This window comes from Pararge aegeria, chromosome 23 (assembly GCF_905163445.1).
Source record: "Pararge aegeria chromosome 23, ilParAegt1.1, whole genome shotgun sequence".
NCBI classification, from domain to species: domain Eukaryota; kingdom Metazoa; phylum Arthropoda; class Insecta; order Lepidoptera; family Nymphalidae; genus Pararge; species Pararge aegeria.
The window spans coordinates 11,614,167-11,681,429 of record NC_053202.1 but is presented as its reverse complement, the minus strand read 5'-3'; the positions used below and the strand labels follow the sequence as shown (position 1 = coordinate 11,681,429).

The following is a 67,263-nucleotide window of genomic DNA, read 5'->3' as shown; positions in this document are numbered from 1 at the left end:
CCTGCTGTATGCATACCCTGGTAAGAAACCTAGTGCACGCCACTGCTTTCATGCCCTGCGAACTGTTGCTGTGTTAATAGGCGATAGTTTTTCCAATAGCTGGGCCACATACTCTTAAGCATGCAGGTTTCCTCACGATGCTTTCCTTCGCCGTTGACGCTTCGCATGTGATATTTTAATTGCTCGAAACGCACATTACTTAGAAAACTTACAGGTTGCTGGGATTCGAACTCGGCCTCCCGGAAGTGAAGTTGAAGTCGAACCCGCGGGGCTATCACCGCTTCCGTCAATTGCTATAAAAAAATGCTGGGAGAGTGGTATAAACTGTTAAAGACGATAAATTTTTGGTCCTTTCCTTGTGGAGAAAATGTCTAGTGTTACAGCAATTTTATAAAGTGGGTAAATAACCAAACTTTTGATAACTATAAATTCATATTTGGCAGATATTTTATTAAATTGACAAGGATTTTACAAATACCCTAATTATTATTAATTAGTTAATAGATAGTTTTCAAAAAACAATTAAAATTATATTTGATTAATAACCAATGTTCATGACATTGAGTTGGTGGGTATTTTGATATAAATACGACTGCATTATCGATGCACCTCATTATCAAAGACCTACTTTGAAAATGCAGTCCGACACCCCAAACCCCTAGTGGTCGAGGCGTCCACTTATAACCCCGTCCCCGACGTCGAGCCAAAGCGGCGACGTCCGAAGCATGTCCTTGACGACCCTGACGATAAAATAACTACCGACCACGTGTCCCAACAACACACACACACGCAACAAACACAGCGTCTTCGCCGGCGAAGACGAGGGCCCCGATTTCTGACGTCATTCGGACGTGGATCCTTACCACGGTCACGGGGGCGTTCGGACTAAACAATGATTAGTGCAAAAGACCACCAACAGTCAGATTAACGTCGAACCGAGCCGAGGTCCGAGTCCTCGCAGGAGGCACCCTCGGGTCGACGTCTCCCACTCTCCCCCCCCGATGTCGTCGAGCCCTGGGGCTCTTCTCATGGCGAGCTTTCGCGCTCGCCCCTCTCCCGGTGACGCCGTAGCAACCCCTCAGGTGGTTATCGGCAAGTGTCCTTCCGAAAAAGCAAAAAAGCAAAAAGATACGCTTCAGTCCTACATGGACTCGAACGATGCAAAGATACCTCCCGGTGTCTTAGTCGTTTATCAATCAGAAGTGGTACGATACAAAAGTCTAGCCCACGTGGTGAACTTGTTCGACTTGACTGTCAGCTGAAATGACGATTGTTCTTAGCGACTATTGTTTTTCAGACTGTGGCCATCTTTAACGATCGTTAGTCGTTTATCACTAGCCATGTATGCCGTCTAGCCGTGTTTTTAGTTCAATGATACATGTTGCTGCGGCCGAGTGTACCGAATATTACCAGCGGTGGTTTTCATTAGATCTGTGAGTGGCTTCAGTGTGAGAAAACTGTGGGTGGTATATTTGGAGCTTGGTCCCATGGCGCCGGTATATTCTGTACCTTACTTCTGCCGCTAAACAGCATTGTTGTAATACTGTGTTTGCTTTAGGTCTAAAGGGTGCGGTTACCGGTTTGACGGCCGACTGGCGCAGTGACCGGTGACCGGCAGAGTCCGGTTCGATTCCCACAACTGAAAAATGTTTGTGTGATGAACTTTAATGTTTTTCAATGTCTGGGTGTTTATCTGTATATTATAAGTATTTATGTGTATTATATTCATAGTTAATTCATCAGTTAACTTAGTACCCATAACACAAGCTACGCTTACTTTGGGGCTGAATGTCGTAGTATATAAAAATAAAAAAAATATAAGGCTAAAAACCTACGCCCCAAGTTGGCAATAAACACATCGCCATCTAGCCCCAAAGTAAGCGTAGCTTGTGTTATGGGTACTAAGATAACTGATGGATATTTTTATGAATAATATACATAAATACTTATAATATAGATACATATTACATATAAATACCTTTTCGAGTTTCCTAATTCTTAAAACCTGGGTATCTTTAAAAGAAGAGTGCGTAGGCATCTTCTAGGCAAGCGCATCCTGGCTTATGCCACATCTACACTTTTCATCAGGTGAGACTGTGGTCAAGTCTATTTAAAAAAAAAAAAACGAAACACTGAAAACATTCATGTTCAACACAAAAAACTTTTTCCAGTTGTGGGTATCGAACCCACAGCCTTGGACTTTGAAAGCAGGCTCACTGCCCACTGCGCCAATTAGCCTATGGACATTGGACACAGTGCGGCACGTTGCAGGACTTGTATCTCGTATGCCCTGCGAAGTGATTCGCTATTTATAGTCGATGGTTTCCAACTTACGATCACGTGGGCCATGGGCCTTATCAGTCAAAATAAAAAGTTTTTTTTTCTTTACAATTTCCTCGTACCCGAATCCTGTAGTGTTTGTACGGAAACCGCAGTAGTAGTACTAATTGCATGAACGGTGTTTATGGTCCGACCATCGGACCACACAAGCGCACGTCACCGCCCTATGATGGATGTTTTATTAACACCACCATAATCCACATACCGACGTACATACATACAAATAAACATACCTATAGTACATGTATACATATGCGCTTGCGCATAACAAAAAGATGTGAGTTGAATTGTTGAGCCAAGTTGGTGACTGGATGGGTGAAAAAAAATAGATAGAAAGAAACATTATCTTCATATATCTTTATTACACACTAGCGGACCCTCGCGACTTCGTCTGCGTATGAGTCGATCGAGAAGCTGGAATAGATGTGATGGTGACATCAAAATCATCGTGGCTAGCATGTACCTACTATTATTTTACGTGGTATACTGAGTTAGTGAGTTGTCATTATTTTAGTTTATACATACATACATCCATCCATACATCCATACTCACAAACTTTCGCATTTATAATATGAAGTGGCATGGTACGCATGCATTCGATCGTTGTCCCATATGCTTTGCTACTTGGTGTTATTTGTGAAGAGTTATGTCCAATATCTCCGACAACATATATCAGATTTTCATTAAAATTCGACACTACATGTTTGATAGTATTCGCTATTAAATTAAAAAAGAATTATTAAAATCGGTTCAAATTTAACGGAGCTATGAAGTAAAATTAATAAAAATTTTCATCCCGTTTCCCGGAGGAAACTTATTGTTTATCGGGATAAAAGGTATCCTATATGTTGACCCGGAATATCAGCTACCACTATACCAAATTTAATTTAAATCCGTTCAGTACTTTTCGCGTGATGCCCGAGTAGACAGACAGACAGACAGAAAAAAATGAAATAAAAATCTGTTTTGGAATCAGTATCGATTATATAGCATTCGGTCAAAATTTTAAAAATATATTAAATGTACAGAAATCTTCCAGTTACAGTTTTATTATAAGTAAGTATAGATACAAAAAAATCTTTTTTTTTGTATTTTATTACAATACCTACTAGTTAGCCCTTGATTGCAATCACAGCTTCATCAACTCTCAGAGCATTGGCGCACAAGTGGCAATCAATCATCAATCAATCAATCAAAAAACAAAAGTATCCTATACAAGGCAATTATATATACCTACCTATCGTGTTAGGTATGTATATATAATTGTAAATGACAATGTGATAACAAACAAAAACACCTGGCTAAGTTTGTTGTGGGCTTCTTCTCAGGCCAAGACGCGTTTGGAACCCTCGTAGCTTTAGTTTTAAGTTTAGGAATATGGTTATCGCCATCTGACTACCGTGTACACATTTCTCATGTAATGTACGCATCAAAAGTGCCATCTATGGGCCTACTTGAATGAAGATATTTTTGACTTAGACTTAGACTTTGACAATGAAAATGCCCGTACGCCTCTTTTCACACCCGCGGAATGTTGCCAGATCATTTAAAACTTTTTCCCATTTACCCCATTTGTGGTAAATATCCCATTTTTTTTTTTTTTTTTTTTTTTTTATATTTAGGTTACCTACTGTCAACTGCTAAATGGAATAAAGTGACCTGTTCGAGAAACACTACTAAAGTGGAGTGGTTTTTGATGCTTCAATATTGGTCGTGTACACGGTTTCTGTACGTTCTTATTCTTTGATTATTGGGTACGTATACGAATTTCCATTATGGATACAAATTACAAATTGATATTACAAAACGGTTAACAGATAACGTAATAGCTTATAGATAATGTATGGCGTAAAAACTTAATATTTCCCGCTATTCCAATATCTAGATAAGTACCTATTCCAATTTAAAACTCGTAGATATATAAAATAGGAATTTTGGTTGTAGGTTTGTCTATCAAAATGATTCTATCCTAACTTATGCGGTGATAGCCCAGTGGGTAGGACTTCGACTTCACTTTCGGGGGGCCGAGTTGGAATCCAAGCACGCACCGCTCACTTTTCTAAGTAATGTGCGTTTTAAACAATTTAAATATCTTGCTTCAAAAACCTGCATGCCTGAGAGTTCTCCATAATGTACCCAAAGGTGTGTGAAGTCCATCAATCCGCACTGGGCCAGCATGGTGGACTACGGCCTTAACCCCTTCTTTTGTGGGAGGAGACCCGTGTCCTGTACTGAGTAATGAGTTTATATGATGATGATGATGATGAATGCGAAAGACATCATCTTTGTTTGTCCTTCCTTCACACCCTGATTATCGCTGAGCTATGGATGTAACTCTAGTTCTCCTACGGATACTACTAGCTCTCTCGCCCGCTGAGTGACTCTGAGCCTTCATATGAGATCCCCGTTCCGAGTGTCCCCGCTTCGGTAGGCTCCGCCTGGACCATGAGTTCTTTTTCGGGCGTCTCGAGGCGTCCCCCTACGAGCCTAAGTCACAAATACGAAACAGTACCGCGTTGAAATCCCATATTGGTTAACTCCATCTATAACACAAGCTACGCTTACTTTGGGGCTAGATGGCGATGTGTGTATTGTCGTAGTATCCTAAGTGACCTCAAGCGGTTCAATAATACATAAGCGCTATAATAAGAGTACCAATATAAATCCCTTTTTTTTATTTGTCACATAGTTTTAGTTTACTAATGTTATAAGAAAGAACAGAGTTAACGTATCAAATCGCAGAAACAGGGATGTTCTTTCTCAAAAACTGTAACTGTTAATATATAAATATAAGCACCTATTATAAAGAAATTTGAAAAAAGAAAATTAAAAAAAAAAACTTGTCAAATTTATATCACCCTGTTGCGTCGGGGTTCAATGAACTTTACTCACGGTAGTTTAAATTCTAAAATTCTTTTTGAACAAATTAATGATAAATTTTTAAAAAGTTGTACTTAATTTATGAGCTATGAAGGCCCCGCTATTTTAACCATGTATGTTTAATCTGTGGAGTATTTAGCGCAAGTGCGCCGCGCAAACCGTATCCATCTGGCAGCAGGCGAAGCGTGGCGGGCTGATTTACGACTATCCGCCATTTAAACCACTTCGTCGCGTCTGACGGTATTCTGAGTAATTAATATGGACTATTAATATACATATCTACTTTGTATGTTGTAGAAGAAGAAAAAAAGTTTTTCTCAACAAATTGGATTGAACGACAGTATGGACGCTGCATTTACATTTTGTTACAGTAAATTTATAAAGTGGGTAAAATAATTAAACTTTTGATAACTATAAATTGCTATTTGCCGGATATCTTATTAAATTGATTAGGATATTCACAAATACGCTAATAATTATTAATAAGTGATTAACAACCAATGTTCATGACATTGAATTGACGGATATCTATCTTCTATATATTATATAAAAGAGAAATGGTGTGGGTATCTTCCGTATAGGCTCCGAAACGGCTGGACCGATTTAAATGAAACTTTCAGGGAATCTCCGGATTGACCTGGCGAGTAATCCTGTAAAGTTTGGTGACGATTTGAAGCACTCGTATTTTTGAACTGTCAAACTGTCGAATACAGCTTTTATTTACAATGATGATATTCTATTGTTGGATGTACATGGGTGTAGATAATGATCTTCACCCGCTCGAGAAGAGAATGAATACGGAGAGAAATAAATGATTTAATATATTATGAGACTTAAATTAAAAATTTAATGATGTAAGTTTGTTGTTTAAATAAAATAAAGAAAAATCTAGCCCGGCGAAGCGGACTGGGTACGCTAGTATTGATATAAATAAGACTGCATTATCGTCAAACTTCAGTCCTACATGGACTCGAACGATGCAAAGATACCTCCCGGTTAGTTGATTTCGATTTATATCCAGCAGTGGACGTCCACCTAATGGGGCATTCTCTTCATTATTCTTCATTATTTATGTATTTACCCCTTTTCCTTTAAATTAATTTTGTTTATGATGTTGCAAAGCGGTGGTTAGGACTACGGTTTCACTTTCCAGGGACCGAGGTCGAATCACAGCACGCAATTAAAATATCACTTGCTTCAACGGTTATAGAAAACATCGTGAGGTAACCTGCATGCCTGAGAGTTCTCCATAATGTTCTCGAAGGTGTGTAGAGTCCACCAATCTGCGATGGGCCAGCGTGGTGAGACGGCCTTAACCACTTCTCATTGTGGGAGGCGACCCGTGCCTTGTAGTGTGTTGGGCCGGTAACGTGTTAATACGATGATGATGACAATTCACAGACAGACATTCTATACGCCAAGTCTGCCTGTTTGTAGTGACTCTTCCACAGATTTAGATTTTACCTAGACAGATTGTTCTTGTTAAACATTTACAGAACGCTCATACAATAGGTCTCAAAAATTCTTCTTTCTTGTAGGCCTATAACAGGCATAGGCTTGTGAAGCGTAAAAAATACATACATATATATACATATATATATATATATATATATATATTTATATGTTTATATATGTATTTTTTGAGCAACACCTCGCAGTGCACGTAAAGAACACGTCCTGCAACGTGCCACCCTCTGCCCAACAATCTTAGGCGTAGGTGAGGCGGAAGAAACGAACGTAACTTAGAAAAGTTAGAGGTACTGAGATTCGAACTCTGCCCGAAAACCGGAGTTCTACCCACCGATTTTATTTATCTGCGAATGGTTAGCTTTAAAACCTCAATTAGTGCTTCAATAGTGTTGCAATAGGTACTTTCATAACAGAGTTGACATAAATAACAATTAATTCTCCATTACAAGCTTTTCAGCCTTTGATTACGCCCGCTCGTCCACTAGAGTATATCAGGGGACATTTATTTTAGTTCCACTAATTACTAATTAGTTGGTGGGAGCCAGTAGAGCGTGGCGACTGATGCGTATGTACAGCGCCTGATTTATACTCTGTTAGGAATTAACTAAGTGATGTTGATATTAAAAGAATTACGAGAATAATTAATGTTGAATGAAGGCATTAATTATGTCTTTTGAAAGTCGCTGTAGTAGGACATACGAAGTTTTTCTAGTAGTAGTGACTGTGCGCGCCTAATTTGAAAGGGGAGAGAGTTCCATAGTCGGACAGCTTCAACTGAAAAGGATTTAGAATAGAAAGAAGTACTATGGGAAGGAATTTTTAGGACAAGGTTATCTTCAGAACGGAGAGAGCGACAGTGATAATCACTCAGAAACTCAAACCCTTCTTTCAGATATGGAGGAATAGCTGGATTGAACAGAACACAGTATAAGAAAGACAGAATATGATGCTCCGGTGTCGGAGCGTAGCGTAGAGGGTACATTGCCGAAGATCTGTTCGGCGTGGAGTATAAGGATTGAAACAATTATAAATTACAACATACAGATTCTCCTGCTTTTCGTGGAGTAAGTAGGTACAGCAAATTGAGCTTAATTTTCGTAATATATCATTACACCGGCAACTTTTGGCACTTCGCTAGAAGGTGACTCGTAATCTGATAATTAGGTACCTCAACTTTGTATTCTAAGTTCCTAAAATATTAACATTGGTAATGTAAGTTTCTATTTCAAATTTAAATTCAAAATTTCTTTATTCGTGTAGGCCTATCACAGGCACTTATGAAGCTTTCTGTTTAAATTTTATTATTATAAATTTACATATCTTTTAATAATGCTTGCATAAAATTGAGTTATCGTACATACTAACCAGTGCATGCTGTGACTACCTATAAGTGAAATTATGTGTCATTTGTAACCTAAGGCTAGCTTTATTCATAACTATAATACATGTAATTTTGTTGGTAGTCCTAATAAAAATAAATAAATAAAATAAATAAACTACGTCCTTCAGACCAGAACGATTTCTTCCACCGAAATAAGCATGGTAGTAGGTACTTCCCCGGACGAGCTCTGTCACATAATGCTCTACCGATGCAAGTTATATTTTAATTGTTTAAATTAAACAAAGCACATAACTCTTTGACGGCTGACTGGCGCAGTGGGCAGCGACCCTGCTTTCTGTGTCCTAGGCCGTGGGTTCGATTCCCACAACTGGAAAATGTTTGTGTGATGAACATGATTGTTTTTCAGTGTCTGGGTGTTTATATTATAAGTATTTATGTGTATTATATGAATAAAAAAAAAAAATTTCAACAGCTATCTTAGTACCCATAACACAAGCTACGCTTACTTTGGGGCTAGATGGCGATGTGTGTATTGTCGTAGTATATATATTTATTATTATATTAATTATTATTACTAATTACAGTAGAATTACACCTAAATTGAGTGCCACATGCCATTCGAAAAACAAAAACAAACGCAGACGAAGTCGCGGGTGACGGCTAGTTATAAATATTTATTTAAGTACCTACTGAAATATTTATTTAATGGGTATATGTTATATGCACCACCTTATTAATTTATGTAGGTACCTTTTTGTTTTCTTCGCCATTTGTTGCCTGGGAGGAATCGGTATGCGGCCGCCAAATTGTATAAGTACGTTGTTTTGTTACACTTTTCTTTTTCATATAGTTTTTGTGGTGTGCAATAAAATATATTTATTCATTAATTCATTCATTCGTTCATTCATAACTCCGATAAGTTTGAGCTGTGTCCGGAAATCAAACTTGCTCCCCAAGCTGATGCCCTCGCCGCTCGTACAACGCTAAAATTAATTACTAATGGCTGTCAAGTTGTTGCTATAAAAAACTTCCTATGAAAAGAGCATTTTTCTAAGTTTCTTGCCGTCTTGGCAGAATGCCTTCTGGACCGGTGGTAGAGTCACTAAAAGCAGGCAATTTTTAGTTGAAGTTTGAACACGGCTTATAAAGTAGACTTACTGTGTATTGAGAGAGGCTTATAACACTAACCAAAGACCACACTCCATTACGAACGCCGTATTTTGGAATACTAATATTTATAAAAAGTATAGTGCTATTGTTATATAATGTTTACCTTTTGACAGTCACCTTTGTGGATCTTCCAAGTATACGTGACATTGGCGAAGTACAACGTGCCGATTTGGCACACCTAAAAGCCAAAAAAGGAAAAGAAGAAGAGAGAGGCTTAGAGATCTTAGTTAATAAATGAGTTTCTAGTGGTGAAACCAGTGTAGGTTTAAGAAAATTCGACTTCATCCTATTTAAAATTTTCACTTACCACCAAAAAAAATCCATGTTGTGTAAGTGTTATGACAATACATACCTATCTCTTATAGTACACTTATCCATAATAATTGTCATTATCACAGAATAAAAAGTATGAAATACTTAAAAAAAAAAAAATGTACATCTCTATTTTATAAAAGTCACATTAAAAATATAAAAGAATCGTGGAACATGCATGGGATATTTTTTTTTTTTTTTCATTTGAAGTCCCTTTATAGGATCACCATGTAGTATCCTTTAATTAAGTACTTTTCTTATCTTACTGCCCTCTTTTGATGAATAGTTGACTAGCATTGAAAAGTTTGCACGAGAATAAAATTGGATCAGTCTTAAAATAGCTTTTAACTGCGCCATCTAGCTTGCAATAGCATTATTACTACGCAAAACAAACGTCAAACAAAAAGAAACGTTAACACTACTCGACCAAATTCAGAGGTCAAGATATTCCAACTAAATTTACAAACTTTATACTACATTTAAAAACGGTTGGTTAGCTTTTTATCGACTGACATTTTGACATTTAACATTACAAAAATAGTCATAACTCGCCGCTGTCAAAGCGGGAATGTGGAAATCTGGTTTGTTGATTCCAAGTGATTGTATCTGAATTAGCGGCCTATAAAATAATTTCGCCAACCAGAATGCCGCCGAGTAGCCTTCGAGTCGTATACGCGTTCGCCAGAGAGATGCACCCAAAAACAACGGACGTATTCATTGAATACGGTACAGCCGGATTCCGAACTAAGTAAGTGCAGCGTTCTATACCCTTGCCTAATAGTCATTATAGGGTTTTCCCAATACCTTAAATAGCTATAAAAATTACGAAATTAGATAGTAACCTTTAATTCTTAAGTGTTCTTACGTGTCACCTAAGCGGTACTACCGACTGCGAAGGATACGTTTGCCTTTTTCGTTCAGCCAAATCGTGAGTCATTTACTAGTAAGTGTAGGACAATTTATAACGGGAAGTAGCCGAGATTATGGTCGATGACACCTTGTTAAATAACAAGTGATATACAATTCCATTCAAGCTTTTTCTCTACACGCAAAAAGAGTATCAACAATCGTTGTTATACGGCCGTAAAAAGACCTTGCTAAGCTTAATTGCGAATGCAACTCTGACATTGGAATTAATGAGGAATGTTGATATTAACCTGTACTTATTATTCGTATGAACTAGCATGCAATTCATAATTAGGTAATGTGTTTTGAAAGTGGTTAACTATGTTTTTATTGAACAAAGTATTTATGCAAGAATCTGCCTCTGTTAGTTCAATTAAATAAATATTTTTTGCTGGATATTCATTCACAGAAATAGTCAAAGTCAAAGTTTTCTTTATTCAAATAGGCACATAGATGGCACTTTTGATGCATTATTATATACAAAATGTGTACATAGCAGTGAGTAGTGATGGCGATAACTACAATCTTAAACTTAAAACTAAAGCTACGAGGGTTCCAATCGCGCCCTGGTCTAAGAAGAAGCCCACAACAAACTTAGCCGGGTGTTCTTTTTGTTATCACCATCTCACATTGTCATTAGAAAATATTTAAGAAGCAACCTGGTTAGAGCAATTGTTTACACCCAAGCTTTTTTTATCGTTTACGTAATCCTTTATACTATAATAGGACTTTTCTATAAGCTTTCGCTTAATACAAACTTTGAACTTCTTTAGTGACATCCCTAAGATATCAACCGGTAATTTATTGTAAAATTGTATACAATTTCCTTTAAATGAATTGCTTATTTTGTGTAGTCTAGTGTACTGCACTGCAAGTTTATTTTTGCTTCTAACGTTCAAATTATTGCAGTCACATTTTTAGACAAGTGGTTACTGTCAAACTTCTGATTATAAGCTCATGGGCTCAAATGCTGCATGTGGCCATAACTTTATAAGCGTTTTACTGTGAATGAATCCTCTAGTTCAGAGTTACAAAATTGGCAGTTCCTGTTGGTCCCTGTGGCATTGGAGCAGCATGGTGGTTATATGCTCTAAAGCCTTGCTCCTATGCAAGAGGATGCCTGTGTCCAGCAGTGGGACTTCAATGAGGGTGTTTTGGGTCATAATTAATAGTTGTAGTCACAACTGATATCTCTGCTAGAACTAGATTTCTTGTAACACTTTGCTCATTCTGCAATCCATATGAAATGTACATATTATATTTTCTTACTATAATTACACTGTATAATTAATAACATATAGGCAAGGAAAACTTAGCAGTTATTGCTTCAATTCACTTTACGGGAACAGAGTTTGAATCCCAGCATGCATCTAACTTTTCTAAGTTATGTGAGCTTTAAGCAATTAAAATATTATCATTAAAACCCTTGTCTATTAAAAGCAGTGATAGCAGAATCGCTAGGACTTCAGCCTTCATTTCAGTGTGATACAAATCAATTCACAGAACAAATATCACTTTGTTTAATGCCGAAGTAATCCGGAAACTAAGAGTTGTTCGTAATATTCAGCACTTGACCAGCATGGTGGACGGAAACATTCTTATTATGAAAGGGAGTCTCCCTTCAAAACGAGATAGGTTTGCTACCTTTTAGTAATTTCTGCAATAAATTTTGGTTTAAGTTTAGCATATAAATATAAGTATTTTAAACTTCTAAAATGCAAAAGCAAATTTCAATTAGATAAGCGTTTTTTTGTGCGATCAAAAAAACCAACAAAGAGACAAATGTAAAAACGAAATTGATTACAGATCAGAGACCCCTCAATAGATACAGTTTTTTGATATAACTTATAATGTACAGCTACGCAATGACCCCAATACTTTTAAATAATATTGTGGATAGATAGTGTTCAAAATCGAAAACAGTTTAACAATGGTTGCCATGCATACAAATTCAGTAACAGGCCAAAATACTTCCAAAATATATTGGCAAGCGTCCAAGCACTTAGCTTTTATAGATATTATATAGGCTCTTTATCAGAATACTTATTTATTGCTTGTTTCAAAGAGAGTTAGGTATATAAATAGCTTTGTTACGATTTTGTGTTGGTGATAAAAGCCACTTCTTGTCATTTTGCTATAACTGAGTGTCAGACTAATCCTGTATCCGCAAAAGACCTACCTACGTATTTTGCTAGTTTTTTTCGAAAATCGGAAATGGAAAGAGAAAAAAATTAGTTACATAAGTATGACAACGTGTAGGACTTCGAGATCACTTTCGGGTTGTCGAGTTCGAATCCCAGCACGCACCTCTTTTGAGTTAATTGCGTTTTAAACAATTATAATGTCACTTGCTTCAATGGTGAAGGAAAATATCATGAGGAAACCTGCTCGACTGAGAGTTCTCCATAATGTTCTCAGAGGCGTGTGGAGTCCACCAATTTGCGCTGGGCCAGCGTGGTGAACCTTAACCCCATTCTCATTGAGGGAGGAGTCTCATGCCCTGTGGAGGCCGGTAAAGGGTTCAATGTTGATATGACGATGATGATGATGTAGATTCTAAGTAGAACTGCTTTTTCAGATGCAGGACAAGACGTGAAACTCTGTTCTAGAAAAAATGTCATAGTCGCCTTTTTTATTATATATGTATGTAAGTCCCAATGTATATTGCCTCTTTGGGCGTGCAACAATTACAAAGTATTATATTTCACAGACTTAAGTTAATTATTCAAAACTAGTACATTCAATGTCATATTTAAACTAATTATACTAGCACTAAAATTACATCATTTCTTTTGTGACCGATCAAATCGCGCAATGTGCATTTCACAAACTATTTTCCCATACTTGGGTCAAAGGGATATGTGACGTCAATGAGTGGGTAGAAATTGCATCTGTGACGTTAAGTGGCCTTTTTACTGTCCACGCCTCGGAAACTGTTGATAAACGACCAAGACACCGGGAGGTATCTTTGCGTCGTTCGAGTCCGTGTGTAGTGTATCGATAATGCGTATTCATATTAAAATACCCACCAATTCAATGTCATGAACATTGTTTATTAAACAAATATAATTTCAATTGTTTCTTCAAAACTATCTATTAACTAATTTTAATTATTAGGGTATTTTTAAAATCCTAATCAATTTAATAAAATATCTGGCAAATATGAATTTATAGTTATCAAAATTTTGGTTATTTACCCACTTTATAACGAAGTTCCAGTGATTTAGCAGTCACGTTAATTTTACTCTGGTCAGGGGATATAATCGGGGGATATAATTTTTATCACCCGCCCGTGCTAGCCCTGCTGTGGGACATGAAATAGGAAAATGGCGAAAGGTAATGTGATAGGTTAACAAATTAGCAGCTTTAATGTAAGCGTACTAATGACTGGTTTAGTAATCACTTAATCCAATTGCTTTCACTATCTAAAGAGTGAATATACCTACCTATTGTATGGATTGTAGGTCGCCGTGATTATCAGTTAGATAACGAAAACTAATAATGAGTATATTCCGAGGATTGCGTGACACACATGCATAACTGGGTTATTGACGCAGTCTTTGAATGTCTGTCTGCAACTATGTTTTTATTTCTTTTATTTAACAGGTTAGCCCTTGACTGCAATCTCACCGTGTGAATCAATGATTGTAACGGGCTAACCTGTAAGGTAATTATATTAAACCCGTAGGTACAGTGCGATTCAAACGTAAATGCTTTGTAGTAACGTAGTTTGCGCACGACGTTGCGCACCACACACATTTTGGGTGTCCGTTGTAGCGGGGAGGGTAACAGCGCACGTCTGCTAACTTCACGCAGACGCATTTAAGTTAGAATTGTACTGTACCCCTAATCGGTTTCTTCGCGACAACGTACCGGAACGTTCAATCGTAATGCGGTACGTCTTTTTCAGTAGTGGTATCTAGCCATGGCTGAAGCGTCCACCAGAACAGACCAGATAAAAATTAGAAATTATGAAATCCAAATTGTCCCTTCCGGGGATTTAACTCTGTACCTCCCACATACAAGACAACTGCTCACTGCGCCATGCCAAAAGAATATTCAGGAATTAAGTTTCTGTCACGATTGACCGCCCCTAAAATTTGGCTGCCCCTAAAATCTGGCCGCCTTTCCAAAAATTCAACACTTATACACATACAAACAATTCCATCATATACCATTGTTCATTGATGACCCTCTGCTATTGGTTTTATCGGGATGTTATATGATGATAGATGCCTATAGCAGGGCTTCCAAACCTGGACGCTGCGGCGCCCTGGAGCGGTGTCACGGGCTTGACCCACCTTTAAAACTGTGTGGATATTCCATTGTTAGAGCAGTTTTATTTTTCTGAATTCTTTGTTAAATTAAAAAGGTTGGAAACCCCTGAACTATATATAGCCTTCCTGAGATTAGCGCGTTTAACCAAACAAACGAAATCTTTAGCTTTTTATTATTAGTACAGATAACGTTCGCATTTAGTTATACACTACACACATTACAACAACACAATAGGTTGTTGTAATTATCAGTTTGATAACTAAAATCAATCTGAAATCATATTTCTGAATAAACGATAAGTAGGTACAAGTGTTATAGTCAATTTCCTTTTTTTTTTTTGGTAATCTCTCTGGGTTGTGGCTTTACGAGGGTTCGATTTTTTTCTTTATTCCACTACAAGTCACTTAGCGTAATGTTATATTTAATAATTTTTTTCAGGGCCAGCTTGTTGGAACATGTCGTTTACCGGATGGGCCTCCTCGCGGTACTTCGATCCCGCTGCAAAAATGGTAAAGCTAAATATATAAAAAAAAAACTCTGAGATAGTATAGTATAATTTAGTACTAAACTTTCTAAGTTTTGTGCATTTTATGCAATGAAAATATCACTTGCTTTAACCGTGAAGGAAAACATCGTGCCTGAAATCCGCATGCCTGAGAGTTCTCTATAATGTTCTCATAGGCGTGTGGAGTCCACCAATCCGCATTGGGTCAGCGTGGTGGACAACGGTCTAAACCCTTCATGTGTGGGAGACCTGTGCCCTTCAGTGGACCGGTAATGGGTTGATTTGAATGAACGAATGAACGAATGAACGAATGAATGGTAATCTCACTGTTATAGAATTTAACGCATTGTTTAAACTTATGAAATTAAATGAATAAAATGAAATACACTTTATTGTACACCAAATAAAAAAATAAAAGCATTAGGAAAAAAAGTATAAAAGGTACAATAGGCGGCCTAATAAAAGCGATCTCTACCAGGCAACCTACGGAATCATGAGTACATGAATTATGCATTGGTAGTTCCAAAATTTAGGCTGCCTTTACATATAATTTGATCCTTATGTACATAACATTAAGGCATTCATTATGTTTGTCCGTATCCAGGCCGCACGATAGGCCTGATGATAACAGCCTCGCACAACCTGGAGCCCGACAACGGGGTCAAGCTCATCGACCCTGACGGCGAAATGCTGGAGCAGAGTTGGGAGGAGGTTGCGACCCGACTCGCCAATGTCAGGTACGAGATTGGTCTGCTATGTGGCGAATTTATTTTTTACTTGGTGTTGCCCGCGTTTATTACTTTTTTGACAAATCCTGTGGAAATCTTCTGGTTTCCTAGGATAAAAATTAGCCTTTGTTACTCTCCGCCTTTTCAACTGACTCTATACAAAAAATCAAGTTATTCAGTTGCTTACTTAAGGCGTGAAGGAAAGACAAACAAACAAACACTATATTAGTAGTATGATAGAATTTAGTTGGTTTTCCTGGTATAAAAAGTGGTTTAGGTCACATTCCGGCGTTTCAACTAACTCTATACCAAAAATCAAGTTAATCGGTTGCTTATTTAGGGCGTTAAGGAAGGACAAACAAACAAACACTGTATTAGTAAGGATTTACCTTGTTTCTTGTTGTAAAAGTGGTATATAACACTCCGTCGTTTCAATTAACTCTATACCAAAAATCAAGTTATTCAGTTGTATACTTAAGGCGTGAAGGAAAGACGAACAAACAAACACTATATTGGTAGTATGTAAGAATTTAGTTTGTTTCCTGGGGTAAAAAGTGGCCATATTACTCTCCGCCCTTTCAACTAACTGTATACCAAAAATCAAGTTAATCAGTTGCTTACTTAGGGCGTTAAGGAAGGACAAACAAACAAACACTATATTATAGTATGTTAGGATTTACTTTGTTTCCTGGGATAAAAAGTGGCTTAGGTCACTCTCCATTGTTTTAGCTAACTCTCTGCCAGAATTTAGTTTGTTTCCTGGGGTAAAAAGTGGCCATATATACTCTCCGCCCTTTCAACTAACTCTATACCAAAAATCAAGTTAATCGGTTGCTTATTTAGGGCGTTAAGGAAGGACAAACAAACAAACACTATATTAGTAGTAGGTAAGGATTTACCTCGTTTCTTGTTGTAAAAGTGGTATATAACACTCCGTCGTTTCAATTAATATTCAGTTGTATACTTAAGGCGTGAAGGAAAGACGAACAAACAAACACTATATTAGTAGTATGTAAGAATTTAGTTTGTTTCCTGGGGTAAAAAGTGGCCATATTACTCTCCGCCCTTTCAACTAACTCTATACCAAAAATCAAGTTAATCGGTTGCTTACTTAGGGCGTTAAGGAAGGACAAACAAACAAACGCTATATTATTACCATCTATGGATTTACTTTGTTTCCTGGGATAAAAAGTGGCTTAGGTCACTCTATCGTTTCAACTAACTCTATGCCAAATATCAAGTTAATCAGTTGTTTACTTAGGGCGTTAAGAAGGACAAACAAACAAACATTTAGCATTTATATTATTAAAAGGATTCCTCTTTTGTTCACAGCGACAATGACTTAGAATCAACGACTGGGGAGATCATAAAGGAAGTCAACGCAGACATGTCTCTGAAGGCCAGCGTCTTTATTGGAATGGACACGAGGTCTGTGAAACTATCTATATATACACAATATAGCATAACCAAACATGGTATTTCTTATTAATCCACGATATATGTGATAGTGTGATATTGGGTAAGGCCGCGGCTTTCCTTTCGCGGAGACAGAGTTCGGGCCCCGGCACGCACCACTTTCTTTTTCATTTCGGAGTTATGTGCGTTTTTTATTTAAGCTATTTAAATATCACTCGCTTCGACAGTGAAGGGAAACATTGTGAGGAACCTGCATGCCTCAGAGTTCGCCCTAACGATCTCTAAGGTGTGTGGAGACCACCGATCCGCACTGGGCCAGCGTGGTGGACTACGGCCTCAACCCCATTATAAAATGCCATAGGACATGCTGTGAAAATAACTAAAATACACAAGCCTAGCAGTTTCTATGTTTGTCATATGACGAATCTTTTTTACCGCGTATGCTGTAGAACTAAATCTGTTCGCTAAATTATTTATATGTGGGCCCCATTGAAGCTTAGCATCTAAAGTTATTTAACTTTTGATATATTATTTCATATTTGCCAGATATTTATGTTCATGACATTGAGTTTGTGAGTATTTTGATATTAATACGACTGCATTATCGATGCACCGCGGTCCTACATGGACTCGAACGATGCACTTTATACCTACCGGTTTCTTAGTCTTTTATCAAGCCGACGGCCGGTTGGCGCAGTTTGCAGCGACCCTGCTTTCTGAGTCCAAGGCCGTGGGTTCGATTCCCACGACTGGAAAATGTTTGTGTGATGAGCATTCATGTTTTTCAGTGTCTGGGTGTTTATATGTATATCTAAGTATTTATGTATATTATTCATAAAAATATTCATCAGTCATCTTAGTACCCATAACACAAGCTACGCTTACTTTGGGGCTAGGTGGCGATGTGTGTATTGTCGTAATATATATATATATATCATACAATACTGGGTCTCTGTCTCCCACCAGGTACACAAGTCCCCGTCTAGCCGCAGCGGCGGTGCACGGCGTTATAGCTCTGAAGGGTACTCCAAAAGAGTTCGGGATTGTGACGACACCGATACTACATTTCTGCGTTAAGTGTCGCAACGACAACACCTATGGGACGCCAACTGAGGAAGGTATTTTTTTTTTAATTCCACTGAAAGTTAGTCCTTGACCGCAAGCTCACCTGGTGGTAAGTGATGATGGAGTCGAAGATGGTAGCGGACTAATTTCTTAGGGTGTATGGTACTCATCATTCGTTCATTGGTATTCATAAAGAAGGATGATACCATAAAATTGAACAAACCTTCGCATTTATGAGTTATACAAAAATTTTAGGGTAGGCAGAGCTTTTGTGCGTGTATGAAGTGCACGCCACTTGTAGTCATATCCCTAATAAGTTTTTATGTTGAAAGGTTGGTAGCCACAGCCGAAGCCTCTCACCAGGCTAGAGCGCAGAAAATTCAGAAATTATATTCAGGACCTCCTGTTTAAATTCACAGCGCTCACAGTCATATCAAGTATTATTATTTTTTAAACGTCAAATATGTCGGTTTGTACTGACTCTACCGCCGGTTTTGATTGTAAACGTTGATGTTGGAAAAGAGCAACTGCTGAGTTTCTTGCCGGCTTCCTCTCGGTAGAATCTGCTTTCCGAACCGGTGGTAGAGTCGCTACAAACATACATACATGACGTTTCAAAAGTGCTTATAAAGGCCTACTTGAAATGAATGAATTTTAGATTTTTTTTTTTGAATTTTGAATTTTGGTTCGGATGTGGTTCGACGATATAAGAGAGTGTACCGGACATACCTATTCGGTATTGAATGATGATGTGGATGAAGGCAGATTCTACCGAGAAGAAGCCTAATTAAATTAAGTTTCATTTTCGTGATATACCGACTGACCCCCAATCAAAAATATTCTTTTCTTTTCAGGGTACTACGAAAAAATCGTAGGCGCGTTCAAAAACATACGTCAAAAGTTACCGGTGTACGGCGCGTACAACGCCACCCTGCACGTAGACGGAGCGAACGGCGTCGGCGGAAAGAAACTGAACATCATCAAAAAGAGCTTAGACGGAGAACTGGATCTGGTGCTTTCGAACCTGGGCGGTAATGGAGGGAAATTGAATTTGAATGTGAGTGACATTTCCTTTCTCCGTCAACTTGTTCGATCGCGTGAATTATGGAGGGTAGAGGTAAGGAGAGTCATCTTATATGGGAGAAAAGTTGAAAAAGTGTCCAGTTGTATGCGCTAAATAACAGTTCAAAAATCCTCCACAATGGCGCTGGTGGATGCACAGGGTATGGTATGAATGTAGCAATCGTAGATGAATTGAAGTATGCCGAGTTAAAAAATTTAATGTCATTATCGACTAAAGTAGTTAATTATTGAGAATTTCAACAACTTACGTTGTACAAAATATTGTGGTAAATATAACCTTACTTCCTTGTTTATTTTTCAAGCCTACTCTAACAATATTTATATTTGGCGCTTCTTTTAAGAGTTACCTTGATGCAAATGTGGCGCCATCCTAATTTAATACATTTTGACGACACTTTTTCATATACACAGATGATCCTCCTTACCTCTACCCTCCATAGCGTGAATGTTAACTACGACTTGTATGGAATAGAAGGTGCGCCATCTTGTTGCAAAATTGGGAAACATTAGGCTACCTTGTTGTGAACCGCAGACGCGAAGAAAACTGAGGCCATAGTGAGAAAGGGGGACATGGCAGGGGAGGGGACAGTGGCGTTTCAGTACGTAAATAATCTCAAGAGAGTCTTTAGTGATTTAAATTAATTTACTCGCAATATTAGTTATTTACCTGAAAATAACAGTGTAAAGAGCTTAAGTAAGCTAACTCAGTAATATAACCATTTAAATCATTATAAACATTAAATAATTTAGAGAAACAACGGATAAAATGGTTTGTTTTATGTACTTGTTGTTCAATCTGCAGACTAACTAACTATCTCATTAACTAACTTGATTACAATTAACTAATTCTAAAGTTAGTCAGTTAGTTCAAGGCAGTGGCGTGCATAGAGGGTATGCACAGGGTACGCAGATGATATGAAATGAAGAAAATCTTTAGTAAGAGCTATAAAAACTTAAGGGTAGACTCTTTCAATGCCTACCCTTAAGCTTTTTATAACTCGTACTGAAGATTTATTTCATTTTATATTATCTTCCTACTTAGATACCCTGCACGCACGCCACTGGTTCAAGGTTAGTAATATAACTTACTAACTAACTAAATAACTTACTTACTAACTAACTAACCTAATAACTTACTTACTAACTAACCTATTAACTTACTAACTAACTAACTTAGTAACTTACTCTAACTAACTAAATAAATTACTAACTGACAAACTTGCTTACTAACTAATTAAATTAAATAACTAACTGGTAAGAACTAAGAAAGTTAGTAAACTAAATAATTTACTTACTAACTAACTGACTGGCTAACTTACTTTGCTGTGTTTACATTTTTATTCCCAACGGACGCAAAGACGTTGCACGTATTTCGCACGTATGTATACATCGTTTTGTTAATTTCCGCACAGTGCGGCGCGGACTTCGTGAAAGTGTCACAGAAGCCCCCGGTGGGCATGGAACTGGTGCCGCTACAGCGGGTGGCTTCGGTCGATGGTGACGGAGACCGACTCGTGTACTTCTACATGAACGAGGCCTGGTAAATATGAATTTCAATATCTTTATTTACATAGTTGGTGGGTACAGTAATATAATAGTGCTGCGATCGCCATCGATTGGCATGCTAATTTGATTTCTTAAAAATGACAATATGTCAATAATTTTATTAATATGTTATTCATTTCATTAAAATGAATATAAATATATAAAAACAGTACACACATCGCCATCCAGCTCCAAAGTAAGCGTAGCTTGTGTTATAGGTACTAAGATAACTATAGATAGATGGATAATTTTATGAATAATATACATAAATACTTATAACATCTATACATATAAACACCCAGATACTGAAAAACATGTTAGTTTTTAGTTGGAATCGAACCCACAGCCTTGAACTCAGAAAGCAGGCTCGCTGCGCCAATCTGCCGTCTAAATAATACATAAATACTTACATAACTATACATAAATACTTATAATATACAGATAAACACCTAAATACTAAACTTTATTCATGTTCACTACACAAACATTTTACAGTTGTGGGAATGGAACCCACAGCCCTGGACCCAGAAAGCAGGGTCGCGCCACTGCACCATTCGGCCAATATATATTATCTATTTTCTGTATTTGTTAGCATTCGCCATTGGCTGCCTGCAAGAAATCGCTATGAAGCGATAAGGCCGCCAAATTATAAACGTTGTTTTAATACTTTTCTTTTTTTATGTACTATTTGTGCTGTGGAATATGTTATATTAAAAAAAAAACATACAAATCACGGTTTGTCACACGCCAACTCAGATTACGTAGCAATTGTAACCGTGCCGCCAATTGTACCCTACCAGTCTTCAACATTCTATTAATATAATTTTGACGGCCGATTGGCGCAGTGGGCAGTGACCCTACTTTGTGGGTCTAAGGCCGTGGGTTCGATTCCCACAACAGGAAATTGTTTGTGTGATGAGCACGAATGTTTTTCAGTGTCTGGGTGTTTTTATGCATATTATAAGTTTTTATGTATATTATTCATAAATCAGTTTTCTTAGTACCCATAAAACAAGCTACGCTTACTTTGGGGCTAGATGGCGATGTGTGTATTGTCTTAATAAATGTAAGATATTTATATATATAATAATGTTTATAATATTCCCTTCAATGGGTAGTTGAAATAAAGACGAAATTGCGTTTCTGTGAAAATACAAGAAACAACATTTAAACCCCTTACTTTCAGGTCTTTAAAATCAAATAATTTCTTTTTTAAATACTACAACAATACACTCATTGCCATTTAGCACCAAAGTAAGCGTAGCTTGTGTTATGGGTACTGACATAGCTGATGAATATTTTTTTATGAATATAATACACATAAATACTTATAATATACAGATAAACACCCAGACACTGAAAAACATTCATGTTCATCACACAACCATTTTCCAGCTGTGGGAATCGAACCCACGACCTTGGACTCAGAAAGCAGGGTCGCTGCCCACTGCGCCACTCGGCCGTCAACCGTCAAAATAAACTATTAAATATCTGTTTTAAATGTCACTCATCACTGTAAAAAACATTGGTGACTTTAAGAAAAGGTTCGATATATTAGTTATTAATGTCTTTTATAATGTTTAATGTCGTCTTTCATTTATTTGTCTTATAGTTATCCATAAATTATTTAGTTATATATAATAGTTAGTACATCTAGTTAGTAGTCTAACAAGATGTGAAATAAATAAATAAATAGTTTGTTATAGTTTATAGTTTTTTAAGGAATTTTGTGTATAGAATAAGGTTGTTTTTAGTTGTTAAGTACTAACATAGGTTGAACTACATTGTTTTACTAACACGATATGGACAAATGTCCGAAATAAAGATTATTATTTTTTTATATTAAATTTAAATCTCATTAAATTCAAATTCAAATTCATTTATTTCAAGTAGGCCTACTTTATAAGCACTTTGAAACGTCAAGTATGCATGTTTGTGTGACTCTACCACCGGTTCGGAAAGCAGATTCTACCGAGAAGAGCCGGCAAGAAACTCAGTAGTTGCTCTTTTCCAACATCAACATTTACAATCATTTTGCTATCTTGCGGGAGATGAGAGCGAGGCTGGCTGCTTCCATTCTACCTTGTCATTGAGGAATTCATCAAATGTATAGTAACCTCGCTGTACTAGATGCGTTTTTACACATTTTTTTTTTTTTTTTAATTATTATTATTTTATAATTATTATAATAATTATTATTATTATTATTATTTTGCTTTCCAGCGACACCATGCACCTACTCGACGGCGACCGTATAGCGACGCTTTTGGCCAGCTTCATAATGGATCAACTGAAAGCCTGTAACGCTAAAGGACTCCGGATAGGCCTCGTGCAGACCGCGTACGCTAACGGCGCGTCTACACGATACATTACAGACGAACTGGTGAGACACTCTTGTTATACTATTATCGCACCCAGCTTCGCCTCGTGTGAATCCTAACACTAACATCTTATTATACATTAGCTTCTGCCCGCGAATTCGTCTGCGTGGACTTCATAAATGGGTGTAAAGCTTCGCTCGTTAACAATTTTTAACTCTACCAAGGCAACTATTTGAGAGATTGGTTTAGAAAATACATGTCATTTTCCATAGCATAGGTGAAATGCTCATAAATAACTGAAATAGATTCAAGCACTAGTAACCAGTCTCATTGTCAGTGGCGTGCATTTCATACATGCACAAAAGCACTGCATACCCAAATTATTTTATATAGCTCGTATTGGAGGGGAATATTTCTATTTTATGCTATATATCTGCTTTATGCATACCCTGGCCGAAGACCCTGTGCACGCCACTGCTCATTGTTTACAGAAAATGCCAGTGACGTGCGTAAAGACGGGCGTCAAGCATCTGCACCACGCGGCGCTGTCGTACGACGTCGGGGTGTACTTCGAGGCGAACGGCCACGGTACCGTGGTGTACAGTAAGGAGGCCAAGAACGTCATCGCGAAAATCGCTGAAGATGGGTATGTCGCGAATATTTAAAGTGAAGATTAACCTAAATTAATTAAAAAAAACGTGTACCTTTGTAACGTAACGTGTGTCTTTACACAACGTGTAAATGAAAAGCGAAACAATAATTCACAGGATTTAGAAGTACATTAGGTACCGTCGCTGGGACTTATCTGTGAAACCGTAAACCTAATAGTTTTTGAGTAGACCACTGCCGTAGTTAAAACTGAAAGAAATCAGATACAGCCCTAACATCACATGCAAAATTAAAATAAAGTCACTTTATTAGATACTATAAGCGTGTCGGTCTTTTTTCTTCAATAGGGTGGTCAAAAATAACACTGAATGTTTTGAATTAGTTTGTATGGAAAAATAAGTATGCTTCTTTTAACTTAATATATTTACAGGATGGTTCCTTGTGAAATATACTTAAGCATCCTTTAATATTTTTTCGTAATTCTGTTACACGTTGTATATATATATATGTAAATAACTCTTTTCTCGAGTTCATATATCGAACCTTTTCTTAATGTCACCAATGTTTTTTACAGTGATAAGTGACATTTAAAAAGATATTTAAGAGTTTATTTGAAGAAGAAATTATTTGATTTTAAAGACCCGAAGTAACGGCTTTAAATGTTGTTTCTTGTATTTTCACAGAAACGCAATTTCGTCTTTATTACAACTGCAATAAACATTATTATATATATATATATATATATATATATATATATATATATATATATAGGCCATTTTGTGGCGGAATAAATATTTTTCCGATTGTTATCAAACATAGGTGAAAAATTCACCTTACAAACAAAAAAATAAATCAAAATCGGTTCATCCTTTCGAGAAATACGTCGCCTCAGAAAGACAGCACACACATACACGTGAAACGTATAACGACCCGCCGTTTTTGCGATTTTTCAAATTTTGTCTTGTTGCGCAATTTGGCAAATTAAGTTTAAATGTTCATCGATTTGTCATTTGATATTTAATCTTTTTTTTTCTAGCGACACAGAAGAACGCAAAGCCGCAGACCTGCTACTCAACTTTATAGATATGACCAACGAGACGGTTGGGGACGCGATATCAGACTTATTCCTTGTTGAGACCGTGCTATGTGCGCGAGGACATAACGCGCACCAATGGATGAGTGCGTACACAGACCTGCCTTGTCGACAGCTCAAGGTCACCGTAGAGGTGAGTTGTCAAAGTTCATCTAGTATAAAGATTGCACCTTCCTACTTAGCCTGCTTATAAAGCGGTGATAGCCCAGTGGGTAGGACTTCGACTTCACTTTCGGGGGAGCAGGTACGAATTTTTTCTAAGTTATGTGCTTTTTAAGCAATTAAAATTCATTCAAGACTTGCTTCAACGGTGAGGAAACCTGCATACCTGAGAGTTCTCCATAATGTTCACAAATGTGTATGGAGTTCACCAATCCGCACTGGGCTAGCGTGGTGGACTACGGCCTTATTTATTTATTTATGCATTTATGAATATCCTTAGTATACTTACAGCTATCCACATTATAAAAATATTAGTTCATTTGTCTGAATATAATTTAGGAACTTAGCTAAACTTATATTAAATATGTCAATTTGTTGGTGCTGAGCAATCATATTATTAAAAAAACGAGAGCGCGCGAAATGGTGGAGCATTGCGTACGTAACGAATCGAGTGAAAATAGTGGTAATCTTCTTCTGTATATATAAATTTATATCGGTATTTGTGTAGTTAATATGTAAATGTAGTATGTATGTTCATGTTAGTTTTTTTTTTTGTAACATACTTTATGCACCATCCACTTTCCACTTTTTTATCGGCTTCGTACGCTCAGGTTGCCTTTAAAAGATCACTTTTAGTGATAAGGCCGCCTTTGCACCCTAGCACTAAGTACTATTACTGTTTTCCTTGTATTTTTCCTATTGTGTTGTGTTGCAATAAAGTTTTTCTATTCTATTCTATTCTGCAAGTTCGTACCGTTTTACCAGGCACTCGCACAGCTAACGAGCATTTTCTAAGTGTATCTGGATTGTCAACCTTATTGTTACGGAGTAAGAAGTAGTGTAAGAGACAGGCCCTCCAACGCCTTTGTTCCAAAGTTTCCAAACCCACCATACCTGATACAAATAATGACGGGTATAGATAGAGATAGTGTCCATACATTTTTTTAAACAAAAACCCCTTCAAAAACCTTTAACCCCTTCTCATTGTGGGAGGTGAGCCGTGCTCTGTAGTGGGCCGGTAATGGGTTGGTATGATGATGAAGATGGAAGATGACTTAGTCTGCTTAGTTTAGTATAATGTCGCGCGTCAAGGTCACGCCTACTGTAACACTGTTATACACTGTCTATTGACCACTGTAACAGTTGAACAACTTAAACAGTGGTCATTTAACGTCTGTCTGCGGATCACAACACTTGTCATAATTTTTTTTTTTTTGTAAATATAAGTATTTATGTATATTATATTTAAAAAAAATATTCATCCTATCTTAGTACAGATAACACAAGTTACGCATATTTTGGAGCTAGGTGGCGCCGTGTTAATGTCGTAGTATATTTATATTTAGTTTAGTAGGTAAAGGACGAAAAGTGGGGGGCGGTCAACGTTTAGCTAAAAAAATAACTTGAAAAAAAATTAGGTTATGGTAAAAGGTAGTCACACTTATAGGAAGGTCACTTTAAATCTATAGTACCTTTCAGGATCGTAACGCAATATCGACAGCCGACGCAGAGCGTCAGTGCACGTCGCCAGAAGGGCTCCAGTGCAGGATAGATGAGCTGGTCTCCAAGTACACCAGCGGGAGATCGTTCGTCCGTCCGTCCGGTACCGAAGACGTTGTCAGAGTATACGCTGAAGCGGACACGCAAGAGGTAAGGCATCTTTTTATTTAACCTTGCCTTACCTCACTTACCATACCATATTATACCTTAACCTTATTTGCCTAACTTTATTTATTTTAATTTCATGTCATTTTATTTTATAAGTCTGGGAAATCATCTAGTTGATGATTATTATAAAATAGAAAAACTCAAGTTTAGTTGTCAAATACTGGTACCTTGAATAAATTCATTTTAGTAGTGGTACAGCTTTTCGTGACGGGGCTCGTCCTGGAAAGTAATAATAATAATAATAATAAAAATAAAAAATAATAAAATAAAAAAAATAAAAATAAAAAGCCTTTTAATTCTTGCTTACAATACTATGATTAATATTATGATTTTACCTGAGAACATTAAATACAAAGAAAATAAATAAAAAAAAAAACAGAAAAAGAAATAACAAGTGGTTCTAAATTTCGTTTAAGAGAATTAATAGTTATTATGTGGTGTTATATAATTTCTAGCAAGAACCCCTCTCATGCGAGGGTAAAGGCCTCCAGAGATGACAACCGGTCTCTATCCTTGGCTACTTGCATCCAGTTTATGCCGGCAACTTTAGCGATAACGTCGGACCATAATAATAATAAAATAAAAAAAAAAAAAGTATCTAAATACTTGGACCTTGCTCACGATATTACCGCCATGTGGAATGTTGAGTCGACCGTTGTTGTTCCGATAGTCGTTTCAGTCAATGGTCTTCTCGCGAAAAGCTTCGACCAACATCTCAAGAAGCTTTCGCTTGGTTGTTGGATCAAGGGTCGGATACAGAAGGCAGTCCTTGAGGTTCCTCACTCTGGAGCCCTGACCACCGGTTGCTTGGGTATTTAAAAGCCCCGCAAGCAGAGGATGGAAGATTTTTTTTATAAATTTTTAATAGTGTTTTTTAATTTATTTTTAAGCATTGTTAATAATTAAAAAAAAAAAAAGAAAAATAATAAATGATAGAATATATAATAATCTTTATTCAGCTTAAGCAAACCACACATAAGTAAACTAATGAAAACTAATTACATTATACACTATTACAAACTAAATGCCTTATCGAAAGGTGCTTCAGCACTAGTACTAGTACGTACTATCGCCATGCTTATTTCTGCTTTCTGGATGTTAAAATGTAAAATGTAAATTTTTAATGTTGGAAAAGAGCAACTGCTGAGTTTCTTGCCGGTTTATTCTCGGTACAATCTGCTGTCCGAACCGGTGGTAGAGTCACTACACACAGATAGACTTGACGTTTCAAAAGTGCTTATATTAGGCCTACTTGAAATAAATGATTTTTTTTTAATTTTATCACCTCTTCTAATATTTGTTTTTTATTATTATTGTGTTCCTTCCTTTTTTCATTCGACATTGCGAATCGAAGACTCTTCTGGGTCGGTTTTTTTTTTGTTTTGTTTTGTTTGCATCTTCTATATATATACAGAGTACAACAATATCTTAACTATTAAGACCTTAGATTAAAATTTTTATTTTACAACTACGTTAAGCTTTTTTTTTATTTATTTTTTCTATTACTATCTTTTTTCCCCTCGTCATTTTCTGTCTTTATATTAGCTTAAGATATACCATTCCAACAACTTTTTTTGTAAGTAATTCTACATGACTAATAATTATTTTACTTTCTTTTTTTTTTCCTTACCAACTATTTGCATTTACTTCTAGTTAAGATTAGCGGGTAATCATAATTATAATATTATGAGTACCTTCAATCCTCATCCATGGCAATATTTGTTTAATTAATTTAAAATATTTGTTTCAGTCTGCAGACAAATTGGCGGCCGAGGTGTCTCAAGCGGTCTACGATCTAGCGGGGGGTGTCGGCGAAAGACCGACGTTGCCCGAATAACAATGTACATATGAATTAACTAAGACGATTGCGTAGGAAGGCCATATTTGTAATATTTTTTATCTACGCTCATTCATATCTTGAAATCCTTATTCATCACAAGCATCGGCCTATTCCCACTGCTGGGCAACAGGCCCTTTCTCATACGAGAGTGGGATAAGTGCTGATTCCCTACTCGTATTTTTTTTTTCAAGAAAGTCTTAGTACCCTTTTTTATATTATTATTAAAATAACCTACATTCATAAAAATCGGGGACCAGTTTTGGGAGTTCATAATTTCTAAATTGGGAGCTTCATTTCAAAATTCATAATATAATCTAAACTGGAGAGCTATTTTAATAATTTTTAATTTCTAAATTGGGGCGTAATTCTAGATATTTATTATTACTTTGACAATTGATAATATCTGAATCGGGTAGGAGATTTGTGAATTTATAATTTCTTAATTAGAGACCATTTTGGGAAATTATAATTTCTAAATTTAGGACCGTTCTATAATTTATACTTTCTAAATTGGGGATTGTTTTGTATTTTAATATTGGGTAAAAAAAAGGGCTTTTGGGTAAATTTATACCTAATTTTTTAATTGGCTGAATTCTTAGACAGGGACTAGTTTTCACATTAACAAACAAACTGTACGGCCAAGTATTTATCGTTCCGGTATAGTGGGCACATAGAGACTTTAAAGTCGAACTAAGATTTCGAAATTAGTCGCATTAAATTAGTTTCGTGGCGACCGCCTGCCTGCATTGGCCCAGCGTGGTGGGTCTATGCTTAACCCTCAGAACATTAATAGGCAAATTAATTTAATCGACTATTTCACGTGTTAACCTCTAATATCATAATATAAGGGGTATTGTTATAATATAGACGTAAAATTCTAGATTAAATTAGTATTTTGAGACTATGTATATGCCACTAATTTCGTAATGGGATTTTAACATAAGATTTAACTACTTGCGTTCTTACAATCTTACACCGTCCACATGGAATCTATGGATCTTACACCAGAGTATTAAATGTGAGGTTTTCTACCTACGTTTACTAATTCGATCGCGTTTAAGTCAACTACGATTTATATGGTATCTGAAGAGCGCCATCTCGTTAAGATACTGAGATACTCTACTCGCTCGTCGCCGTCACTAGATGGCGCTTTTCCGTGCTCATAAATGAAAAAATTGAGTACTCTATTTTTTCTCACTTGTTTTATTATGTAAACAATTATTTCATTACTTTTCTGTGAATCATGATTTAAAAATACCAAATAAACATGTGCGATAAAATAAATAATAACAAACACATATGTAGGTGCGTTTTTATTATTTTCTTAACAATTTCAAAATAAACTTTACATAAAAAGTAACAAAAAGATTGCTTAGATTATAAGACAATTAAGAAAAAATAGACTGTACTACAAAATTGTTATCTAATGACGGGTTTATTGTAACTAATGGTTCACATAATTGGACAAGAAATAAAAAAAATTAACTAAAAAAAACGTAGAGAACACTAAATAGTAAATATAGAATACACACAATGTTATATAGAATGATAATAAAAAAGTGATTCACAAAATATAGTAGTTTTAAGAGATAGTTTCACCATTGTTATGGGCTTGCAATATTTTTTTTTCGTTCAAGTGATTTAAAAAAAGTTTTAATTCGGTTATTTATACCGCGGTTTCTAAATAAATCAATTTTTTTAGGGTTTAGGTATTGCACATATTAACGTTTTTTTTTTGTTTTTTTTCGAGAATATCTTTATCAGAGTCCACTGCTTAAGAGGTTTTTTCCAATCACCAAGCTGGGCCTACCACCTGGGCCACCTAGATAACTAGAGTAACACACGTTGAGCCCCCCCCCCCCCAAACATATTATCGACGGCCGACTGGCGCAGTCGGCAGCGACCCTGATTTCTGAGTCCAAGGCCGTGGGTTCGATTCCCTCAACTGGAAGATGTTTGTGTGATGAACATAAATGTTTTTCAGTGTCTGGGTGTTTATCTGTATATTATAAGTATTTGTGTATATTATTCATAAAATATTCAACAGTCATCTTAGTACCCATAACACAAGCCACGTTTACTTTGGGGCTAGATGGCGATGTGTGTATTGACGTAGTATATTTATTAATTTATTTACTAGCGGACCCGCGCGATTTCGTCCGCGAATGAGCCGACTTAAAAAAATATTCTTATGTTGTCGCGGACTGTTTTATAGAACTTTAAAGAAACAACAATTCCGACAATTCCGATATACTTACTACATACTTCCGTCGTTTGGTGTAACTACCGTTCACGCATCGCACGCATCAGAATCTCTCAAAAAGGATATTTTTTGCAGGTTTTGCCTGATTGATCGATTTATCGCCCCCGAAACTCCCTGTATACAAAATTTCACGAAAATCGTTGGAGCCGATTCAGAGTTTCCAATTATATATATATATATATTATAAGAATTGCTCGTTTAAAGATATAAGATTTAAAATTCAAAGTTGACAAATGTAACTGTAAAGTTTCTTAGCCTGTCAAAAAATATAACTTAAATCTTACGCAAAGGGTGTTTTGTCGTAATTGAAATAACGTTTACTTTAATGTGAAAGCGGTATAGTAAACATTAAGTTATTATCTAGTCCAAATGAGATTAGAATTAAGTTATAAAGTTACAACGTTTCACTAGTCCATCTAAACTTATCTCACTTTTTTTTTTTTGTCAAGTCACAATAACGTATTTTATATTGAAAATAATTTAAATACTAACGGGTCATTTTCAATCTTCATTATTAGGTATAGAAAATTAATTCTTACAAAGAAAGTCATATTATTATCAAGACAATCTCTGGCCGTAGCTAGTTACCCCTACAGACAAAGACGTGCCGCTAAGCGATTCAGCGTACCGGTACGTGTCGTCGGTTAGCGGTATGGGTATATTATAATAATATAATCTATATAAAATAAAACATCAATAATATAAACAACAAGAAATTGACATTAATTAGTGATATTTGCATACAAATTACTGAACTCCTTAGTGGGGATGGGTATATGCTTTTATAACATGATACTGGAGGTAATATTAGTTTTATCTTTACGTAAGTTTAAACAATATATTTATAAATATTATTCAATCGTGGTTACTACACGATTGCTGAGTTTCTTAACGACAAGGCGGTTTTGAAGAGGCTCCGCTCCCATCTCTCAAAAGATTTTAAAATTCTAAAGATTGTTTAACTAGAATCTGCCTTCCGAACCGGTGGTAGAGTCACTACAAACATACATACTTGACGTTTTAAAAGTTCTTGTATTAGGCCTACTTGAAATAAATGAATTTGGAATTATGACTGCCATTCCCCTCACAGGTTAGCCCATTCCCATCTTAGACTGCATCATCACTTCCCAGCAGGTGAAATTGCAGTCTACGACTAACCCGGGCGAAACCAGGGGGAACAGCTAGTAAATGTAAATTTAGTGGCATCGTTTGTTGGCCGTCAGACTTTATCGATTTAAATATTTGTCACATCGTCCTAAAGGTATATATATATATATATATATATATATATATATATTTATATGTATATCATATATGATTTTACCTTTAAGCTCAACTTTAAAAAGATCAAAACGTCCTTTATATAAAATTATAAATTAAATATCTCTCGTGTTTAATATAGCTCTCTATGAAACAAAGAAATAAATAATAGACATATTTTATCTATAATACGTAAAATTTTAATTTTTTTTTTATTTATACTTATGAAAATTTATTGGTGTGTTAAAACATGTATGTAATTTTCTTTGTAATAGCTTTCAATCAAATTAAAAAAGTAAATAAATATTTAGATGTTCTATCAAAAACTAATCTTCTGATTTCGACCTAGCATTAAAACCTGAACGAATTTTGATATATTATTTTAATGATTCAAGTCATATCATATGATTTGATTATTCTTAAGCTTTTGTGATTAAATAATTCAATTAAAAAAAATAATAACTAAGTTAACAAAATTAAAATATTATATGTAGCTCAACCATATTAATATAATTTTTTTTTTTTTTTTTTTTTTTACTGACTTGTAAAATCGTTTATTCTTTAAAATTTAGGGCAAACGCAGTGTTTTCAATATCTGCAGCAAAACAGGTGAAGATACCAAACCTATTAAAAAATACATAACTATAACCTAAAATAAACTATTTAAAAACTAAATAAAATCTAAAACGTCCTCGAAACCACCGCAATATAATTTAAATTAATAATTTAAATTAATTTAATTTAAATTTTTTAATTAATATAATTTGTAAATATTTTATTAAATTTATTTTAACTATCGCATGTTTAATTTTTGGTATTCATACTTTATAGAAATTGAATTAATCAGTATAATATCAGCACTGCCTTATATTATTTTATAAACAAAATTTTAATGTATGGACCAATTAAAAAATTAAAAGGGTTGTTTTTAGTCATTTATAAATTTTAGTTTAGTTTAAATTTCTTTATATTTTTGTACACAAAAAGAGAATAAAATAATTGTAAAATTATCCAAAACTTCTATAACGCTTGATTTTTAGATGTAAAAACTAAAAATATTACTAAAATTGCTGTGTTCGTTTGTTTGTACTAAGAATAATGTTACATTGGTGCACTTCAAGTTCAAGATAAATAGTATTTTTTGTGCTTCGATTCGTGAACTGCCATTGTCTTTCTTTAAATATCTATTTTTGTAGTATCCACTTTATCCCAAAATTGCATATCTTAAAAAAATACTAATTCTTACAATACCTAACGAAATTATAAACTAAATTGTTACGAAATGTTAAGGTATTGTAAGAATTTAGTCTTTCATACATTTAAATAATAAATGTAGTTTGGCATGACCTAATAACAATTTATTTGACTCTAACTAAATTACATAATAATTTAGTTTCACTTAAGAACTAAATACAAAAAAAAAACTTAAACTACATAAATAGAGTGCTATGATTGGGACAGCTGATAAATGCATTTAAATATAATTTACATTTTTAATAATACAGTTTGTGTGATTTAAACGCCATTGATAAATGCGTAGTTCGATTCTTTTTAATTTATAAAAATTATAAACTTTTTTAGGGTTTCATAAATTACTAATTTAGCGTTCTTTTCCGGCGACATATTTTTTTACGTACGTACGCCTCTTTGTCGGCATATTTAACTTATTACGTAGTAACTGATTCCCTATTAAACTGAATCGTCACATAGCTTAAGATGCGTTCTTAGTCAAGCTTCTAATCGAATAAAAAATAACAAATCTCGCTGTAGATTTAGTTCACGTGACTTGAATGATTGATCGATGTGAATACTTCTTACATTTTGATAAACACAAATATTTTATAGTACACGTGCTAAAAGCACCTGATCAAAATCGCGATAGTTTGCCGTTTTACCGGTTTGTCACTTTTTATCACGCATTAGGTATTATTGCTAATCTCAGGAATGCGATAAAAAGAGTCTCCTATCTCCGTACTTATTTTTGGTTTGTTTCCTTGTTTAAACATATAATGCATATTCAAAATTTTTACTATAAAAATATTTATTAAACTTGTAAATTAACAGTAAAACTAACTTTTATTTATAATGATTAATATGGCGCAATAAACTCAGTGTAAAAATGCGTTAAAATACTTTCAGCCTGGGGGCTTTCTTTCATAGCTTAAACCTGTATTATTTTTCTACTAATTGTGCCCTGCGTTTTCACCCGGGTAAACTACGGGCCGCAGCGTACAGACATAATTTACAAACTTCCTCAATAAATCAGCTACCTAACGTAAAGATTTTTCGTATGTATTTTCAAATATACAAACCTTTTTCATATTTATTATATTAACAAACGACTGTGGTGGGCGAATATTACATCACATACCTACCTCGAAGGATGAAATAAAATCGCGTAATGCGCGACCAAGATACAGATAGGCAAAAATGAAAAAGAAACATACTTAGTTTTGGCTTCAGTTGAGTTAAGTGCCCTAAAAAAAATCATCATAATATCTTCATTGTACTACAGAATTAGACCCGTTTTATTATAAGATTAGTTTGTTGACGATCTTGTTTCGCTGCGTCACAAAGAATTGACATTTAAAAAAAATACTGCTTTAAACGATGGTAGTCAACTCCCAGATCCTTATGTTTAAACTTGTACGCTTAAAATCGTTGGCCGATATCTATACAGCGTACTTTGACTTTGCACAAACTGTGTCGGCCAAAGTTATTATTAAAGAGAGACAGGAACGTTATTGTCAGAAACATTATTCTCTCTCGTTTTAATTGTATCTTATGTCTGAGATAACGCATTAAAGATATCAGCCTAGTGCCCGTTTCACTAAATGCGTAAATAAGTCTTATTTAAGAAGATTCCTAGGCATACATCAACCGTTCACCAATAGTTATCACCTATGGGTTGGTGAAACTTTTTTTCTCTATAGACATCGCATAAATCATTAGGCATTCGATTTAGGTTTAGTGAAAACGGGCATAAGACATCGAATAAAAATAATATAAATTATAATTCAAAGACAGATTAGTAATTGGTAATGTCGCAGGTGCTGAAAAATTAAGCCTTATTCTCATAATGAGACAAATGTATTCTTATATTTTGGAAATTATATTTCGTATATATCTAAATTGTATTGTCATATCTAATTATGTTGTGCGTAATTGTTACAAATGTGTGTTCAAATCTTATTTTTATGCTGAATTATTATTATTAGAAATTATTATATTTCAATAAATCATTATTAATATTAGAGTGCATTTTTTTATTATTACTCAACTTTGTTAAGAACAAACCAAAACGGCATGACTGTCTTCAAGTTGCAAGAAAACCTGAAACTCGGGATAAGGGTCGAATTTTGTAGTAGTAGAACTTCTTTGTTGACAGAGCTCTTCCGGGGACGTTACTACTCCTGCCAGATACCAGCATTGTTGCAATGCTGTGTTCTGGCCTGAAGACCTGGCGTAATTGTTCTGCCACAGCCCCAATAGTTCTTACTATACTGGTACAAGAGTACAAAGTATTTTTAAGCTTTTAATTAATATTATTGGCAAAATCAGTCATTAAATAGAAGTAACTGAATACATAACAGTCTTATTATAGTCAAACATAACCGTTTTTAATGTTCTTGTACAAAAACTTTTTAAAAAATCTTTTTTTTTTTTTAATAAGGTTGGCACTCTTAACAGCTTGTTTTGCGATGCTTTAAGGCAGAACAGTTACGCCTCAAGTTGGGCTGCGAAGTGATGCTGTGTTGTTGTTGTACCATCAGGTGGAACATATACCTTGGCCAATCAGTTATTATTATTTAAAAAAAAGTGCAGGAACAAGAAGACATAAAGGAACTGGTTGTGGAAATGAAAATCGCGCATAATAACGAATCTTAATATTTTATTAACAAAAAAACCGCGAATACTATTTTTTTTGTAGAACGTCATTCAATTCTACTGACAATATAATATATCTTAAAGGTACAATTGACAGAACAAAATACTTTTGTCACTATGTTAATATAATTACATACTATATACATTAAAATATAATTCAAATAATCTATCGAACATGAGTGTAAACGTTTTTTTTTAAAAGAGATCAACTAATAAGTTTTTTTTTTTTTCCAATAGTAATTGTTCGTTGTATCGTTCTGCTATCTCACGTAGTTTGGTTCGATTGTATTAGTAGCCTTCAGGTATGTCGACTCAACATAGGCCCAACTCAAATTATCGCATTGGAATGTTTGCGGCATATGACCATGCTGTATTGTAATGTTCTGTGCACCAGCTGTCTAATAACTACTACTGGCAAAAAACTGAAAAGTTTGCTCTATATCAGAATATAAAGCTCATATTTCCATAGTATTATTGGAGTATTGTTTAACTTTGTATGAAAAAAACTTTTATCTGTGTATATTATTAAAATTTAAAAATCCTTAGATTTTATGATTTGCAAAATCCCGTCGCAAGAGTCGTAAAGACCATTCTAATGGTCCAAATGTCGTGAAATCTCAGGACAAATGATGAGATATGGTAACCGTAACTGCAACTAATTTTTTAACGTTTTTTAGTTTTTTTCTCAACATTTTTTCAGAATAATGTGTTACATCAGATTTACAATTTTTTTTTTTATATAAACATATATTTTAAAATATAGTGAAAAACAGTGTTTTTGCAGTTACATAAAGTGGGCGGCAATTACAGATTAACAAGCGACCTGTTTAAGCAGGTACATTGAACGTCTGGGTGCTGAAGGTATACAAAAGCTTGAGGCAAACTGTTCGTGAGATAGAATGACTATAGTTAGTCCAATCCATTAAAAAATATTTACAAAATGGAATGTAATCCTAATGTGATGGGAAAGATAAGTGAATTAATATTACATAGTAAATTAATTCCTTAAATTATTAAAGTTCTTTTAAATTAAGAACTTGTCACAAAATATTAAATTAATTTAATTAAGGTCATCAAGATACCTAGCATTCTTTAGAACATTTAAATGCCATCATCAATAAATGTATTTAAATTTTCATTGCATAAGTAAAGTTATATATAAAATTTATGTGCGCTCAATTTAAAATATTAAAAATCTTATAAGTATGTAAGTTTATATAAATTATTAAATTCTGCTGTTAGATAAGCGCGGTCAAGTAGCTACATTACTATTTTTAATTTTTTTGGTTCAAAAATTTATATTTACAAATAATTTACAAGTATTTTTATAAATCGTAATTTATTATTTTCCGATTAGCATTAAAGTACCTATTATAGTTAACAAATACAAAAGTTATTTTTCAGTCTGAAAACTAAACAATTTGTATTGATACTTATCTTATCATCTCATTAATATATAAAAGGCACAAAACCATTTGCACTAATGTTGTTTAACAGAGCAGAGATCACTCAAGTAAACTTACGAAGAGTTTTTACTTTGATGATGGTAAGTATAATTCATACTAAGCTGGTAGCTAAAATAGTTCTTACTAAGCTGGCACAAGTTTTTACCAATAGTTCTTGCTCTGCTGATATCTACAATAGCTTTTACATTGTTTGTAAAATAGCTTTACTATCTTGGTATCTATAACAGTTATAACTATGCTGGTAAAGTAGATCTTACTATGCTGGTATCCACAACAGTTTTAACTACACTAACTTTGTTGCTAACTTGCGCATAGGCTTTTGACCTGCATAGTGGGAACTCTATTATTGTCATGGTGACTTCTTCAAGTTTAAAACGCATGGCGATGGGATATTTCAAACACTTGAACGCACTTCAAACAAGTTATGAACAAAGATATATCATAGTATAAAGCTTTAATTATATTAAAGATTGCTTAAACAATAAAAAAGCTTGGATATGGTGAATTGCTATAACTTCGTAGCTAAATATTATTTAACTGTGAGATATTGATATCAAAAAAATAACAAAAAGCGTCTGTGATAGACCTACATAAATGAAGAATATTTAAATTTAAGAGTCAGAATGTTGGAAGAGCTGTGCCATGTTTTTTGAAAATTGAAAGAAGCCATCAGCAGTGTGTTAAAATGCTACAAAACAACATAAGACATTATGCCACATCTATTAATAAGACAGTAAAGTGCTGATAGCAATTAGGACTTCAGGTTCAATTTTGAACCCTGTTATGCAACACTAACTTATCTAAGTTAAGTGCATTTTAAGCAATTATATATCACTTGCTTTACCAGTCAAAGAATATAATGTGAACCTCTGCCTATTACCCTCTCTCTATCTAGGTAGCTAAACCAAACCCTAACACTACACAGTGAATATTTGTAGCCTATGATATCTTGCCATAAAAACACCAACATTGTTTTTGTATGGCTGTTTTAAAGAATGACATAATGTTAAATTAAGAAATTGTCATATTCAATTAAATAAAGATGTTCTCTTAACTTGAAAACAGAGTTTATTCTTTAACTACAAATAGACAGTATTCTATGCAGAGGGTTTCGATTGTGTGACACAATAGGACAAAAATAATGCAGTGTATTGCCTTAAGGCCCATCACCATGTGGTTCTTGACAATACTTTTAAAATTCCTATGTATTGTAACTATTCAGCTAAACCAGCAGGGGGCCTAAATAAGGTGCCTGATCACAAAAGAAACAAGCTGGTGCACATGTTTCTTGTAATTCTACTACATTAGAGCTAATTTCATTCGCCACATAATAATACCGACATCTCCTTGGCCCAATGCCCTCAATAAGTGTATCATAAGGGGGGGACAGTATATCGAAAAAGGCTGCGGGAACATCCAAAGCCTCTATTTCATGGTAGTTTGAATTAGTTGGTGTTAGAACACATGTCTGTGAACTGGCATTACATACATGGTCTTGAGTAACTTCGGCGAACAGTCTTCTCTGATTGTGAAAGCCCGCGAGACGTGCCGCTTCGTGCATTGCGTGCGCTGCGAAGTCATCAAAATCTACATCCTCTTTCAAGGGATATTCTGTAAAACTTCTTATTCTCACTTCACCTGATATCACTTTCAGAAGTCCGTACATGTGCGGATGATCGTGTAGTGGCATCTTGAACCCAGGTTTCAAAATAAATACACTCATGTTGACCAAACTGTTCTGGAAAACTTCGATGTATGTACAAGGCGCTTTATTTGGTTTTCTCCACGTCTGTGGGTCGCTCAGAATTTGATCGTAGCCCAAGTCGTCGGCTTTCAAATTGTCCATCAAACTTTTTAACTTGTATAAGTTGGTCGAAATTTCGTCTTTATAGTTTTGGTCGAAAGTATGCAACGCGTACCGGTACGTGGTGACGATTGGGGGGATATTGACAATTTCCATGGTCGATTTAGCTTCGTCATTACTATCCATAAGAAGTTTTCTTGCACTGGCACACAATAAATTTCTCCTGGTTAAAACTTTTGAAATTAATCGGCACGATAACAAAGCGAACCTGTCGGAAAATGTCATTTTTCGTATTTCCAATCCATTTAGATCCATTAATCTTTAGACGTCATTGTCAATGTCATTTCCATGCGTATGTTCGGATACACGTAATGTTATTTACTAACCAGTAATCAAATAATCACAATGAGAAGATGTAAGTAAATTTATATTAAAAGAATTACATTTATTATTCCATATTTAGAATATGAACACTCAAAATTAATATGCTTTAAACTTTTTAATACAGTTTTCCCCATTTCATTTTACAGAACGCCATCTAGAGAACTGAATGTTAATCAATATGTAGTGCTTAAGAATGGTAATAGATGTCACTAGAAAATTTACATTTTCCAGTGATTCTGCTAAAACTTATAGCGCTCTAAAAACTTTTTAGTATAGATGGCAAAAGAGTGGTACCAATTTAAATTTCACAAACAAATATAAATCTTTTATAAATTGGTTGCACATTATAAAACTGTTTCCCAATTATTTCTTTAGCAAACTATTGGATAGTCTGTAAACGGTGCTAAACGTCGCTTTCGATAAATTGATTGTCGAAAGTTAAGCAATTAGTACTTGTTTCAGTGTAAAACAGGTCTGTTCGTTTAGAAACTTCCAAGCATGAAAATTATTTACGCGCTGAGCTACAAGTGCCGCTATTTCTCCCCGAGAGTGAGAAATAACACCGACTACGCTTATTACGATTTCGCTTCTAAGCGCGTGGAGTCGTTAACGTGTATCGAAACAATTTAACGTCAAACTGAAACTGACCTTATAGAATTTAATTTATAGAATCTAATACCTACTGTAATCCTGTTTTTAATTTTAGAAGAAAGTTTGCTGTAGAAGTTTGGACGATTTTCAAGTTTTAATCAACCACTATTAAATCCATTTTACTCTGACGCTATAGAGTATTTATATTGATGTGATAGTGAATGTCGAATTACAGGAGAGAGCTCTCAGAATATGAAAGGTTTAAGCTGTAGTCCACCTATATGTCTACATCTATGTGCCCAATTGAATTAAAAAATATTTGGCTTTGAATAAGACCTGATTTCGTCAATAACTGAAAAATAAAAAAAAAACACAGAGCAAAAAAAAACAGACGTGAATAAGTAGTATGATAATAATAATTTCATTTATTTGCATTAAACATGAAAAAAATATATTCTTGAATTTCCTCTGGGGTGGTCCGGTGGGAGGCTTTGGCCATGGCTAGCTACCATCCTACTGACAAAGACGTGCGCCAAGCGATTCGGCATTCCATAATGATGTTGCGTAGAAACCGATTAGGGGTTAGGGGGTTAGGGGTTAGAGGGGTATGGTATGGTAACCGATGTGGGGGTGGTTTAATATTAATGCAATTAATACCACCAGGTGTGGTAGTCGAGGTCTAAATAGTAGTGAAAGAAAAAAAAGGAAATGGACATTTCTAAGCAATCACAGTTCGTAGTTTACGATAGTTTGTGAAACCGTTTTCTGCGTAATATAGTTCGCTTGTCGGCATGTCGGTCGGTCCATCTTAACAGTTCAACTGATCAATTTATCTGTGTTTAGAATCGTGTAAAACTTGTGTAGTTTATTGTGATACCAGCTAACTGGTGACTTAACCGAGATTCTATTGTTATATTTGTAACTCGAATTTATAATCGACTAGCTGTTTTCATCGTTTTCTGCGCAAAACTTCTGATATGTTATTTCTTTTACACATAATAGCAACGTATGTGAAACAAATTGAAAATTGACTGTAATAAGAATCAGTGTTTTTTTTAATTGATATAAATTTTCTTCTTTTAATTCCACTATAAGCTGCTGAAAAAAAGCTTGGGTGCGAATCGCTTTAGCTTCATAGCTTAATATAAATTTACTGGAAGATGGGGATAGCAAAAAAGTTTGTTGTGGGCTCTTCTTAGACCAGGGCTCATTTGGAACCCTCGTAGCTTTAGATTTAAGTTGGCGAACGAAGTTATCACTATCCCCTTACAATTATGTAAACAAATATGTATGAACGCTTCATAAGTGCCTGTGATAGGCCTACATGAATAAACAAATTTTGTTTGTTTTGATGATGCAATCTAAGATGGTTAACGGGCTAACCTGTTGGCAGTTATCTTAAACTTACTCGTATATCCCTAATTAGCTTCTACGCGACCGGAACGCTAAGTCGCTTAGCGGCACTTCTTTGTCGGTAGGGTGGTATCTAGCCACGACCTGCCAAACCAGCCCAGAACAAGTTCAGAAATCGTATATTACCAATGTACCACTGCCGAGGAATGAACACGGGGCCTCCCACTAAAAAATCACCGCCCTCACCGTTGCGCCAGGGAGGTCGTCAAATGCTTTAGAGCTGATGTACTTTTTGATGACTGTAGCAGTCTCCACATTACCGAACTAGATGGCGCCACAAAAATTGACCATAACAATTTCCAAAGATGAATGTTCGTACATCGGTCGCCAAGCACGATCACCCGCTCGGAGGAAGATATTCCTATCGTTACGGTCGAGCGTATCACCATAGCTCTCGTACAGTGGTGACCCCGACGTGATCATCGCAGCAGCACCGCGATTCATGCCTGACGCACACCTCACGTGATCATCGCAACACCGCGATTCATGCCTGACGCACACCCGACGATTTCATCACAGCGTCACAAAGCACGCCTCACGCTCTCAACGCTCTCAACGCACGCAACGCTCTCAACGCACTCAACGGAAGCTACGCTCTCAACGCACGCAACGCTCTAAACGCACTCAACGGAAGCTACTCTCTCAACGTAAGCAACGTTCTCAACGCAACACGCTCTCAACGCTCTTAACGATCTCAACGATCTCAACGCTCTCAACGCACGCAATGCTCTCAACACACGCAACGTACGCACACGATTGGTTAGACAGAGGCATACTACAGCAAGCCCATTGGCGTTTATGAATCCTGCAAGGCATAGGCGTCGCTACACGACCACTCAGCACGTCAACAGCAACGGTCGATTCTCGCAATGCTGTACACCTCAAGCAACACTGCTTCACTGGTACTTCCAGTCTCGGAGGGGAATACTGTAGCGGTCTCCACCTTATTGACACGTTTTTATTGATCGAAGAATAAAAACAGTGGAAGTAACCGGTTGAAAACACAATAAAAGCCAATTCAACAGAGAAACTTATTTATTTAAGTGGTTTACAGCTCGCCACCAGGGCAGCGTATTTGACGACCACACATAAAATTTGACCTCCAAAATATATTTAGTGCACGCTACTTCACACCTTTATATTGATTTTATTGGGTTTTGTGGGTGTTTAATTGGTCGATCGGGGAGTAATGTAAACAGAATGTAAACAGTTCTCGTTCGTGTAGCATTTGTTTTTGTTACTGACTTAGTTTCACAGACGAACATTCGATTTCGATTTCGACGTAGCTTCATTCTGCCTGAAGTTAAAATCTATGTACACATACATACACACATACATTTATTACATACTTAAGATAAGATGTGAATTTTATAAATTTAAAATGCATATAAACATTTTCATTTTGACAGGATTTAAACCTGCGACTCTCTGGCAATCACGGCCTGAGCGCTTTTTCCAATTAAGCTACGGCTCTCCTACCATCGATGCCGAAATTGTGTATGCCTTTTACATCAGTCTTATAGCGACTGTAGCGTCATCTATTAGGAAACGTTATTTGGAAAAAAATTGGAAAAAGCGATCAGGCCGCGATTGCCAGAGAGTCGCAGGTTCAAATCCTGTCGGTCCCAAAAAAATTTTATCTGCATTTTAAATTTATAAAATTGATAATTCCTCCAAGTGTAGGTAAAAACACTAATAAAAATTATAAGATGTGAAGTACGCATTTGGTAGTATAATAATTATATTTTCTTTACTTAACTGGTGCATGTACCTACCTATGATAAATACATTTTCTTTTCTGTACTACATAGTATTTTTAAGTAATTAAAATATCACTTGCTTGAACGGTGAAGGAAAACATCGTGAGGAAACCTGCATGCCTGAGAGTTTTCCATATTGTTCTCAAAGGTGTTTGGAGTCCACCAATCCGCACTGGGACAGCGTGGTGGACTACGACCTCATCCCTTCTCTGCGGAAGGACACCCGTGTCTTCTTCTCATTCTTGATTTGATCACGTAGATAAACTCCAAGCGTATCTCTCTCCTTCGCCCGCTGTGTGACTCTGACACTTCAAACGTTTTCAAAGTGTTTATAAACTATGCCTACTTGAAATAAAAGAAATTTAAATTCTTTCAATTTTACTTTTAGGCACATGAGTCTTAACACCTACCTACGCCTCAAATTGATAGACACATGATGCCATGTGTGAAGTAAGTGGTCCGGGCATGTCCTGCGAAGTTTGCTCTGTTTGGTGGGTCGTCGTGCTTGGTCTGACAGTTAAAATTTCCTGGCATACCCTGCTCTGTTTGGTCTGTCAATTAAGGCTATAAAACAGTTTTCTTACCTTCTGTAAACAAAATCTTTACCAAGATGCTACCTATCTGAACTTGTGTTCCACGAAGAGCGATCCGCGAGTTAACGGTCAAGTTAAGGGTGGAAGTAAGCGCTACCGTGTTCTGGCGTTCGTCTGGTTGTTTGTCAGCCAGCGACGCGTGGGTGGGCTTCTGAGAACAGCCAGTCTCCGGCTCGGAAATACATGCGTTTTTTATTTAATTAAGTAGGTAGGGAGTTACCTTTATAAGGCTATTTACTCTGCTCTCTTTACGATAAGTGTTAGGTTATAACACTTATAGTAAAATATACATCTATATATCTTGTAATAAGTTATAACTAGGTTAAATTTCTAACATATCATCATCCTCATCAACGGCTTAAAACAATCTACTGCTGGAGTGCCTTTACTCCAGGGCCGCGCCGACCCTCCACAGCGCCTGTGTGAAAAACATATGAAGCGCCTCCTTCATCTTTTCGCCACGAATCTTCCTTTGTTTTATTTGTTATATTTTCCTAAATAGATAAAACCAGTTCACTTCCGGTTGCCAATTCCTGTGAAAAATAAAACCTCTGAAACCAAAGAGGATACAAACATATTTTAATAATTTGAAATCGTAATATCTTTTTATTCAGACGGCAGAATTCATACCCAACACATTTACATTTATTTTTATCAGGAGACGCTAGAAAAAAACGTCAAAAATTTGTTTGGTAGTTCCCCATTGTCCTTAAACCATAAACGTGAATTATATCTTGGGAGACTTGTACGAAGGCGTACCCACTGGGCTACCACCGCCCCCCTATAGGCTATACATACTATACTGGACCTCTGTCTCCCACCAGGTACTCCCAAGTCCCACATCGCCATCTAGCCCCAAATGAAATGAAATGAAAATTTATTTGTACACATAAAACAGTAGCAGATAAGGCGGAAAACTTCTGTTAAGTTTAAAACCTGTGCCAGAAGATCTCAGAATAATTTGTGTTATGGGTACTAGATAACTGTTTGTATGAGTAATAAACATAAATAAACACCCAGACACTGAAAAAGTTTGTCTGATGAATTAGATCACTGTTGTATGACGAAAAAAGTTGTTGAAAATAATCATTTAAGCCAACACGTTCACAGAAGTCGGTTCCAACTAAAATAAACGATTTTTTATATTTTCTGACGAATTGCTTTTACGAGTAAGAGTGCATGATAGCTTTCAGCTAATGAGCTTAGCCCACGCGTAAGTTTAGTGATTTGTAATCAGCATCATATCAACTCATTACCGGCCCACCCGGGCGCGGGTCTCCTCCCACAATGAGAAGTGTTTAGGCCGTAGTCCACCACGCCGGCCCAGTGCAGATTGGTGGTGTTTTGTAATAAAGGTCATCGCCATATAATCGACGCAAGAAGTAGTTCGCCCGCGTATTTGTGATGAGACCTGTAGCACAGAGTGGTCAGAGGTCCCGGGTTCGATCCCGAGCGGGGACTATTGGGAAATTTATAATTTCCGAATTTTGTCTGTTCTGGACTGGTTGGAGGCTGCGGCCTTCCGACAAAGACGTGCCGCCAAGCGATTAAGTGTTCTAGTACGATACTTTGTAGAAACCGATCGGGGTCTTATACCACGAAAGAGTTAGCCCGCTACCATTTTAGACTGCATCATTACTTATAATCAGCAGGCTTAGACAAGAATAATATCCCCCGATTATATCAATGCAATATGCTGGCTCGTAGGTTTGCACGATGTAATGCAGAAGTAAAGATTACGCTTTTTAAAGCTTACTGCCAAATGTTCTACACGTGCAGCCTGTAGGTGGCGTATACGCAGAGGGCCACAATGACCTCCGTGTGCAATATAATAATGGCCTCAGGATGCTGTTGGGGTTGCCCAGCTGGTGCAGCGCATCACAGATGTTTGCAGATGCTCACGTTGATGACTTTTATTGTGTAATGAGGAAGAGAGCTGCATCTTTGATGAGCTGGATTTGCGGCAGTAGCAAAAGCATTTTGCAAACACTAGCTGGAAAGCTAAATAACCCGTTCTGGAGGCACTGGGTGGGTTTACATGCACACACACGAAGCAAATAGTATTAAATTTTAATTTTTTTTTTTTAAATTTTATTTTTATAAATTTAATAATTTTCATTATTCATTGTAATTTTTTAATTTGTCTTTTAATTTTATATTTTTGACATGCCATTTGAATAAATTTATACTGTAATTTTAATTTTTAATTCGATATTGTATATTAAGTAATACCAATTGTTGTTTTAAATGTATTAATATGGGCTTTGCCTGAAATAAAGAAATTATTATTATTATTATTATATCCCCTGACAGGGGATATAATAATAATAATATTATTTATTTATATATTATTATTATTTACGTGTCCGTCTGTCATAGCACGGAACATGGAATAGGTGAAATTTATCCGGTTTATTATTACATATATATTATTTGGATATTATTTGCACTTGTGCGCCAGTACGTTCCACGTGTACTCTGAGAGTTGATAAAGAAAATAAATTTTTATCCTTTCCCCGAGAAAATAATCTTCTCGTGCTCATGCTCGCTATGCGGATGAGATTGTAGCCAAGGTCTAACTTGAAGTGGAAGAAAAAAAAGATTATTAATTTCTAGTATTGCGTTTCAATTCAAATTTCACGTTTACATCCAAAATGCGTGAAAAGTGTTTATGTCTGTACATTTCCGTACAAAAACGCCTCTTATCCAGTTAAAATTTTAAACGTTTTAGATGAATAGACGGGTATCAAGACTTCCTGCAACGCGTAATGACACTAGTAGCACAATAAAGTTTATAACGTGCTCGCGGAAACAGAAGTCCCGGTAGAATGTACACAAATTAATAGGGTTGCCGCATTCTGATCTTTTTTATTTTCTTAAATATGTATCGGTAAAAATGAACCGAACCTCGGCTCAGGCGACGATTGGAGTGAAAGGGTTACGGACGGTGAATAATCCGCACGCTTCCGAGAACGGGGTGCGAGCCCAAGTCCGGTTGACGTTAGAAGTCGGGGACCTCGTCTTCGCCGGCGAAGACGCTGTGCAGAGGTTGATTGTATGTTCTGAAAGGGAGCATTGTCAGTAGTAATCTGATCGTCAGGATCGTGAAGGATATGTTTAGGCCTCCTCTTGTTGAGAGTGGCGCTAAGGTTGGGTGAGAGGTAAGTCATGAGTCGCCCCCTTTTTAAGGCCTTACTAATAAACGCTGTTAAGCTGGAGATTAATAGTAGGTACACTGTTTTCTCCTTATCTGTCATAAAAAGATCTAGCAATGGACGTCTACCGGTTTATATAATGACGACGATGATATCGTTCATTGGAATCTAATTGTGTAGCAACCCTTGAATCAATGAAAATAGCATGCTATTCGCGAGTCATCGCATCAAACACTAGCGGCTATTATGTCGACTACAAAGCCGAAATCACTCGAAAATTCTACATCAGAGAGTTGAATAAACACAATATCACCGACGCGTCGAGCGGCCACTGTTTGTAGTCGCAGCTCATGAGGTGGCGTAACACTGTTTGAACGTACAGATTGTTTGGGTGTGTTAATTGTGAGTTGAACTCATGTAATTCACAAACTTAGATTTAGTTTTTTATGGATCAGAACACGGAGACAACGGTTTGTCTTTTGAGAGGTTTGTGGCTCCCCGACCGACAAAGACTTGCAGTCAAGAGATTCAGTACACTTGTAGAAACCGATTAGATGTTTGACGTGACTGCAATCTCTTACAGATTAGCTCACTACCATCTCTGACCGCCAGACGAAATTGTCATTGATTGATACAAGGATTAACTTGTAGTAGATATAAAAAAAGTGGAATATACCTATATAAGCATGGCGGTAGGTACCTACTTCCCCGGACGAGCGGAAAATGTATGAGACCCTGTTTTGTTGTTGCTTTTCTATTTGATATACTTTCTGTGTTCAATGAAATTATATTTATTCGTTCATTCATTCATTCATCAAGATCATATAAACCTGATGAACATAATGATAAAGAGAATTGAAACAAGTTTTGTAGGAACGTTTGAACGTGCAGATTGCGTGGGTGTGTCAATGTGAGTGAACTCATGTAATAGACAAGCTTTTGTCTTTGATACTTAGTTGCGATGTAGTATTTTATGGTGCACATGACCTCAGCAGAGCCTCTCAATATGTTGGCGTACGTATGAAAATAAATCATCAGTAGGTGCACGCACTGTTCTAACAGTTCGAGCTTGGTCTTCAGGCACTGAGGGATTTTGGACGAAAATATATCAGGAACTTGGTGTACTGGGTTGACCTTGGAGCGGAATATGAAAGTTAGACTTAATTTCCCGCTTGCTCAAGGTTATTTTCCGTTCCACGGTCCACCCAGTAAAAGTTGGGAGCTCTGCACTCGAAATTGTAGACGAATAGATATATATTCGTCTACAATTTCGTAGCTTTTTTTATTGTTATCGGGGGAGTAATCTTCAAAGTTACCCGACCTCAGGGAAGATCGGGATATGTAGGATTTTTACCTACTAAACCGTGTCCATCCTCGGTACATATTTGGGAGGCTCTGGGATCTCCTAAGAACGCACCGGTGCCTCCCTCGTACAGCGCATGTAGAGCTCGTCCCGGGAAAAAGTATTCCCCCAAACTCATTTACCTCTCTATGGGCTACGGCAAGCTGCATTCCTGGGTCGTTTAAATTGATGTTAAACGGCAAGAGCCCCATTCTGTCTGACACGAACCGATGTCCCTTCATCTAGGACTATTGATCAGATGGAATTGGGCGATGACAGTGGCGTGCACTGGGTTTCTTACCAGGGTATGCATACACCAGTAAAATTGCATAAAACGGCACAAATTCTCCTCCTATACGAGTTTTATATCAATGTTAGAGTATGCAGTGATTTTGTGCATGTATGGAGTGCACGCCACTGGGCGATGATATATATACGATGTATGATGAGGTGCATATACCTAGTACGCAGGTTCCAGTTAGTTACGTTCAATTTTCAGAAAGAGAAAAGGCGGGAAACTTCGTGACATATTTTCGTCCAGAATCCCTCAGTGCCTGAAGAGCAAGATCTTCCAACAGTGCGTGTTGCTTTTGATGATTTACGGATCCGAAACGCGGTCGCTTACTTTGGGCATCATAAGAAGGCTCAGAGTCAAACATACTTGACGACATAGCTCAGCGAGTCGCAAAGCTGAAGTGGAAATGAGCGGGGCACATAGCTCGGAGAACCGGTGGACGTTGGGTTAACTCCTTCTCCTCAGGTCGATTGACACAGTGTAGATCTTGCATGCTCTGCCAAGTGTTTCTCTGTTGATCATCATCATATCAGCCCTAGCCTAGCCCACAACAGGGCACGGGTCTCCTCCCACAATCAAAAGGGTTTAAGGCAGGCTTTTAACGCAGGCAGTCCACCACGCAGGCTCAGTGCGGATTGGTGGACTCCACACGCCTTTGAGAACATTATGGAGAACTCTCAGGCATGCAGGTTTCCTTGGTTTTCTTCGCAGCTGTAGCAAATGATATTTTAGTTACTTAAAACGCAAAAACTCAATTCAATTTTATTTATTTGCTGATACAGGTAAATAGGTGTTACAGGAAAAAAAATATATGCAGATCTTAACTGTACCACGCCAAATTGGCATGCATATTGTTTTCAGGGTAGTGTTTAAAATTTTAATTTGTTACTACTAGGTACAATTAAAATATTGGCAATTACAATGTTTATAATAACACAATACAATTAATAAGTCAGAGCTGCGTGCTGGGATTCGAACTCGGCCCCCTAAAAGTGAGTCCGGAGTCCTAACCACTGGGCTATCACCGTTTTTTTTATTCTACTACAGGTTAGCCCTGAAGTGCAATCCCACCATGTGATAAGTGATGATGCAGTCTAAGATGTTAGGGAGTGGTAGTCATACCCCTAATTGGTTTCTACGCAACATCGCACAGGAACACTAAATCGCTTAACGGCTAGTCTTCGTCGGTAGGGTGGTAACTAGCCACGACCAAAGCCTCCCACCAGACCAGACCAGACCAGAAAAAATTCAGAAATTTTAAATTACCAAATTGGCTGCCGGGAATCGAACTCGGGACATCGTACTGAAATTAACAGCTCTCACCGTTGTGCCAGGAAACTTCTTCGCTTCTTTAGGCTTCTGATTCCGCTCTGTATACAGTCGATGATTTCTAACTTACATGTGGCCCATGTGCTGAAAATTCAGAAATTTTATATACTGCCGAAGATTAAACTCCCAACCTCGGGACCTCCCAATTAAAAGACCACAGTGCTCGCCACTGCGCCATTGAGGTTGTGAAATAAGACGGAAGTTTCGCAATAATAATTAAAACAATACTGGTAGTAACGAGGTGCCTGACGGACAGTAGTGAGCGGGGCGTTTCCGCCCACGTGTTTATCTTACCGACCATTTATACCGCTCCGCTACTAAGAACACTACGTTACGCTTCTTACACCCAGAGCAGGCATCTCCAGAGCTTGAAGTAGTTACCTGAATCTTCATTAACGATAAACATTAAACGAACGAATGAATGAATCAATGAACTAACAAACGAATCAATGAATGGTAGAATACAATTTATAATAGGTATTAATAACTTTATTCTTTTGTTTTTATTAGAGCTTTATGTATTATAAATATAACCTAAAAGAAACTATGTAAAACGGATAAAATGTCATAAAAAATTATAATAATTATTTATAATCACAATTGTAGTCGTGGGTGTCAGAAAACAGCGAGTGTCCAAGGAAACACTTAGTCCAGGGTGTAATAACACAGTATATAAGTACCTACTTGTTTATCTCTGTTAACGTCCGTTCACTGCCTGTATCCTATTTAACAGTAACGCACTTATTGCCTGTACAAAAAAACTGTCAATGGTAGCAACCAATTAATGGTGAAAGGTCCGTTAAGACGTACACAGTCACATTGGGTTACATGACGCTTAAGATAAATTTACTCCACACTATATAGTTGAACACAACGATAGCGCGAGACAATGAACGAGTGGCGCCATCTAGTTTAAACTAAGGACTGTAGGAACTAAGTCCGTTACACAATTTAATTTTCTTTTTATTAGTGAGTTACCGTTATTGTTCTGATCGACGTTTCAGTCAATGGTCTTATCGCGAAAAGCTTCGACCAACGTATTAAGAAGCTTTCGCTTGGTTGTTAGAGCAAGGATCGGATATAGAAGGCAGAGTAGCCCTTGAAAGGGCGCGAATTGTGTCACAATGGAGCCCTAACCAACCGGTTGACTTGGCATTCAAAAGCCCCGCAAGCGGAGGGTGGATGTTTTTTTTTTATACATTTTTGATCGTGTTTTTTTATTTTAATATAATAATAATATGTACTGTACTATTTAATTTTATTTTCTAATTAATTTTGTTCTGTTTCCTAATAATTGATTAAACCCCATTATACCTGTGTGTTTTATTTAGTGTTTTTTTTTGTTTTATAATTTCATTCTTTTAGGTGTACAAAAAGTGTATTTTCATTTAATTTCATTTCAAAACAAAATTATTCATTGTAACTTAAGCTTTAAATAAAGCAATATTAATTTACTATGTGACTACAAAGAACAATAAGCAAGGTATAATGTATCTAATTTTGGTTGTCCAATTCTTGTGATTTGGCCCTGCTTTCTGAGTCCAACGCCGTGGGTTCGATTCCCACAACTGTAAAATGTATGTGAGACGAACATCAATATTTTTCAGTGTCTGGGTGTTCTGTATATTATTATTTTTATGTATTTGTGTATTTTATTTATAAAAATATTTAACAGTCATCTTGGTACCCATAACACAAGCTACGCTTACTTTGGGGCTAGATGGCGGTGTGTGCATTGTCGTAGTATATTTATTTATATTGAATATTTAAAAACCAGTTTGCATTTAAAAGTATTAAATTACAAGAACAATAGACATAGCTTCTATTCTAAATTGCTCTATGTTCCTGAGAATCTAAGATCTGGCGAGTTTCCAGGTTAGACTGAAACAACTGAATTTACCGATTATTATTTAATGTGCTTATTTCAATAGCACATTAAATAATAATCGGTATTATAATTATCTACCATTTACCCACTTCAGAATATAGTTGTCACCACCCCTTCTTCCCGCGGTTCTCGTACGAGGTGACTAAGGGAATACAACGGAGGACGGGCAGTTTCTGTGGTACAACTTCCATCTACTTGGAACACCAAGCCGTCAGTCCAGTGTGGTGATTATGGGTAAACCCTCCCCTAGGGAGAGGCCTTGAATCCAACAGTGGACTGTTATAGGCTATGGAGAATGACCAGCCCACTTCCGGGCACGGGTCTCCGAAGACCGTTGTGTTGAGGGTACATGCCTTTCCACGCTGACCAAGTGCGGATTGGTAGATTTCAAACCTCTCAGATGTGCAGGTTTCCCCACGGTGTTTTAACCTTTATAGCAAGTAAGTGTTATTGAATGGCTAAAAAGTACCTAAAATGATCATGAAAATGGTTTGTAATAGTTTTGGACCTTTTATCTTTTAAATATTGCGGATTTTATATATCATTACTCATCACCCTTTTGGCCCCTAATTTATTTTATAAATATTATAAATAATAAATATACTACGACATTACACACATCCCCATCTAGTCCCAAAGTAAGCGTAACTTGTTTTATGGGCATCTAATAAGATGACTGATGAATATTTTTATGAATAACATATCAATGTTTTTCAGTGTCTGGGTTTAAAACTGTATATTATCAGTAAAGTCAAAGTCAAAGTCAAAAATATCTTTATTCAAGTAGGCCCACAGGTGGCACTTTTGATGCGTACATAAGAATTACACGGTAGTGAGATGATGGCGATAACCACATTTCGTAAACTTAAAACTAAAGCTACGAGGGTTCCAAACGCGTCCCAGTCTAAGAAGAAGCCCACGACAAACTTAGCCGGGTGTTTTTTTTTTTTTTTGTTATCGCCATCTCACAATGTCATTTTAAATTATTAGAAGAGCAACCTGGTTAGAGCAATAATTTACACCCAAGCTTTTTTATCGTTTACGTAGTCCTTCATACTATAATAGGACTTTTCTATAAGCTTACGTTTAATACAAACTTTGAACATTTTAAGAGACATCTCCAAGATGTCAATTGGTAGTTTATTGTAGAATTGTATGCAATTTTCTTTAAACGAATTATGAATTTTATGTAACCTAGTATATTGCACTGTAAGTTTATTCTTACTTCTAATGTTTAAATTATTGCAGTCACATTTTTTCTTAAATTTAGAAATGTTTTTATGAACGTACATTAAATTTTCAAATATGTACTGACTATACACTGTCATTATTTTAAAATCTTTAAATTTATCTCTCAATGACTCTCTCGGACCCATTTTGTAGATAGAACGAACAGCCCTCTTCTGCAGCACGAAAATAGTGCTAATATCAGCAGCATTACCCCAAAGTAAAATTCCGTATGACATAATGCTGTGAAAGTAACTAAAATATACCAGTCTAGCAGTTTCTACGTCGGTCATATGGCGTATCTTCTTTACCGTATAGGCAGCAGAACTAAGCCTTTTCGATAAATTATTTACATGAGGGCCCCATTGAAGTTTAGAATCTAACGTTATTCCTAGAAAAACTGTCGTATCCTCCAGTTTCAGTTCCGCATTATTAAGTAGTACAGTGGTTTTCACGTGTTTAACATTAGGTAAAGTGAATTTTATACACTTGGTTTTTTTTTCCGTTAAGAACCAAATTATTAGCTTCAAACCACTGTACCACTTTAGCGAGAGAGTTGTTTACGTCGTCAAAAGCTAGTTCACGTCGATTTATTTTAAAAGTCAGTGATGTATCATCGGCAAACAGAACTATCCCGTGTTTGTCCTTGGCAAGGTAAGGAAGGTCATTAATGTAAATAAGGAACAGAAATGGTCCTAATATAGACCCCTGTGGGAATTTTCACAACTGATCCATTAGACCGTTTTCCATTCACGTCGACTTTCTGAATTCTATCGCGTAGATAGTTACTCATTAAGTCTAGAGTATTTATTGATATATCGGATAAGGTGTCTCGCCGTCAATAAAAAAGGTGCTGAACCGCTGACCTAACTTGGGTCACCGGTTCTGCCGGTTAAGCTGTCCGTTGAAATAAAAATTTAGGTCAAAGCGAACCAGATTATAATTAATCATAAATTGTAAGCCAAAATACACTTATTTCTTTCTTATAATTATTTTATTGCGTCTAACACTCTTGCGTCTATCAATCGTCTATTTTTACAATAAACAACGTCATCTTGACCGAGTCCGCCCCTGCGTCTTCTACGCAAAACTAGCGACAGCGTGATTGGCTCCTATTGGTCGTACTCGTTCAGGTTGTGACAATCGTTTTGAAACTTACTTATTGTAAAATTAAACAAATTACATCGAAACATCATTAATGAACAAAGTATTTATCTCTCAAATCGTAATAGTTATTTAATCAACATTACCAAAGCTAACATCAAATCATTTGACTTGATTAAAAAATGCATGAATGTTAAAATGCAAAATGTAAATTGTTGATGTTGGAAAAGTGTTCGGCTGAGTTTCTTGCCGGCTTTCTTCTCGGTAGAATCTGCTATCCGAACCGGTGGTAGAATCACTACAAACAGACAGACTTGACGTTTCAAAAGTGCTTATATTAAGGCCTACTTGAAATAAATGAATTTTGAATTTTTGAATTGAATATACTAATAAAGTATTTAAGTAATTAAAATATCACTTGCCTTAACGGCGAAGGAAAACATCGTTAGGAAACCCGCATGCCTGAGCGTTCTACATCATATTCGGTCGAGTGGCGATATGGGTAGCGAACCTGCTTTCTGAGTCCAAGGTCGTGGGTTCGATTCCCACAACTGGAAAATGTTTGTATGATGAACCTGAATGTTTTTTAGTGTCTGGGTGTTTATCTGTTTATTATAAGTATTTATGTGTATTATATTCATAAAAAAATATTCATCAGCTATCTTAGTACCCATAACAAGCTACGCTTACTTTGGGGCTAGATGGCGATGTGTGTATTGTCGTGGTATATTTATTTATTTATTTATTTATTCTCAAAGGTATGCGGAGTCCACCAATCCGTACTGGGCCAGCGTGATGGACTACGGCGTTAACTCTCATTGTGGAGGGAAACCCGTCCTCTGTAGTGGATTGATATGATGATATTCATAAAGATATTCATCCCCTATCTTAGTGCCCATATCACAAGCTATGCTTTCTTTGGGGCTCGATAGCGATGTGTGTATTGTCGTAGTATATTTCTTTATTTATTTATCTACTCGCAGCACGTATTTATCAAAGTAAAGTCAAAGTCAAAAACATCTTTATTCAAGTAGGCCCATCGGTGGCACTTTTTATGCGTACATAAGAATTACACGGTAGTGAGATGAGGGCGATAACCATAATAAACTTAAAACTAAAGCTCGTTCGAAATGTCCTGGTCTAAGGAGAAGCCCAAAACAAACTTAGCCGGATGTTTTTTTTTGTTATCACCATCTCACATTGTCAGTTAAAAATTATTAGAAGCGCACCCTGGTTAGGGCAATAATTAAAATATCGGTAAGATGATAACTGGCCACGGCAGGCGCTTCTCACCAGATTAAAATTAAGAAATTACAAATTCCCAAATAGCATCTGCTGGTCCTGGTGGATCGATCCTGGGACCTCGCGCTTATCAGACCTCAGTTTCCCCCACTGCGCCAGGAAGCTCGTAGGATTTCCGCAAAGTAAGTTTTCTATAGAAAACCGGAAGTTCGTTAAAACCTAAATAGTTATTTTCATAATAGTGATCGTTAAAAGCAACCGCACAAGCCCGCACTTTCGTAAAATTAAGACACTAATCTATTTGTAGTCTCCTAAAGTAAACCTTGCACCGATATTTACGTTATAAATATTTTATTTTTCATTTATATTACAGTCCTATTGTAGTAGTAAAGCTTTTGTGACAGAGCTCGTCCAGGGAACTGCTACCGCCGTGTTTTTTTCTCTGCCGCCAAGCAGCAATGTCGCATTGCTGTGTTCCGATCTAAATGATCAAATGATCTAATTTTACTTCCGCAAGATAGAAAAATGATTGTAAATGTTGATGTTGGAAAAGAGCAACTACTGAGTTTCTTGCCGGCTCTTCTCGGTAGAATCTGCTTTCCGAACCGGAGCTATAGAGTCACTACAAATATACATACTTGACGTTTCAAAAGTGCTTATAAAGTAGGCCTACTTGAAATAAATGAATTTGAATTCGAAAATGGCGTGGTTGCCATTGTAATTAGAGCCGCAGCCGTAAACCTCGCTACGTCTCTTGCTGGCTCTTCTCGGTAGAATCTGCTTTCCGAACCGGTGGTAGAGTCACTACAAACATAAATACTTGACGTTTCAAAAGTGCTTATAAAGTAGGCCTTCTTGAAATAAATGAATTTAATTTTTTTTTTGTACGCCTCGTACTTCCCTCTAAGGGAATATAACGGAGAGCGAGCAGCGTTCTTTGTGCTTCTAATAGCATCTTCAGACCGGAAAACCGCAATGCGACATTGCTGCTTAGCAGCAGAAATAAACATGGCGGAAGTTCCCTGGACGAGCTCTGTCACAAAAAGCTTTGCTGCTTTGTATCAGGTTTTCTGAACTATAATTTCCGTAACTCTCCCCGTTTTAAGGGTTTTCACAAATCCCGTGAGAACTGATTATTTTCCTGTGATAGAATCAGAAACAGAATAAAATTATTAAAAAAAACTAAAAAACACGCTTGGTATAAAACAAAACTAATTAGGTAGGTACTACCTCTTAGTTTAGTTTATTTATAAAAGCGTGTTTTTTTAGTTTTTCTCAAACTATTATATTTTATTAGGGTAGAATTCATCGGTAGCCCATTCACCATCAAATTTGTTAATATTAAAGAAATCGGCCAAGATAATGATCATAAAATTAAAATTAACATTATTCCTGCCTTATCGACAGACGAAAATTAATTAAATCTTATTTTACTAATTGAAAAATCGAATAATCATATCCAGTTAGTGTATTGTCATCAGAATTGAAATCAGACCGTTTGAAGATGGGCTATAAACATACAGGTGAAGCTAATAAAAATCGTGTAAAAATCAAATTGATCGGTGACTTAGAGCGATAAGCAAACAAACAAACACACTCGCATTTATAATATTAGTAAAATTATAATAATATAATAAAGATTCGTGTCGTTATTAGTTTAGAAAATTACACCGAGGCCGGAGTCCCGAAAAATCTTAAACACCTATTACACCAACCCGCCTCTTTCAAAACCAGACACGTATATTAAACCATACGAATGTAACGTGGATTGTGCGATAAACCGCAATTAAAAAAAAAAAAGCTTGAAACTACATAATCTTTTCTTTTTTTTTTTTTTTGCTTCGGAGTCACTTTTCTTTGTGTTGTTGGCTTGTACTTTGTATGATATAGTAATTGATATATATATTTATTTTTAATTTGTTAACTGCTCTTCTCCTGTGTACAACCTAACCCTTAAGTCTGTGTTTTTTTTTTGTTTTTTCCTTTCCTTGATTGGGTTGCCTGGCAGAGATCGCTTTTTAGCGATAAGGCCGCCCATTGTACCTGTGCCTTATTGTGTTGTTTTTGTTTATAATTTAATTTCTGTTAGGTGTACAATAAAGCGTATTTTCATTTCATTTCATTTCATAATCTTATCTGCAGTCCAGTGATAAGACTAGTTTTTATTATATTGATGAATATTTAAAATTACATTCGTTTGTTTGTAATTATTAATTTATTTGTAACTAGCTGTCCCGGCTAACTTCGAACCACGGATCATTTTTTTTTTGATGAAATTTTATGTTTTAATACTTATTATCCTATTCCGGTCTCAGAGGAATCCAAAAAATCAAATATCATAAAAATTGGTCCAGCCGTTCTTGAGTTATAAATGGTGTAACTAACACAACTTTCTTTTATACATATAGAGATGTACATGTGCCCATATAAACTTAATTGTAATTTATTATATACAAAATAAAATTTTAAGATATTATATTATATAAAAAATGCATAAATATATAATAAATATATTCAGCTTAAGGGCAAGGTTAACCCAGCGTTAAAAATATATAATAAACTACCAACCGATTTCGAAAACATAAATCTTAATATGTTTAAGAATAAATTAAGTAAAATGCATCTCGAAAAATGTTATTATGATGTAAAAGAATATTTATTATAAACTAAATAATTTTAAATATAAATTATGGAATATTTATTTCCATTTGGTTATTCATTTATTTATTTACGGTCATTTTTTATTTTATTATGTGTTTGTAGTTTTTATTTTAATTTAATTTGACATTTAATTAAGGCTGATCTTTTTATTTTTTTTAATATTAATGAACCAAATTTGCACACTATTAATTTAGTAGAATGTTATGCTCTCTAAACTAACTATATTCACATCCTGATATTGTACAAACGTTCTTGCAAATAAATGATTATTATTATTATTTATTTATTTATTTATTTAAGGGACAATCAACAGGTTACAACAACAACTCTTAAAAACTAAACAAAAAATGAAATAACATATAAATGTAATATTGTAGACCCACTTAAAGACTGCCACAACTTGCAAATAAAAACTATATTGTCAGTTAGAAGGAGAAAAAACGATTAAGAGAGACATAAGATAGCTAAACTAACACAAAAAAGAGTAAAGGAAAAAAAAAAAATAATAATAATAACTAAGTTTAAACAGTACCACCGTATTGCGATAGGAAGTGGTCCTTTAGTTTTTTTTAAATATAGGAAGACTATCCCCTATTATGTCTATGTCAAGCACTTTATTAATGCTGTTATACAAAGTTAACAACCTATTAATAGGCGCTGAGACCCCCAGATTTGTTTTCGAGACGGCAGCTTTAAAAGGCATATAATTTTTTACACGACTGAACGGCCTTGGGATTCTGACAGAAACTTTGTAAAGTAGATCAGACGCATCTAGGGCATTATTAAAAAGTCTATATAAAAAACAAAGGTCCAATAGTTTTCTACGATCAGATAGAGTTAATAACTTATAGTGCCGCAGTCTGGAAAAGTAGCTAGAATTAATATTACATAACTTATCACCAAAACTTACATAATGCAGGAAGCGCTTTTGGATTCGTTCAATTCTCATTGAGTGAACATTATAATGAGGATTCCAAGCAACTGAACCATACTCAAGGAGACTCCTTGAAAGAGCGTTAAATAACAATATTTTGGTGTTCGAATTCCGAAAGTCTTTGGAGCTACGCTTAATGAACCCAGTGATTTTTGATGCTCTTTTACATATATTATCAATATGAGGAATGAAACTGAGTTTATGGTCGATGGTGATCCCATTATTATTAACGTAATAACGTTGAACGCACTCTGTCAAGAAAAGCTCTACCACGACTATCACAAATAGCTCTGTTACTACTAAATCATATTCCAGTTAAATTCAAATGATAGGGTGGGCAGTGCTTTTGTGCATGAAGCACACGCTGGACTGGACTACGGATTTCGGAGTCCGTTCTACACTAGCAGCCGTGTATGCGTAATATAAACATTGTCTTTAGTAGAAGCGACAAAAAAGTTTTAAAATAAAATTAATAGCGCACGTCGTCGTTCTCGGAAACTAGGTAATTATGTGTTGTAAACTAATAAAGCGTAATGCGACGCGGGAATGTTTAGTACGTGGGTACGTGGGTTACAAGATCGGTGGACATGGTTTACATAAAATGGGGTGGCGAGAGGGTCGCTCTCTTAAACAAAAGGCCTAAAAAGCAAGTACTACATATTGATTAAGGATAACATTTTTATGGCTTTTGCTATAAGGTTCAAAATTGCAATTTGGCTACTTTTTTTATTTTGTTACGTCACTATTCAGTAAATGCGTAAATAAAAAGACCAGAGACTACCAATCATGGTTCTGTAATGGTTTCCTTAATAATTTATCTGTATGAAAGTTTTAATTACTGAAGCTGGAGTCTACCATAAACTATAAAAAAATATATATATATCCTTATGAAAACCATATTAAATATATATATCGTTTATTTCGCGTCTAACATAGTAATGGTACAAGTTGTTGAGTCCTCGTAGTAAGCATTAAGATACCTATGTCAGAAGACCCACTCTTTCATTACAATATTATATAAAAAAAAACAATTGAGTAGTTTTTCTTGGTGTGTATAGTGTGTTTATGTGTGCGTGCATGTGACTGGATGTGTCTATATCTGTCATACCTCTTCTTGTAATAAAACTGTAACGGGTCGAATTCTGGACATTGAAGCTATTTTGAAAATTTCTTTTTAGAGGCATTATACAATCGATTATTCGATTTCGATATTACGAAATACATTTGATACCCCGCGTATGAACTTCTATGCTTCTATGGACTCGTAGCGGATTTCTGAAGGCTCTTGATTCTGCTGAAGATATTTGTCTCCTTTCATCTAACCGAAGCGATTACACCGCTTGAAGGAAGAAGCTGCAAAGATCGGTCTTAGAATCAAGAGTAAGACACTACGTTTTTCCTAACGTCAAAGGTTGTCTGGAAGAAATCGCTTTAGTGATAAGACCGCCTTTGCACGCTATTTTATTTCCTAAGTTTCTTCTGTATTTGTGTTTAATGTGTATAAAATGTGTGTATGCAATAAAGATATCAAACAAACCGTGCACATGAGAATAGCCTCTGAGGAAAGGGATCCCGTGTTAATGGCGTTTCTGTTATTTGGGCAGTGTAGTTACGCCAATGGGAGACACAGATGAACATATTGAAAACAGACTTGTGAAGGCCAAGGGCGCATTCGCAGCGCTTCGCATACTCTGCCGAAGGTGGTTTCTAGAAGGTTTAAAGTAAAGATATTTTTATTAGTAACGTAAAACGGGCGACAAACTCGGGGTAGGTCTAGATGGAAAAAAACTTTGGGACTAGATGGCGATGTGTGTATTGTCGTAGTATATTTATTTATTTATTTATAGTGTATTAAAGTGTATACTATCAAGCATGTACGGTCTTATTTTAATAAGGATCTGATAAATATTGTCGGAGATAAAGAAAGTAACTCTTCACAAATAACTGAAAGTCGCAAGGCATATGGGACAACGATAGAAGGATGGTAATCCTACTAATATAAAAATGAGAAAGTTTGTGAGGATGGATGTATGTATGTATGTATCACCTGAAATACCACGTAAAATAATAGTAGGCTACCCACGATGATTATGATCAGCATCAGATATATTAAAGCTTCTCGATTGACTCATACGCGGACGAAGTCGCGGGGGTCCGCTAGTATCTTATAAAAACCTAGAAACGAATGGTAGCGCTACCTGCCAGGTCCAGTTTTTTTTCCAAACTATGTTAAATGTTGTTTAAACTATGTCTGTCCGGGCATCACGTGAAAACTACTGAACGGATTTAAATAAAATTTGGTATAGTTGTAGCTGATATTCCGGGTCAACATATAGGACTCCGACGCGTGCGATGCGTGAGCGGTAAACGTTACGCCAAACGACGGAAATATGTAGTAAGTATATCGGAATTGTTTCTTTAAAGTTCTATAAAACAGTCCGCGACAACATACGACTAGTTTTTGAAGTTGACTTATTCGCGGACGAAGTCGCGCGGGTCCGCTAGTTATTTATATGTGTATACCCCTACTCAGTTTCCACGTGACATCGCACCGGAACTCTAAATCGCTTATTGGCACAAGAGGCAAAAGAGTTTAGTAAAATTCAAAATAAGTTATTAAATAAAATAAAATAAAATAAAAAAGCCATTTATTCTACTACCAATAAATATAGAAATACATATTACATTTATTCACATAATTAAACTACATAACATAATTAAATTTATACATATTTTAACAAATTACATATTTAATTTCATTACATTTATTTAATAGCTAGTCTCCAATTCTTATTTGTTTTGTTGTGTTGTGGTAGAAGTCGCCTCTCTGGCGTAGGCCTCCCCCAGCTCTCTCCATTCCCTTCTTTCCTTAGCGTTTCTCATCCACAAAGGTCCACAAACTTTAGTAAAAACGTCCGCCCAGCGTTTCCTTGGTCTTCCTCTTTTCCTTTTCTTATTCCGTGGCAGCCACTCTGTCAATATTTTCGTCCATGAAATGGTATTTGCTCTGCAAACATGACCTGCCCATTTCCATTTTAGCAATATAACTTGCCTCAAAATAAGTTATTAAATAACACCAATCAGATTCGTCTCGTTGTCGCGTGTTATAATCAAACGTAATGTTAGTTGAAACCTCTAAGTCGCCAAAGGAAGAACGTTTATTTTAACCGAGAATCCATTCACATCAGTAGGGCGCATTTACATTTCAGTAGCGTAAACCCATACGCTTCCCTTACCTGTTTACACGTCGGAAGTACACGTGCTGTGTTTGAATGGGCAAGTTACTTGATTTGTGATCTAATTGCCATGCTAATTCTAAATAAGCAAAATTCACTTTTATTTAGGCTTACCTTCTTTATAAGCACTTTAGCAACCTCAAGTCCGTCTGTTGTGATTCTACTACCGTTTGGGAAGACATATCTAACCTATTTCTAGACGGTTTCTTGCTCCATTTATGTACCTAAAACGCCTTAAATTTTTTTTCTGCTGCTAAGAGCATTGTTGCAATGCTGTGTTCCGGTCTGAAGGGTATGGTTACCGTTGTCATTATTGGCACATGAGGCTTAACACCTACGTTTCAGATTGATGGACACAGGAAGGCACGTTGCAGGACGTTTTCCTGGCATGCTCTGTGAAATGTTGCTCTGTTTATAAGCGATGCTTGTCTACTTACAATCTAGTGGACCATCTGTTTGGTCCATCAATTAGTGTTGTAAATAAGAATATATGTACGCGATGTTCGTTTATTGTGACAATTTTTTAAGTTGTGCGAGTAGGTAAGACAGTAAACTGGACGTGTGAACGCTCGTCTCCATCTTCATTTCAACAAGCGAGCCAGGTAGTTTTTCAGGGGGCTTAGTTTATTTTACTCGATGTCTGCTTGTTTTACTGTACGTTTTTAGTAATTATTTTTTACTTGTACGAGTATTTAAGAAAGTTAACTGGCCGCGTGAACGCCCATCTCAATCTTCATTTCAAGAAGCGAGTCGGGTTGTCTGTGGACGGGTTTATTTTTATTCCGCGCCGCACGTGTGTCTTTGGCGCGGTTCATTTGAACGCTTTGTGGTCTAATTGATTCCTAAACGGCTCATGAGTAATGCGCGATTGTGTTTCTAATTGCTATCGGCTAGATTGAGACGTTTGTGTAAAATTAGACGCGGATTTTTTTTCTTTGACTATGTTTCCGGCATCTCATTTTCTTGGCCTAGTTTTTGGGATGTTAATTTTCAGATAGTTTTTCATTGGGCTTACTGACATGGCTTCGAAATATATTGTTTATAACTGTTGACGCAATATCGTCGGCACTTATTAAGTTTTTTAAAAATCCGTTGGTATCCGTGAGATGCTTTTTACTTACCTAAGAAACTACTCACAGAATTAAGAACATACCGAAACCGAGTACCTTATAGTCTCAGAGACAATACGGTTCAAATCAAATCATCCTTAGTTGCTAAATTTGATACCTACAGTTTTGGTGTTCGTTCGTTTTTAAATGCTCACATTTTGCCATAGGGATATGGCGTGCAAATTTTATTTATTATTAGTTTTAAAATAATGTTAATGATTTTTGCACGCCAATTTTGGCTGAATATGAAGATCATAACATCTATTTTTTTTTGTACCATGTTCAAGCAAAATTTAATAAATTTAATAAAATTTAATTTAACAAAAAATATTTTATAATTATATTTATAACAATTTATAATTAATATTTAAAATGACTGAATAATGTTAATGACTTTATTACTAAATATTTCATTAAAATTCAGATCTTACATTTCTATGGAGAGAGATATAATGTACCTCTAAAAACTGTAAAGTATTATGTCGGTTTTCATTTGTATTTGACTCATACCTACACTTTTCTATACATTTATTGGATTATAATTTGTCTGAAAAAAACAGGCAACTTAAAAGTGTAGCCTCCTTGACGAAGTCTGTGATTAAAGAAGTAAAGTATATCCTTATTAATGCATAAACTTAGTTAAATTAGCTATGGTTGAATTTCGACCAGTGCGCGACCACTAATATACATAAATACTTATAATATCTCAAAAAGTCATTAATTCTCAAGAATAGAATAAGTAATAATAGAAAAGAATTTTATTGTTCACTGTTTACACATAGAAAGGCAGGTTTTGATTTACACGTTGCAAAGAAACGAATTAGTAACCTAAAACAGATAAAACCGTAGCGTGGAGTACCTACGAAACAAAAAGTTTAGATACCTCTAACGTAAACTAAGGCAACTACGTGATATTAACATTTGAAAAACCGTAAATACCAGTAAAAAAAAAGCGACGTGTTATTTTAAACTGAAATAGTAATCTGAAGAACACAATTTATTTTTTCACGCGTCCACATGTGTGTTGTTTATTTGGACGGGCGTATGTGTGTGTGTCACTAAACAACTTTTTATTGTTTTACAACCGGCATTAACTCGTTCGTTTCGTTCTTTTAGTTCATTCGTTGCGGCGGGTCATAATTGCTCGTTGGTAATTAAAAACTTTGTGTACATAATCTGCTCGCGCGATTACACTTTTTAGGGTTCCTTAGCACTTACGGTGCCGAAACGTGGACAGCGAGGCTGATGAAGAAGCTTAAAATCGATCAGCGTACTATGGAAAGAGCTATGCTTGGTATTTCTTTGAGGGATAAGATCCGTAACGAAGTGATTCGCCAAAGAACTAAAGTAACCGAGATAGCCCTTCGGGTAGCATACTGAAGTGGCAGTGGGCTGGTCAAGTTTGTCGGAGGACCGTTGGACGATGGAGTCAAATTTCCTCCTCATTCCTCGAGTAGAGACCGCGCGTCGGTAAATCGAGTGTCGGGTGTCCCCCGACTAGATGAAGCGACGACCTCCGAAAGTGGCAGGCATCGACTGGGTATGAAAAGTCAAAAATAGGGAAAGTTGGCGCTGCTTGAAAGAGACCTATGTCCAGCAGTGGACGCACATTGGCTGATGATGATGATTATTATGAGTCAACAAGGAAACCTCAGGGCTTGTTTGCACTTACACCCACCATTCACCTTTCACGCTCTGGTGTCGCGTACCAAGGTCCACACTCCACAGGTTGAAATAAAAAACGAGTTTTTTGCATTGACCTTAATTGAAGATTGAACGAAGAGGCATCCCAATTACCATATAAAAAGCATTAGGACAAACGATCGAGAAAGCTTTGTAGAACCTTAGTATTGAACAGGGATTTATTCATAATTCATCATGGCATAATGTCAGCTTTTAAATGTAATTTTTTGTCTATCCATTAGGTACCATTAGGTAGGTAGTTCGTCCATTTATGCAATCTCACCTGGTGGTAAGTGCTGATGCAGCCTAAGATCGTAGCGGGCTAACCTGTTACGGGTATGACACTTATGATAGGTAAGTGGTAACTAGCCACGGCCAAAGCCTTCCACCTGACTAGAGCAAATGCAGAAATTATAAATTTCCAAATTGTCGATTTGAACGTGACATCGTACTGAAACCATAAATTGCTTGGCGGAACGTCTTTGTCAGTAGGGTGGTAATTAGATACGGTCGAAGCCCCCCAGCAGAGCAGACCAGAAAAAGTATAAATTTACGAGTTGCTCCTTCGTTTGTGTTAGGGAATCGAACCTGAGAACTCCCATTTCTAAGTCCATAGCGTGAACCATGCTCCAGGAGGTTGTCCAAGTCGAATATAATCAGAGTATCAAACAAAGCCTTTTTCAATCAGCACATTGTAACAACTACGGGACCATACTTTGTGCTTGGCCCGAGTCGCGCTTGACTGTTTTTTTTTAATTTCACTTTATAACGGTCCAATTTCTACAGCGGAAAAGTAGTACATATAATCATCAAATATAAAATTAAAACTTCTTTATTTAAAAAATACTATTGCGAACTCTTTTGAAGAATTGTCCTCAGCTTAAAATAGTCCCAATTGTGGGCAACGGTTTCCTTTCTCATAGGAGATATGTTTTATAGAGATACGATCCACCACGTTGCTTCAGTGTGGAATTGTGGTCAAGTGATACGCATTTTTTTTAAATTAAAATATAACTTGCTTCAATAGGGACGGAAATCAACGTGAGGAACCCTGCACGTCTCAGAATTCCCATAATGTTCTCAAAGGTGTGTGAACTTCACCAATCCGCATTGGGCCAGCGTGGTGGACACCGGCCTTAACCCTTCTTACTGCGGAACCCACCCGTAAGGGCCGGTAACAGGTTGATATGATGATATTGACAGATAACAACTAGGACATGCTCTCCGAGGCAAGCATGGCTGGAAAAACTCCATTTCCAAACTCTACTTTCCTAACTCTCTCTTAGGAGGCTTTTAACAGGCGTTAGCAAAATTGCAGCAGTTGCATGTACGTATATTTAAAAAATGTATCTATGTTCAGAAAATTTAAGAAATTATGTAAAATCTGTAATCGATAAAAGTAGGAGTGACAATCTAACATGACAAGAGTTCAGATCTTAAAGCTAAACCACCTGTTTTGTAGCAGGTCTCTTGACCCTATTAACCTCCAGAACAACGTGGGTACCTCTACCTTCTACCACAATAGCTACCAGCAATAAATTATACCCACCGCAAACATAACACAAATGCGTTCCAAATCCGAATTCCGAAATTTTTAATTGTCCAAAGCAAACATCTGCATATCAACGTCCGAACGTTTACTCTATAGTCTGTGCAATGATATTTAATAGCTGACACGGTATAAGCGCTTGTTTACACGGAGGGAGCCACACTCGCCCGTTATAAGCATAATTCAGTACGCGACAGAAGAGCTGGCTTATTTTTTGTGCAAAATACAGCCGGCATTTTCGGCAACATTCCACGCGGGCATAACTTGTGAAGTTATTAGTTTAGATATAATTTTTATTGAAACATTATGAATATAAAAATAAGGGTTTCCTAGGACTTGCAGAGCACGTTAAG

The 67,263-nt window shown here is 36.2% G+C and overlaps 2 protein-coding genes across 2 annotated transcripts; one reads left to right on the top strand and one right to left on the bottom strand.

Annotated features, from left to right (window-relative positions):
* The first annotated feature begins 10,073 nt into the window (after nucleotides 1–10,073).
* On the top strand, nucleotides 10,074–29,993 carry LOC120634337 (phosphoacetylglucosamine mutase). The gene is made up of 12 exons (XM_039904847.1): nucleotides 10,074–10,263; nucleotides 15,138–15,208; nucleotides 15,809–15,941; nucleotides 17,265–17,360; nucleotides 18,315–18,466; nucleotides 19,268–19,470; nucleotides 20,909–21,036; nucleotides 23,265–23,424; nucleotides 23,854–24,008; nucleotides 25,008–25,197; nucleotides 26,706–26,876; nucleotides 28,645–29,993. Exons 1-12 carry the CDS (start codon nucleotides 10,160–10,162, stop codon nucleotides 28,729–28,731), a joined length of 1,650 nt encoding a protein of 549 aa, XP_039760781.1. The 5' UTR covers nucleotides 10,074–10,159; the 3' UTR covers nucleotides 28,732–29,993.
* A 7,320-nt stretch (nucleotides 29,994–37,313) lies between these two features.
* On the bottom strand, nucleotides 37,314–39,723 carry LOC120634321 (2-aminoethanethiol dioxygenase). Its single transcript, XM_039904825.1, has one exon. It carries the CDS (start codon nucleotides 39,698–39,700, stop codon nucleotides 38,834–38,836), a length of 867 nt encoding a protein of 288 aa, XP_039760759.1. The 5' UTR covers nucleotides 39,701–39,723; the 3' UTR covers nucleotides 37,314–38,833.
* Nucleotides 39,724–67,263: the final 27,540 nt, after the last annotated feature.

Excerpts from the sequence above, each read along its gene's own strand:
- LOC120634337 (XM_039904847.1), top strand. The coding sequence starts at position 10,160 with ATGCCGCCGAGTAGCCTTCGAGTCGTATACGCGTTCGCCAGAGAGATG. Across the intron at positions 17,361-18,314 it reads TTTATTGGAATGGACACGAG|GTACACAAGTCCCCGTCTAG; the intron begins GTCTGTGAAACT and ends GTCTCCCACCAG. Across the intron at positions 26,877-28,644 it reads CTGAAGCGGACACGCAAGAG|TCTGCAGACAAATTGGCGGC; the intron begins GTAAGGCATCTT and ends TATTTGTTTCAG.
- LOC120634321 (XM_039904825.1), bottom strand. The coding sequence starts at position 39,700 with ATGACATTTTCCGACAGGTTCGCTTTGTTATCGTGCCGATTAATTTCA.